Below are 70,697 nucleotides of genomic sequence, written 5' to 3' on the forward strand. Positions count from 1 at the left end.
ACTTGGGAGAACACAAACTAACACAAAAAGAAGAAGAGAGGGAGGAGTCTTGAGTGCGGAGGGAGTCTGCGATGAATAGTTGGGGGAGAAAGACAGTGACCAAGGTAGAGGCCATGAGAGAGATAAATTCCAGGATACTTTACCGACGACCTTTGCCTTTGGTAGTCCCGATAATAAGGAAGCTAGGGTTGTTACTCAAGGAAAAGAGGGAGATTTCTCTCTGCTCGCTGCGTCCTGTACCGTTGACGTATAAAGATAAGTTGTTAGCTGTCGGGGGAGTAGGGTTCCTGGTCAAACATGATGAAGATGAGGACATGGTGAATGGGTGGCGGGCTTATTTCTCTAAGATGAATCAAGTGGATGAACAGCTGAAAACTTCAGTGAATGCTGAGGATGAAGAGTTACATCAGAGTGATCAGACACAGGGAAAATGGCTGAAGCTGGTAGCTACGGCCAAAGAATATTCTTCCTGGTGTAAACCTTGGATTAATTCTCTTATTGTGAAATTACTGGGTGTAGATATCCCGAAGCACGTTGTTCAGGATAGGATTATTTGTATGTGGAAACCTCAAGGGGAGATAAAGGTGATCCCAATGAGTAATGGCTACTCTACAGTCTTGTTTACCAATAAAGAAGATTGTGACTATGCTTTCCAGGAAGGGCCGTGGATGATCGACGACCATTATCTTCTAGTACAGAAATGGAAGACCCAACTTTCATCCGTGAAAGGCAAATACTCAGAGGAAAATAGCAGCATGGGTGCGACTAGTTGATCTACCACTGGAATTATATAATATGGAATGCCTTAGGATGATTGGGAATGTGATTGGCAGAATCATCAAAGTTGACTAGTCCATGTCTATTTATGATAAAGGTGGCTTTGCTCGGATTTGCGTCAAGTTAGATCTCCAGAAACCCCTACTACCATGCTTTGATTGGTGTGGTGAAAATCGTCCGATAGCTTATAAAAGTCTTCACATGATATGTTTCTCTTGTGAATGCTATGGTCACAATCGTGAACGTTGCCCAGCAAGCTCGAAGGATGATCTGGCGGACAAAACTAATAAGAACTCGGATATAACACAGTTGAACAAGCTCAGTAACTCAAGTGATGAATTTAACCGACGAAATCATATGTCGGCAATGACAAACCTTGACAGTATTACAGGTGAAGGAGAACGAGGTCCGGCGATGATAGTTAGTCGCAATTTTCACAGAAATATTTCTGTAACGCAATCAAAGGGATCAGAAGGAAGATCAAAGCCGGAATCTCAATCCTTCCAAACCAAGGATAACATGATGAAAAATCTGCATGGCGAGAATCATGGCAGGGATAGCATCAAGGGAACACTTGGTAAGGATATCTGGCAGGTGAAGGACGGGGATAAAGTTGGTGTCATGAGCTATGATACACGTGGATTCAGGAAAGATATTCAAAATAAAAAATCTGATTGGGTGTCAATTAGAGAGAAAAGGAAAAGCTCCTCTAAGCCTAAAACTCGAGAGAAAGAGAACAAATTGCCTGATAGAGCAAGGCCCAATAGACTGGTCACCAAGAATCAATTTGTTAACCCGCTTTTAACTTTAAACAACTTTGAAGCTCTGAACGACCTGTCTTCCTTTACAATTAATGCAAACTTAGGCAGTAACTGTGTTAGAGGAGGGGAAGACAGTTACACTATTAACTCGATGCTGGTGGAGGAGAATATGGTTACTATTTATAAGGTTGATACAGAATGTGGTGCTCGCATATCCTAAGAAACTAAAGATAATACGAGGACTGCAGATCAACAACCTTCTGACATGGAGGCTGTGACTCGTGATGAAGACAGCTGTATAATGGTGTGATCGGGAGAGGCTAACTCCCATAATGACTCGACCAGGTCTTAATGATAATACAAATTTAGAATTCCAGAGGTACCGGGAGCAAAAGCTTCAAACCTTTAGTTCATGAAATGAAGCACCATTATAAGATTGACTTTCTAGCAATCTTGGAAACTTATTGCAATACCAAAGAAGTACAGAAGAGGATTGCTTCATTGGGCTTCTAGTTTAATGTGATTGTTGATACAGATGGCTATAACGGTGGTATTTAGTGCCTGTGGAATGATGAAGGGTGGAAGATCAGAGTGATGGAAACTAATTTCCAATTCTTACACCTTTGTATCGAAATGAGCAATGGGAGTTGCTGGTTTCTTACATACGGTAGTCCGAATCCTATGATTCATCGTAGTCTGTGGCATGAGTTAGACTAAGATTCAGGAAAATACTCTTGGCCCTTGGATTCTCGGTGGTGACTTCAATGCCACCCTTTATGACTTTGAGAGAAAGTCCTAAGCGCGACATGGCCTCTCTAATGACAAGGACTTTGTTTCTTGGTTTGACAAAAACTAACTCTTTAACCTAGGATACTGTGGTCTTGCTTTTACATGGAGTCGGGGTACCACTGCAGTGAGAATTGATCAGTTTATTTTTAATACTCAGTGGTATAATTCTTTCCCTAATGCCACGGTGACTCATCTACCTTTCTTTAAATCTAATCACCGGCCAATTATGCTCAAGCTTTATCCGGAGGAACCTTATACTAGACTTAATTGCCCTTTTTGATTTATTGCTTCCTGGGCTTTATATGAGGGGTTTGACGAACTTGTACGTAAAGAATGGCACGAAGAGCTCGAATGGACTGCGAATATTTCTGAATTTGCCAAAGCTTGCTCTCATTAGAATCGTCAGTCTTTTGGGCATATAGGAAGGTAGAAACATTAATTATTATGAAGACTTGATGGCATTACGAGGGCAGTAGTGAGAGGAGGAGATACTAGGTTCTTGAAAGACCTACAACTTTCTTTATGACAGGAGCTTGAAAGTGTGATCCTTCAAGAATCTCTTCTTTGGGCTCAGAAAGCACGGTTGAAATAGAATATTCATGGTGATCGCAACATAAAATTATTTCATTCCTATACAAATAAGAGACAGAAAATGAATCGTATTGACGCCATCTGCAATGATGAAGGTACATGGTTATATGACCAAAATTCTATTAAAAAAGAAGGTACATGCTTCTTTGCCAACCTCTTTGTAGATGACATTTTGTGTAGACAACCCCTTGTCTGTGCTGTTTCTTTTCCCCTATGGAGACATATCTGCTAGATTTTTGCGAAAGGGAAGTGAATGAGATGGAAATTAAAGAAGCTTTATTTAGCATGGGGGCACTTAAATCACCGGGCCCGAATGGTTTTAATGCTTTCTTCTTCCAAAACTAATGGAACACGGTGAAGGGGTCTATTATCCATTTTATTAAATGAGCTTTTGAGAACCCTCATTATATCCGGGATATTAATAAGACTCTGCTGGTTCTTATTCCTAAGAAGGATCCCTCGAAATCTTTTAGAGACCTTCGTCCGATCAGCCTTTATAACGTGATCTGTAAGATTATCACGAAGATTGCTGCTAACCGGATTAAGAGATTCCTCCCTTAAGTTATTTCTCCTAACCAGTGCAGCTTTGTTCTTGGCAGGCATAGTGCATACAATATTATTGTAGCTCAAGAGGTTATCCACTCTATGAGGAAGATGAAAACGAAGAAGGGCTTTATGGCTATTGAAATTAATCTGGAAAAGGCTTATGATAGGGTAAACTGGGGATTTCTTATGAATTGTTTAAGAGAATTGAATCTCCCGTCCCAGTTCATTAATCTCATTCACTATTGTGTATCCACTGCTAAGATGCAATTGCGTTGGAATGGCAAATAGGCTGAGGAATTTGATATATCTAGAGGTGTTCGCCAAGATGACCCCATCTCCTCATATCTCTTCGTAATTTGTATGGAAAAGCTAACTCATCTGATTCAGATGTATATTGCAAAAGAGGAGTAGAAACCGATTCGACTCACTGGAACAGGCCCCCTAATATCCCACCTCTTATTTGTGAATGACATTATGATATTTGCAGAAGCTTCCTCCCAACAGGTTGATATGATTAAAAGATGTTTGAATGATTTTTGCGCTTGCTTGGGGATGAAGGTGAATAATGCTAAGACTAGAGTCTTCTTCTCCAATAATGTCAGTCCCAGTTGAAGAAACGACTTAAGTGCGTCTTTAGGATTTATGCTAACTGGTGATAATGGGAAGTATCTTAGAGTTCCATTATATCACCAATGTATTTCATAGGATACCTTTAAGAGTGTTGTGGATAAGGTTAAGGGAAAACTAGATAGCAAGAAGACCAACTCTATATCTCTTGCTGGACAGGTAACACTTATCTCATTAGTTACCAGTGCTATACCAAGGCATATCATGCAAACCACTTCTCTTCCTTCTAGTACTTGTGCAAAGTTGGATAGATATAATTGAAACTTTTGCTGGGGAGGTTCTGAGGATTCTCAAAAAACTTATCTAGTAGCTTGGGAGTCCATTTGCAAATCAAGGGTAAAAGGAGGTTTAGGTCTTCGCCAAGCGGCTTTGCATAATAAAGCCTTACTAATGAAACTGGGCTGGAGTTTAACCAAAAGACGAGAAGATTTTTGGGTGCAAGTCGTCCGAAATAAATATGGCTGTGGCAATGATTTAATTCCAATTATTGATTGCAAAAGACCTAGCTTTAATCTTTGGTCTGGCATTAAGAAAACCTGGGAGAAGGTTAAAGAAGGGCTGGAAGTAGGCTGAGGTGGGGACATGGTTCGTTGGCGATGGGAGAAAAATGGGAACTTCTCTATAAAGTTTGCATATACCCAGCTCCATCAGCTTAATACTAGAACAGACCCAATATGGTCAAAAATTTAGAAGTTAAAGATTCCTCATCGGTGTCAAACTTTTCTCTGGCTTGCATATAATGGTTGTCTGCTCACTAATACGGCTTGTAAGAAGAGGGGCCTCTGTGATGACGATACCTGCACCTTATGCAATAGTATGGAATCTATCCTTCATGTACTTAGGGATTGTAAACTTACTAAATAGCTCTAGAAGGCTCTTGTTCCACCTGACGCGTGGAATGTATTCTTCAGTTTGGAACTTCAACCTTGGATTCACTAGAACTTATCTCCGAGGCAGAAAAAAAGATGATGACTGGAGTACTTTGTTTGCTATGATCTGCTGGTGGACTTAGAAGCGTAGTAATTTGTGAATCTTCAAAAACATTAATATCGGCAATGATACGATATGTCTGAATGCTAAGGCAATGCTGTCTAGCCTCCAGTATGCACATACGAAGCTATCCACTCATGCAGATCATGTTTAGCTTCCCAAGAACAACATTGCTGGAGTCCACTGGAGCCTAGATGGATTAAATGTAATATTGATGGTGCCTTTTTAAATCTGCATCAAACAACTGCTTGTGGGGGCCTTCTTAGAGACTTCCAAGGAACCTTTCTTCATGGCTTTACATGCAGACTGGAAAGCGGTGATCCTTTGGTAGCTGAATTATGGGGCTGTATTTATGGTTTAAAAATGGCATGGGATGCTGGTTACCATAAAATCGTGTTGGAAACGGATGCCATGGAAGTCTTTGAACTGTTAACAAATGGCTGTAATCCTGAACATGAAGATTATGATACTTGTACACTCATCCAATCGTTACTGAAGCAGGAGTGGGAGGTTAGACTTAAGCATATCCATAAATGCTGTAATGCAAGTACGGATCACTTAGCGAAAGTTGGTCTCAACATTCTGCCAGGTATTTCCTTCACTATACAAGCTCTCGAGAAGCTTCTTGTTGTGTTGGCCAGTGACTGTGATCCTGGTGATGGGGGTTAGCCTAAGTGGGCTTAGTTTCATCGTTTGTATAAAAAAAAGAATGGAAACAAAAAAACCAGAAGGTATAAAAAAAATAGCAAGCTGTTCATGGTTCTCATGGGAGAAGGAAATGAAGGACAGAAAACAAGCAAAGATGTAAATGAAGATAGCCAAAAAAAAAAAAAACAAAAGAAAGGAGAAGGAAAAAACTAGCAGGCTGTTCGTGGTTCTCTTACAGTCGTATGAACATCTCTTTCTCACAATCTTACTTTAGCAGATGCATGATTGTCTTATGTTCATCTTATGCTGTCGGGGTATATGATATTTTCTTTTTTATTTAGGTTATGATGTGTATTTTTGAGTTTACACAATTTTTATGAGGGCAAATTAGGGAGAAAAAAATATTTTCAAGGAAAATATTATTTTCCACGAGGAGACCCTTGAAACCCATTTTACACTCTCTCTCTTAAAATTAAGATCTTAAGAATTAAAAACAATGCCAACTGAATTTTAGAAAATGCCTTTTCTCTTTCATTTTCCTTTTCAAGACTATAGTTTCATGCAAACCAAAACAAACCTTAAAAAGACTTTACGAAGGATAATAGATTGAATAATTTGTTAACAGATTAGTGAAGTGTAATGTTTAAACTTTAAATCCAATGATCTTGCTAGAAATGTTAATTAGTGAAGTGTAATATTTAAATTTTAAATTCAACAATCTTATTAGAATGTTAACATTAACTTCATGATAAAAAAATGAGAAATTGATGTAAAAATTATTTAAATTTTTTTAATGATTTTTCCTCAATCAGCTTATCAAATTTACAAATTTTTTATTTAGTTTTATTTATAAGTCAATTTCAATATATTTTATTAAAAAAACTTTAAAATTCATCATTAGTATCTAAAAATTTCAAAAAAACTTTAATCTTATTAAATATATATATATTTTAATAGTGTATCTCCTCTCTATATTATTCAATGAATGATACAAAATTTTATAATAATAATTTAATAATATAATTTATAAATAAAAAATATATATATATATTTTTGTGAATAAGTGCAGAGTACATTAATTGTTAATTAATATATTTAAAATGCAGAATAGTTCGATGCAATCGGCAGATCTACTAGGGAAGGTACTTGACTTAATGGGTCCTGTTTCCGGGGACGTGGCATCGGAGTCGGCTAATGAATCGAAAAGGATCACGAAAGAAGATGGGGCGTTGGTGATCATATGTTGAAGCAGCAAGTAGCCCCGCAAGCCAAGTCGGGCAGCGCTCTCAATGGCGGACACTGGAAACACCGAGACTGAACTTTCACTTTCTGGCTCTAAAACCCTAAACCCTTCTGACGCAGCCAACGGCTTTCATTTGCCCCAAGCGCCCGGTGAAAACGCTCAAATCGATCAGGAATCTTCGTCTCCTGCTGCCCAGCCTTCCGGCGATGCCGTCTCGGCCGTAAAGCGGAAACGGGATGACTCGGATTCAGGGGTCTCAGATCCTTCGCTCAATCCCTTGTGGAAAACCAGCCTCTGTTCTTATTTTCGGCGACATGATGGCTCCTGCAGCCACGGCAGTGAATGCCGCTATGCCCACGGCGAAGAGGAGCTTCGTCCTCGGCCCGATAACACCTGGGACCCGACTTCTGAGCGGGCGAAGAAGGCAATGAAATCCGATACGGGCGAGAAATGTACAGTTTCCTTGGGTGTTATGATGACTGAGGCTGTGGTCGATGATGCTGATGGCAAGGACAATGATGATTCCAATCACGCTCTTAGCAAATGCTTGGTGCATTTACCGAGGAAATGGGGTTCGGACAGCTTGAGGAGTTTTCTCAATCAAGAGGCAAGCTTGCTTTGGGTTTTGCTTAAGTTGTTTGAAACCCGTTTTGAACTCGAGAAAGTAGTTGGAAAGTAAAAAGTACACACTGAATTTGGTATATATGCGTCTGATGAACTGAACTTTAGCTAAAGTACTCGGCTAAATTGAGCTACTCCTAACACTGACTTAATGTCGTAACTCTGGCAATAAAATCGTCGACCTTCATTTGTCTTAATACACTGTGGAGACAACGTTAGAGGGGATGTTTAAATTGAGTTATCTTAATGAAGACTCAAGATTACGAAACTTTTTTTATTTTTCCTTTTCAATTCCATATTGTGGAGTTGTTCAGCTCTTTTTTTTCCCAAGGTCAAAACTTTTGTTATTCAATTGAAAAATATTTTGAAGAAAAATAACGAAGCTCGTTTTGTGATGAAGGCTTCTTGTGCTGATACAACATAATTGCTGCTTTTTATCTCCTCCGCTGATGAGATTGCTTAGCCTCTTCAATAATAGTATAGTGTAAAGTTATATACTATGTTGCTGCTATTGTTATCTTTTCACAAAAGCTTCCGAACTTTTTATTTCTTCGCTTCTTCGTTTTTGGGTGGCTGGGTGCCCTGAGAGCTGCTGGACTGCTGTTGATCCTGTATTTATGTGAAGCCCTTCAACATTTTTTTCCTTTTCCTTTTCTTTTGGAAGTTTATACTTGAGGCTGGCAGAGGTATGAGTTATGTATCACGTATAACCATGAAATATTTGGTTCTTTTTCTTCTTCTACCATTTAGGGTATACCTTTCAAATCTGCAAAGAAAAAGAAAGGCATGCTAGTAGGATTTGTCACTTTTGAAGATCAAGAACAATTGAAGGGCTCAACAAAGGTAATTATGACCCAGTTACCCATTATTTAATTCATCTGCTGTGGAGTTAGTGATTAATTAAACTGCCATTGTAATAGGAGCTTGAAGGAAAATTAATTGGCAGCAAAAGTTTAGAAGTTGCGGACGTCATTCCTCGATCATTTGACAAGAAGAGTAATTCAAATGTCACTCTTTGTGCAGAATCTGCACCAAATGCAGATGCTGCGCCAGTGAAGGAGAACACAGATGGGAATATGGATGGTGAGACAAATGGTGCGAATTTGGCAGTTGGTGATTCCATGCCGAAGACAAGAAGCCTCCGCGATGTAGTGACTCCTCTTTCTCATATGGCCTATGCTGACCAGTTAGAGCACAAAAAAGGCTCTCTCACCCAGATTCTCAAAGGACTTGTTAGTTATACCTGTTTTCTATTCTGCCTTTTCTAGTAGTGATTTTTTTCTGGGTTATACCTACTTATTCTATGTCTTTTGTAAAGAGTGATTTTTCAGAAAATTAAACCTTAGGGTATGTTTTTTGCAGACTAGAAATGCTCGTAGAGCTTGTCCAAGTGGCGTCTCTCTTCCTGAGTGGGTTCTGAAGTCTAGGGACTTAGGTAGTGTATATATTTTCAGAAGTTTAAAGCGAATCCCCAGGAAAATTGTATGGTTTTGGTGTTTAAGGCTGTATGAAGGGGTTTTTTTAATTAAATTATCTTACACAGTGGTATTTTTCTCCATAATTTACCTGATAGCATACTGAATTGCTGAGTCAACATGGTTCTCCATTATTGACTTATCAGAGAAGAAAGGGGAGGAGGTTAGAATCAGTTATGCAGAATTAAATTAATTTCTGTTTAATTGTTGCATTTTCAGTTTTAGTTAGCTAAAAAAGTGGATCGACTGTTGCTAAGTGGTTCACCCACGTTTTAGTTAGTTTGAATCAGTTTTGATGTAATGCCAGATATGATGGGATATTTTCTTATTATTCATTTATTATTCTGATGTAAGTCCAGCATTGTAAATGGGCTAGTTCTCGCCATAGCTAGTCACATTGAGAAATAAAATATCATTTCCATTGGAAATTCTCCTACTCTGGCTATTGAATTTATTAGGGTGAGATTCTTGCTCTAATTTATTTAATATATTTATTTGCTTTCATTACTTCCTAAGTACTTAACAGTTTGATATCAGAGCCATTCAATCCTTAATGGATTCCTGCCCCCTATACACCCCTCCTAAACCTTCATCCTCACCACCCATCTCAGTGTACAATCACCTATCTAATCATTTTTCCTCGCCTTGTCATGCACATCAACTCCTTTACATCATAGCTTGTCTTGATGTCTTTAATTCTACAATTAGGGCACCACAAATTGTGCCAACTAGCAGAGGAATCAAAGCTAGCCAATTCATTTAGGAGTTAAGAGAAAGGTCAAAATCCATAAATTTGGAGTGAATAAACCCAGGTCAGTTTATAAAGCAATGAATTTGGTTTTAGAATTTGAAGGGAAGGCACAACACATTCGCAGGCCCAATTCACATGCCCAGTCCAACCAGAAAAGAGCTCCTCTGACTAGGTCTTCAGTAGCCACACATGACAGCAGCGGCCTTCAAAGCTTTAAGTGTCTATTACAAAACCCAGTTTTTGTTTGTTGTCATGATAAAGGTCTCTGCTTTTCATCTGGAAATACAATCATTATTTTGTTATATAAGTGGAGATTCTCCTTTGGCTTTATTAGTCATATGAGTTTAAGATTCTTGCTCATCTTCCTTTATCTTTGTTAATTTATGATGTTAGATTCTGATTTCATATTTTAATAAAGATTTATCTTCCTCATTTCTCCCTACCTATCTTGGATTCTATCATTACCATACTGATGTTATGTTTTTGTAATTTTAATCTATTTTAACGTATGATGGTAATTTGAGTGTCTCATGATTGCTCTTTGTGATTTTCCCCTCAAACTTCTATAGGTGGTCTTCCTTGTAAACTAGAAGGTATTATTGGATCACCAAGGGTACATGGATATCGCAACAAGTGTGAATTTTCTGTTGGATATTCTGTAGAAGGAAAAATAACAGTAGGATTCATGCTTGGAAATTTCAGGTAAACTACATTCACTCTGTTTATACAGTGCTTGGCATGTAAACTGTTTACTAAAGTATTGTGGCAGGGAGGGTGTAACAGCAGTTGAGGAAGCTGTGGGCTGCCCAAATGTTTCTACAATTCTCTCCAATATGCTTCTATCTTTGATGAATTTCTTCAGCATTCACAGTTACCAGTTTGGAACAGGTTTAAGAATAGCGGGTTTTGGCGTCAATTGACAGTATGACTTTGCCAGTTTTTGAATTCAATGTTGCTATCAGTTTGTGATGATCATCTTGCTTGTTATTTGAAATTTTCCCAATATATTTGTGGTATTAGTAAGAGAACTATTCAGCCATTAATTGGTTGTTGAATTTTTCTTGTAAGGTTCGAGAAGGAAGGACAAGTGGGAAGGTTGCTGATGCTGTAGATTTTGGTGGGATTGCAGAGGTCATGCTTATTGTGCAGGTTAATTTCTAACAGTAATCATGTTTAAAGCTACCTTAAATAGATTGAAATGCCTTGCGGTAGAACATGATTTATAAAGGGAGACAAGACCTGATTATATATTGATTATGCAACATGTCTCATGCTGACGTGCCATTCTTTTGTAGATATTCATAGATTTTTGTCACACTGATTATGCAGGTTTCTACAATTGGCTTTGATAATGAGCTAGTAACTGGTGAATTTGAGAAACTTGCTCAAGCATTTGTTGCAGGAGCTAATGCACATTCTCCATCATTACCTCTCACAGCTCTGGTTGTACAGGTATAAACCCTTTTTAGTCTACAATGTTTTGTCAGATTGATATATTAAACTCTTAAGTGCCTTATGTGTGCATGCGCGTGCAAAGCCGCTTGGAATTTGGAAGGTTGTGATATTGTTTTCAATGTCTAATGCAAGTTAATCTGCCCTTTAATTTTCTAAATGATGGCTAATGTGGGAATTGGTTTTATTACATGCAGGATCACCAAGGAATATCCAACGTAGCACCAGCTGATGCCCCACTGCAGTCACTTCTCACTCCTAAAGCGGATGGTGATCAAATAAATTTTAAAAATGGTGCCATGGACGTGAGGATCCATGATTATATCAGCGATCTCCAGTTCTCTATATCTCCAACTGCATTTTTCCAGGTGGGGATGGCATTTCATGTTTTTTACCTGGAGCAGCAGAATCATGTTTTGCCAGTAGTGAAAATATTGAATCTTTTTCTACTGCAGGTCAACACTCTAGCTGCTGAGAAGTTGTACTCACTTGCTGGAGATTGGGCATGCTTAGGTTCTGATACATTGCTATTTGATATTTGCTGTGGGACAGGAACAATTGGCCTGACCTTAGCACATCGTGTTGGTATGGTAATAATCATCTGTGAATATGCTTTTGCTATGGACTCAATTGCTTAAGATCGTACCTTACTGGAAGTGATTATATGTGTGTCGAGGTTGCTCTAGTTGATATCAAATGAAATATGCTTATAACATGACTCAGTTTTCCAAATATTATATGAGAATTGACTGTTCAATTTGCATGTAAAGCCTAGCTTTGGCTTATTTTCCAATATTTTAGGATTTGAATTGATTTAGCCTGATTTGTTTGTGGATTTTATTAGGTGATTGGTGTTGAAATGAATGCCTCTGCCATATCTGATGCCCAAAGGAATGCTGAGATTAACGGTATAAAGAATTGTAGATTCATATGTGCAAAGGTGAGATCAATTTTTTTTTTCCCTTCCTATTTGAATTATGCTGTGGCCTGTGGCAAGAAATTGTCAGAAATTTATAGATGGTAATTTATGGAACCAAGAAAACTTATCTCTGGTGTAAATGTTTAATTCGATTTAATTAGTTTATGATAAAACAAACTTTTGCATGCTGACTATTTGTACGAGACAACAGGCAGAGGATGTGATGGGATCTTTGTTAAAGGAGTACCTAAATAAGCCTAAGGAACAAGTCAATGTTCCAAGTATCTGTGGAACTGATATTGAAGAAATTTCTGTGGGGAGTGCAAGCCAGGAAACTGAAAATGGTGAACGAGAATCTGAGTGTTCTGAAAATGGCAAGCAAGAAGATGAAATTGAGGTTCAGAAAGTGAGTGATTCTGAAAATGGGAATTCTTTGACACAACAATTTAAAAATGTTGTTGCTATTGTTGACCCTCCACGTGCTGGACTCCACCCAACTGTAAGAATCATTTTTCTCATTGCATTTTAAAACAATAAGATGACCCACGCAGTGAGTATGAATGCACTAGTGGTATATTATTCTGTTGTCAATACCGAATTGGGTATTTAATAAATTTGTTGCACAACCTGTTTGAAAGACTACCGAGAGTGATGTCTGAAATCTGTCATAGTTTTGTTTTGCTTGTTATCTTTTCTTGTTTATCCGGTATTATTTTTTATGATGATGACATTATGTGTCCCATATAAACATGTCAATAATTAGTCTTATGTATCATGCAGTTTCCTATTTTCATGCTTTTCTTTCATAAAATATCAATACCAATTCTGGTTTTTATCAACTGCAGGCATTTTAGTTCCCGTCTAAATTTGATTTGGTTAGTTTTGATTCTATCACACGCAGATGCGAATTTAAGTACTATATGATGTATGTTTTGGAATTTCATCTTAACTTGTCCACCTGTCCGGTCAGTTGCTGTTCCTTTTCCTTTCTTTTTTCCTATCAGTGGATACCCAATTTTGCTTTCAATTTCCAGTATAAAAGTGAGCATTTCACTACTGTGAAGATTTTTATTATTTAAAAAAAAATTGTTTCTTGGCCTTACACGGAGTCTTGGTTTGCTGAGTTTTTATTGTGTTTTCACCATCTAAACGACGGGCGGACATTTCATATGTTGAAGGACAAATTCTTTTCCTGATTCCCTTGAATCCATAATATAACATTTTGCCTGAAATTTAAGTTGTGAAATTGCAGGTGATCAAAGCTCTGAGGACTAATCAAGGACTGCGGAGGCTTGTGTTAGTCCTTGTTCTGAATTATAGTACATTCGTTATGGTAATTTCAATTTCTTTGCAATCTAATGATGGGCTTTTATGTGCAGCTACATATCCTGTAATCCTGAAAGTTTGGTGGCGAATGCTATTGAGCTTTGCACACCATCTCCTGTGAAAATTGAAAAAGGAAATAAAGACAACAGAGGATGGAGAAACAGGAGCAGTGCTGGTCTTGCAAGACATAGGGCCAAGTCTATGCCTATCTCAGAGGCCTTCCAACCCATAAAAGCCATGGCTGTTGATCTATTCCCACATACTGAACACTGTGAACTGGTGATGCTACTCGAGAGGTAGGAAGCAAGAAGGTGCTGGTGGATGATTGGTCCGTCTTCCGGGTTGATATTTATGGCTTCTTATCTTGTTAGATCTCAAACTTTTGTGGCGGACCCCCTTCTTCTTTTTAGTTGCTTTCTACTCATCTTTTGCCCCTGCGCATTGAGTAATTTTGTAGAATGACCTTAAAGGTTCAGCTGCCATATAATATTTGCAGCACACACCATCAAGTATTAACATTTATCTGTATCGAGACTGCTGTCCTTTTTGTTTTTTGTTTTGGTTAATTTTATTAATTACAGATCCGCTGGCTGCTGTAAGGGAATTATTTAGTTTGATTGATGATACAGTTTGTTTTTGGCGTTGGAGCGTAATGATTAGTGGATCACACAATTTGTGGTTTTAGTTAGCGTATCATGGTGTCAATTGTCAACATGGATGTCTTATCAAGCTATAGTGCCTCGCCAAGTCCTTGTTGGAGATTGAGTCATCCAACTCACTTTACGCAGCAGCAGTTAGTGGACCTCTATTCCATCCATTTACTATTTATTTATTTTTTGGATATGAAAGGAATCCCTGCTACTACCTCAATTTTGCACAATTTTATTTATGTATTTTGATTAATATTATCCAGTCTGTACACAGATGCATGCTCAATTATAAATAATTTCTTTCGCCTTTTATTTTTGCAAATTTCTTTGCCTCTTTCATTTTCGGGGAATTTGAGTTCCAAATGTTCTAATTATAGTTAAATCTTAAAATATTAAACTATTTATGCAAATAGTTGCAAATTTGGGCATTTTAGATGTAAATCACTGAAAATGATTTATAAGATTTAAATGTTTAATTTGCAACTCAAACAGTGTCTAAATGAATTTTTGCAAATTGCATTTTAGTTGGAATTTTTAGGGTCGTAACTGTCATGGTCTTCTCTACGCTGGTGCCATCATGCCTGTTTGACATTTATCATTTATTTTTTCTTTGGTGAGGGCCCTTTTAAAGGGTTTTGAATTTAATGGCTGCGACATGAAAGATGGGGGTGGTGTCCTCATCATACAATAATCAAAATTATCTTGGGCTCATCATTTTCCCAATTGATTGTGCTCCTCCTCCTTCCCAATCAGTTTCCTCCTCGGTGCCCCCGTTAGGTGTTTTTCTCTTTTTTCTAGTTGTCTACTGATCTCTTTTGGTTTTATTAATTTATTTTGTTAATTCATGTTAGTTCATGTCTTGAGAGGTGTTGAAGGCAAGGTCTTACGGTATAATTCTATTTGTGGCGCTACCCCTTTCTGACTTTTTCATCGGTCCACTTCTCCACCACCTTGGGAGTGTAAAAGGCCATTCCTTCTTTTCATGTTTCGATCTCCGTTCTCATTATTTTGCTCCCTCTTTCCCTTTATTTCCCTCTATCCCATTACTCATGGTGACGCTCCTTTCATTAAAATCTCAACTGTATGCCATCCTCATATAGTAGCATTCCATTATCGCCTGCGTCCTCGTTATTGTACCACTGACACTACCTCATCGTGCTGCCCATAATTCATTCATGGCGACTCCAAATAGGAAGCTTTAGCTTACCTAGTAAGACGCTCACCAGACAAAAGTATAACTAATATTTGATTCAACTTTCTCCATAGTCATGTCGCTGTCTGCTTGCTTTGCTCGCAATCCTTGCTGCACAGCCTGGTATTCCATACTTTAATTCAAAACTATATGGGACGACACGAAAAGGATACGACTTTTCCTCGAGGATCTCTCGTAATGATGAACAAGAAGATAAAATCTCTCTGACTCCCTATGGGTATCACATATGCGCAGTAATGTATACATTATTATATATATCAAAAAGTAAAATAAAAGTTATTGACTAGACTTGCTATTTCAGCTAATTCATTCATATATTTATACTGTCCAGCTTCCAATCGTCACGGCCCCAAGTTAACTTATGTTAACGACCATGCCCCTCTCTGCCCCAGAAGAAGAAATGACAGTAAATTAGGACGTACAAGCAGAGTCTCGTGGAAGTTTTGATCCGACCAAACATGCAAATAATATACAGAAAGGAGACGAGAAAAAGCGAGTGGTTATCGCAAAGTACAGCCTTTTTTTAATCAATAGTGGCCAAGTTAAATCACTCCTATCATAATCACACTGAAACAGGTTTATTTATCTGTTCGTGTCAAGTTTATTTTTACATATATGCATTAGCACAGTGTGGGGTTCGACACTAGCTGCTTTTTTCTTTAGTGAAAGATCTCAAGTTGATTTTCCTTTCCTTCCTTTTCGCACTGTTTCCTCCTGCTTCCACTTGACACTTGCTTCTTTTGATAATGCAAAAATACAAACTCAAATCAAAGAAGCGGGGTCGTGAAGTTGATGTGTCTCGATGTTGTTTATCTCTTTTTTGAAATTTTGGGGCCATCTAGTGTTGTTCATCTCTAATGCTCACGCTGATCAATGCGTGTATCGTGACAGGGGTTGCACAAAAGCTTCGTCAAACCACCTGCTTTATCTTGTTCTTTTGACCTTCTCGTGAGATGAGTAATTTTAATACGAGTGAAACACTCTGCTCTCTTTTTAATTTGGAGAATATGAAGTTTTTAATTCTCGCCTAATCATATTCTCTTGTCAGATATTTATTTATTTTTTCTGGATATAACACACCAAAAAATTCTTTAGGTGGACTGGTGCACCGTCATCCGTGTTTATATAATAAAAATATAAAATCCAAATGATATTAAATATAAATTAATTTTAATATTAATAATAATAAGGGGAGAAAATATAAAATTAAATAGACATTCTATCATACAAATAAAATTATTCACAATAATGATGCATTTTTATTTGATTAAATTAATATAATTTTATTGGATGGATCACTAATAACATGGTATACTGGGTCGTCTAGGAATTTATCATTGATAACCATAAATATTCTCCAAGAGATAAGAATTCGCCAAATAAGGTTATAAATTTGTGATGCCGCTCCGGTGCGCATTGAAAATGAGATGTTGAGATTCTTGATGATTGAACATAATGAAAGGCAATTCCTTATTCGTGTTTGCCCCTTCCCTGTTTGGCCGGGAACTCAACTAACAATCAGATAATTGCGTGAATCGAAAGTGATTTTGAAGCAAATAAATCGCCAAAAAGTGGCAGAAAATAGGGGAACGTGTGCCTGAGGTTTCTTTAACATCAAATTGAACCATCCTTTTCTCTTTCTGGCCTTGTGGAGAGCTCAAGTGATCGAGTCTTACTCAAGTGTTTCTCAAAATTCATAAATAATCACAGGATATTACTATATTTTATCAGGAATTACGAAACAATCAAAGCTGCAGTTCAAATTGTCTGCAAGTAACGCCTTGTGTGTTTTGTTATCCATATCCGTTCTTAATTAATTTCTCTTTATCTTTGCTTTTCTTATATTATTGGCGGGAGAAATTGAGACGATTGAGGAACTTCCAGAACGAGACACATGTTTGAGATTCGATAAAAGTCTGTATGTTTAGCAAAACCCAGATTATCAGTGTAAAAAGAGGGCGTGCGCACTGGTGGAGACTGAGGTTTTGTGTATGTGGAAGTAGGCCAGGCCTTCCACCATCCTCTCATAAATGCTCAGTTTCGTCTTCTTCGTCGTCAGTCATCATGCTCACTTCCTCAAGTCCCGAGTTCCCATTTTCGGCCCTTTCTTCCCTCTGCCTGTTTCAGTCTCTCTGTATTTGTGGGGATAAACTAATGCGTTGAGCAATAAGCAAGTGATATATGGTTAAGCTACGTGTCTGCAAGGACTGAACTTTATTTCTTACTCGTGATTTACTTGGTCTGTGAATTCCAAGTTGAGTTGTGTCTTGTAACAAGAATATGAGTACAGAGCAAAAGCCCCTCAGTGAAGAACAAGATGCGGTTTCGTGCCAAATAACAGCTTCTCTCCCAGTTCACAAGGTAACTTGTGCTCTTTCAACTTCATCATCATCATCATTATCATCATCATCATCTTCTTCTTCTTCTTCGTCAGAGCATAAGATCAGAATAGTACTCCATATTTCATCTCTGATTCTCCGTATTTTGTTTTTCTTCGTCTCTTCTTTTTTATCTATACATGTTTGATATTCTTCGTGTTTTAGTTGTTCTTTCCGATCAAAACTTAGAAAATTTTCTCTTAATTTAATATCTATTGTGGACATGTGAACGAATTCTAGTAGGGGTGCTCGTCTTGATGCTACAGTGCTTTTATGCCAAAAGATATTTCTCTTTTTTCCCCTTACTTCATGATAAGCGTGGCTTAGTAAATTTAAATTTCGTCAACTGAGTATGGGGTATGTGTTACTAAAAAATGTGATAATATTTTTCATTTCATGAATCTTCCTTTTCTCTTGATCGCCAGTAGGTAAGTTTGTTCCACTTTCTAATGCTTGTGGATCAAACTGAGTGCAGGTAGGTCGAGCTGTCTTGTTACTTTCCATTTCCTTTGAATTTTGGAATGTCGTGAAACACTTTTATACAACAGCATGGGGTTGCAAATTTATAAAACCGGAGTTACTCCTACCTGCCTAATTAAAGTTCTTGAGTGTCTTCAGTTTTTTTTTTTTTTTTAATATGGTGTCTCTTTATCTACAGTTGTGTTGATTTTCATTCTGATGGATTTTCTCAGGGCTGTAGTGATGTATTGAACAAGATTCAAAAAGTCTTTTTATATTTATATGATATCTAACTGCCAAAATATGTGTAGCCTGCTAGATTGCTAATAATCTGAATTCTGCAGTGTTGGTGGTCCATTCTTTTGGCATTATGCATGATTGTTTACATGTCGTAATTCATTTGCTATTATGAGCCATAATATCTTGAATCCTCCTTTTCATAATAATTTCTGCATTACCTTTTCGTATTTCTTTCATGGTTAAAATCTTAGCATGTGTGTCTAGTGTTGCTTATATATATCAAATCTAAATTTGATCGATAGGTTGATAATACAATGGGGATAAGTGGAGAGTCCACGCATACTCGTCGCTGGAAGCGAGAGAATCTTTCACTACAAATACCATCAAGAACATCAGAAGAGTCTTCTCAAGATTTTGTAACAATCAAGATGCCTCAGACTCCAAGTCCTTCTCCAACTCCTAAGAGAGTGAATTTTCTGGTGACTTCACGCTCTGTTGACACCTCCAGTAATAAGTCTCCAGGACCTTCAGCATCAAGAGGAAAACCATCCATAAAAAGTCTCTTACCAAAACTGAGCTTTATTTCTCGGGTGTCATCAGATATTGAAAAGGGTTCTACTGCAGCTTCAGAAGGTTCCTCTTCAGGCACTCGAGAAAAGCCTTCAATTTCAAGAACCTTATCCCTTACTAAAATATTTACTCCCAGGATTAAGAGGACCTCATCATTGCCAGTGGATGAATTTGCACATTCAAATTCAGAATCTGCTCATGCTGGAACTCTTGGCACTTCTTTGCAGGTAAGATTTCAATCAGTGTAGTCTTAAATTAAAATCGATTGTTTCAATGTGCGATGAATTCTCCTTCACCGATATGATTAGGAAAAAACGATTTGCTTTTGGTCATGTTGACAAATGATCAGAACATAAAAATTTCTATATTTTTTTGGGCTTTCTTCCACTATCACGAGGTCTTGAGCATGCAAATAGGTTGAAGAATGAAGGAACCTCAAGTTCTAGAAAATTCAATATTTTTCGTTGCTGTAAAGCTTTTATTGTCTTTTGCAGAGAAGCTCTGCTCAGAGGCAAATAGTTCGCTCTCTTTCAGTGCCTGTCAACAATAACGAAAAAGGCTTAAGGAGAATGGATTCATTTTTCCGTGTAATTCCTTCCACCCCACGAGTGAAGGATGGAATTGAATTTTCGACAGCATCCCCAGCAAAGGATTCTGGTATGTTCATAATGAGCACTCTCGTCTGATTTCCAAAAGTAAATAGGATTTTATACATCATGGATATATAATGAGATTCACTGGGCTGACATATTTATGGCGTGCCAAGCTTAACAGTATGAACAGTGAGGCTGAATGTCTGTAAATTCTACATGCAGTTAGTAACTATTTCGGCTATTTTTCTTTGTTCAGAAAACGATATTGCTGATGGTGAGGATATAGCAGAAGAAGAGGCCGTATGCAGAATTTGTATGGTTGATCTATGCGAAGGGGGTGAAACTTTCAAGCTGGAATGCAGCTGCAAAGGCGAACTTGCTCTGGCACACCAAGAATGTGCTATCAAGTGGTTTAGCATCAAAGGAAACAAAACATGTGACGTGTGCAAGGAGGAGGTTCGGAACCTACCTGTTACTCTTCTGCGGATCCAAAGTGTCAGGGCTCGACATACTGGAGCAAGTAGGTCTCAGCTGGACAATGTGAATGAATATAGGTATGCTAATTATAAGTCAATTTTTTCTATCAGATGACTTGTTTCAATTTTGAAGTTAATGGACACTGTGAAGTCTCTGGATACAATACACTTTGACAATTTATCATAATGTTTTGGACCTCCAGTTATGAGTTTGCAACATCAAACTCAGACACTACCATAACTATCAAGTATGACTTGCTTGTGATGAAAGTTCATTCCATGATATCCGTATTTGAAGCTTCATTCTCATGGCTTACACACTTAAAATAATCCTGAAGTAATGAAGTCAGTATTTTCCTTTGAGAGTTGCATTCTAATACAGGAGTGGACTGAATGTTCTAATAACACCTTTGTTGATATTTTCGTTTTGTCTGCTTGTTTTGGTAGGGTTTGGCAGGAAGTGCCCGTTCTAGTCATTGTCAGCATGCTTGCATATTTCTGTTTTCTTGAGCAGCTATTGGTAAGAATAGCAGTCCACTCAGACCTGTCAAAGTCAATATACGTTTATTGTACCCTTAGTTATTTGACTCTGCGCAGGTTGGAAAAATGGGTACTTCTGCAATTGCTATATCTCTTCCGTTTTCATGTGTATTGGGTCTACTCTCATCCATGACATCATCCACAATGGGTAGGTTTGCAAAGATTCTGGTGAAGTTTTATCATGCTGCATGAGATTGACACCATCATTTTACATTATATAATAATCTGAAACCATGTGGCTATTGATAGTAGAGTTATATTGTTCTTCTTAATGAATACTTGCCTTTTTTTTTTTGTGCTTTTTTCATGATAGGTAGTTTGGCTACAAGTCGTTTACCAAACCCTAACCTTTGAAACTTGTTGTTCAGTGAAGAGCAGGTTCGTCTGGATTTATGCATCAGCACAGTTTGCCCTGGTGGTTGTCTTTGCTCATATATTTTACTCCTTGGTAATTGCAAAAGATGTACGCTTCGGCCACAACGTTAAGTTCTTTTGGTCTTTTATTTTTGAAACCCAGACGATCGTAGTTACTTCCTGAACATCCATATGACGTTAAAACAAAATGTAGCGTGTTGAGCGGAAGAATGACTTTGGGGTGCGTGTGTGTGTGACGTGCAGGTCCGCGTGCAGGCAATCCTGTCAATACTTCTAGCAACCTTCGCAGGGTTTGGTGTGGTAATGAGTGGAAGTTCAATTATTGTTGAGTTCTTCAGATGGAGAAGAAGATGGCAGGCTTCATTAGAGCAGAATAATAATGGTCTTCCAGTTATGGCACCTCATTCTGGCTCTTCCAGAGGAAGGGCTCAGAGTCAATAAAACTCGAGTGCTTCTTCATAAGCCAAGAGAGCAGTTAAAAATCGATGCTCATCTCTGAATATCTCGCAGTCTACTCAAGACTCTGAATGTACAGCTCGTAATGATACTGATACTGATAATGCAGTGTTATTAGAGAAAAGATTGGCTCGGGGCTGCAATGGAATTAGTGGTTGTTGCTGGTTAGAGTTTCTTTTGGGCTCTGTTAAATCAGAAGTTTTGTAGCCTCCTTTTTTGTCATCTTTGGGAGAGACAAGAAAAGAATTGAGGCATTATCTGAATATTATGATCATGGGGCCAATAACAAATTTTGTGAAGCATTCCAAATACACTGGAAGCTCATCTACGGTGCTTTTCACCGAAAGTATTTGTACGAGTCTACCAGATTTAACGATTGAGGCTTCAAAAGTTTGTGATAATTTAATGGTGGTATGACAATTACTTAAAACTAAGATTTCAATCTTCTGAAATAAAAAAACTTCAAAAAGGATTTTTTTTTTTTTAAAACAAGGTTTAAATGAGTTGAATTATTGGCTCACTAAAACGTCTTTGTTCAACGGATATAAAACATCCACGCTTTAGCATCTAGTGCAATGGCTCCCAGTGCCACAAGCGCCAATTTGACTTTCTGGGAGTGATGATTTAGTGGTTGTCAACAGTAAAGTTGTTTTTGTTATATATTTCATTAAGTACTGTGGATTTTTGGATCAATCATATTCATGCATTTACAATTCATGTAATGATATTAGTACTCTTAAAAGGTATTCTATGGGAGACATGTCTATCAACAAAGTTCTCACCACGTAATTTGATTTTCATAATTTTGTAGGTGATGAATTAAATTCTTACTATAAAAAATGGTTTTGTGTTTAAGTTTTTTTTTTTATGTGTCCAATGAAAAATAAGATAGCAAATACTAAGATAGTATTGGATAGCCCAATGTAGTCTTGTTCAAGGTTCTTTTTACTTTTTGCCCAATAGATAAGTAGGTTTTAGGCCCAAAAGACAATTATAAGTCCAATGCCAAACACGGTCATAAGCTAAGGGACCCACTCATTTTATAATTTATATTCACCTAAGAAGTATTTAATTTCAATGACTTAAATTATTGTTCATTTTTTAATATTTTAAATAATTTTTTAAAACTAAATTCAATCAAATTAACCTAATAAAATATTGACCCTGATTTCAGCCGATTTTTTTTTTTAACCAGTGATTTCAGCAGGACTTTAGCACAGTAATATCAAGTATGTAGCTTTTTTCTTACAAATTACTGATCCCTCCATTAAAAGATATAAAATATTTTTTAAAAAATTAAATGTTTAAAATTGTAAAATATTATTAACATTTTAAAATATAATTATTATTTTTTTAAAAATATTTTTATTGATAAATAAATTTATATTTATTATAAGATATTTAATATAAATAAATATAAAAAATAAAATTAATTTAAAAATAAATAATTATTTTATTAAAAAATGAGATGTAATTAAAAATATTTTATATTTTTAAACGCACGACTAACTATTAACCGACGGATCCAGAAATGATCACCTCCAACATTTCGGGGGAACTAAACTATAAAATTCGTCGCGCTATTTGCATCTTGCAGCCAAAAAGATTGGAGCGTGTGATCTTATTGGCGAGCTTCGTCATTGAAAATGGTTCCGACGTTGACGAAGAACTAGGCTCAAACTAGAGTGAATATTGCGACCAGAATAGCAGCACAAGCACCGCCTCTTCTCTGCGCTCTTCCCGTTCCCATAATCTCTTGTGGAGGTGCCCCTTCCTCACCAGTCACCACTGTGACTGACTCCCTCTCTGCCCATCTCTATCTCGCTCCTTCTCTCTGCCTCTGCGGATTTGTTGCTTCTTGCTTTTGCTTTTATTCAACTTTAGTCAAATCAAATAATGGCCAAAGAAGCCACCTTTTTGTGATAGTCTACTTCATTTGAACATTTTAATCGAACACTGCACTGGCTGTTGGAATGGCTGACTGAGGGAATTGTAATTGTGCTTTAGGGGTCCGCAAGTTGGGGTTTGTGCCCCAGTTAAAACAGAGTGAAAGGCTGAACAGAAGAAAATTTCCCATAAATATGGTTTGGAGTGTGGAGAATTCTGAGGTAAGTACTGAAAGCAAGATTGGAGCGGTTCATCTAGCAGAGGATGCTTTTGCTGCAGAAGCAGTTGAAGCTTTAAAATCTGGGAAGGTTATTGCTGTACCCACTGATACACTCTACGGGTTTTGCTTGTGATGCTTGGTATGATATCTGAGTTGATGCTTCACATCTTGCCCATAATCTGTTTGTTTAAATTCCTCCTGGTATTATTGCTATTCTTATTCAGGCCTCCTGTTCTTTTAATGTGTTGCTGACGAAGTGCTTGTGTTTCTGTCTCCCCCGCCCCCTTTCCTCTTCCCATATAAGGAACATAACATGTTGATTGTACTCTTGGAAATAACAAGTTACTGCGTTGGCGATTTATATAGATGAGAGACCGATACGGAAGATGAACAAAAGTGACAGACTTCCGGTTGTATCTTGTGAACACCCTTCTCCTCCATGAAAGCAAGTGATTAAGTTATTGTTCTATGTTATATCCCTATCTAGATCTCAAATATAAAAGTTGGCTCCACATGATATCGACCCTTCTGACTGCTTTTTAAAGTGTTTTTTAAAAAAAACAAAAATCATTTGCATTTCATAAGCTTCTGCGCATCTCAATTCTTTACATAAAATTGGATTTTGTTCTATTATTGATTAACATTTACTCTTATTGGAACATTTCACAGCTCGTTGGAAGCAGTTAACCGAATTCATGAGATTAAAGGACGTCAACATACAAGGCCCTTGGCTCTATGTGTTGGGGATGTTTCAGACGTAGAGCGTTTTGCAGTGACTGACTCTTTGCCTCGTGGCCTGCTTGATTCCCTCCTTCCGGGTCCCGTTACAGTTGTGCTGAAACGAGGTTCGCTGGTAACATGCCTGCTGGAAAATACATACACTAAAATAAGACCATGGAACAAGAAGTATTTACAGAACTCTACATCTTTATTTAACTAGACTAGATCGGTTCAAGAAGTGGATTTAAACCTTGAAGCTGCAATTAGTTTGCATCTCATTCTACTTATTTGTCTAATAGTTTAGTGGGGACATATTCTCGGAGAATCAAGTGTTCTTGAACGATCTTTGAACCCAATATTTGATAGCATAGAGGTTAGAGTGCCTGACAGCAATTTCATTCGGCTCATTGCTCGTGGCTCTGGAACTGCCTTGGCCCTCACTAGTGCAAACCTAAGCGGACAGTCAAGTAGTGTTTGCATCAAGGATTTTGAAGACCTCTGGGGACATTGTGCCTATGTCTATGATGGCGGTTCTCTTCCATCGGGATGTGCAGGTTCCAAAATTGTGGACCTCGCCACACCATACAACTACAAGATTCTCAGACCTGGAAGGTACATTCTGTTGAGATAATCTTTTCTTGTCTTTCAAGTTTCTTAATGTGCTTTCAGAATGGGATGTTCATTGTCAGATAGTAATAACACCAAAGACAGGATTTGAGTCCGGGTGTTTACACTTCACTTTCAAATTTGGGATAGGATTGGTGGGATCTATATGTCGAGATGTTAGAGGATGGGATTAGAAAAATGGGGAACGCTAGATTCTGTTTTGGTTAAGGTATAATAATGGGAATCACACAATATAGCTACTGAAGATCTCACAATAATTGCATTAAAAATTCACTCAAGAGCAGCACAAACTCTGATGCAATAACAAGAAAGAGACCACACTAATTAACAACAGAAAGAAATTACAGAACAAGAAGAAGAATAGCAGAAAGAAATTCCCAAGAGTGGGACCAGAGAGGATATCAGAGGGAGAAGAATGACATCAAAGAGAAGACTCCATAAGATTCATCCACACCCCCAAAACCCTTGTTCCATATCTATTTATCCTAACATCATCCTAAACTATTCCACTTCTCTTAAGCCCATTCAAATAAGCAGCTGGCCCAATAGTCCGTTTCTCATGGTCCAGGGCCTCATTAATGCTAAATCCCTTCATTACAGATCCATGGTTATATATACTAGTTTTGTTCTTAGGTCTGAAGTTTTTGGGGCAGTCTGTGAAAAGCTTACAAAAGAGTGTGGTGTTACATACAGGCGGCTTTAACAGTGTTCATTGTCCTATTGTGTAGTGTGAAGGAAGAGACAGTGGCTATCTTGGAGAATCATTCTCTGGTTGAAGAAGTAAATAAGCAGTGATTGATGTGGAGTACCTCCATCTAGACGTCCGTGGGGGCGTGGGGCAATTTATCCTCCAGTTACTATTCAGCCAAAAAAAAAAAGCATCTTCTATTTTAATGAAGTTTTAATTTAATCTTTCAAATGATGGTTGTTTTATTACAGCCATCGTGTTAGCTTATAACTGAGTGTTTATTATTGATTGTTTATGCAGCTATTTTAGCTATGCACTTATGTTTTTTCCCCTTCCATGAGAACTTCCGCGAAGCTTGAGCCGCTCAGTGGAGTGGAATTAAAAAGTGCTTTCTGATAGTCGCACAATCCAAGTCATTAGGTGGTGTCATTTATCTTGTAAGTTACTGTATCTCGTAGTGAACTTAGTTTAGAGGTTATTCCATGAAGAATATTTTTGGAGATTAAAATGACACTTGAAGTATTTGGAGATCAAATTAGGAGAAAAACTAATTTGTTGAATTGCTGGTTATTCATCATCATGTTAGTTCAAATAAAACTAACAGTAACAATCCATGTTAAGAAGATTGTAGTTGATTCAGCATCCTTGGAAAGGCCTGATGAGATGTTAGAATAAGATTGAACCAAGACACCTTAACTAATAATATTAAGTGTTAAAAATACTGCATTTTGACCCTCAAATATAATTAGCTTAATGTAACCATTTTTATGCACCATTCTCTGTTGCATTTTGGGTGTGACTCATTGAGAGGTTAAAAAATGTCGACTAAATAACAACAACAATGCAGGTGAAATTCAGTATGATTTTCAGGATTTGATCATGTGATTCTTTATAAGAATGAGAAAAAAATTTCGAGCATTTTAAGAGTGAAGATTAAAATCTTATATTCATGGTTTCATCAAGCTTTGAATTATTTAATAAGTATGATGAATGAAAAATTTATAATCTTTAATAATATATACTAATTGCTTGTAAAATAATAACATATAATTGATCTTTTAAAAAAACTTAAAAGCATATACAATAGAAAAAATGCCTCCCCAATGAAAGGAAGGTCATGGATTTGATTCCAACTCTGTACATTTCTCTAGTTGTTTCAAATAAAAAAAGAAAGAAAAGAAGAAGAAGAATGAAAAAAGGAAAAGAAAAGAAAAGAAAAGAAAATAAGGGTTGCCAACTTGTCCTTCATAAACTCACATAAAGTTTGACGAGTCTAAGAAGGAACGAGTACAAGTCAAGGTCCAATGCATGACTGTGGACTAGATCACTAAAATGATAATAGTAATCAACACTGGTGCCCAATGTTTATTAGTATATATATTATATATAAATGTGGAGGCACGGGGTCTCCCTCCTTGGCTTAATATTACACCGATCCAAAATATAAATGTTTTTATTTAATTAATCTTGATTTTAAATATAAACAATCAAATATATATAATTTTCCCCCCTTTTTTCTCATTTGGCCAACGCTCCATCCTACCAGATTCCTACAAGTTTTTCTAGAGCTGTCAATTAGGACCAGCCCGGCCCTAAAGGACCGGCCCTTGAAAGGTCAGGGCCTAAATGGACTGGCCCTAATAAGCCCGATTACATGTCAGGGTTTCATTTTTTAAGGCCCGGCCCTAGCCCTCAGGGCTAAAGGGCCGGCCCTCAGGGCCTCGGCCCTATTTTTTAAAAATTATTTTTTCAATTAAAAATTATAAAATATATATTTATAATTATAAAAAAAGTTATTATTCATAAAATTAAGTTTAAGAAAATAAATTTAAATTAATTTACACCACAACAATAAAGAAAACTAAAATATTTAGGTCTAATATCAAATAGCAACATCAAAATGAATACCAATAAAAATTAAACTTAACTAATATTATCATAATAAATAAATAAGGGATGAATGAATGCATTTAATATGTTCATTTCTTTGAATTATGTATTTAATCTTTTATTTTTTTATATTATAATTTAAAAAAAAAATTATAAACGGGCCTAAAAGGGCCGGCCCTGGCCCTAAAGGGCCGGCCCTTTTATTTTCGGGCCTAAAAGGGCCAACCCTTTTAGGTCCGATTTACATTTTTAAAGATAAAATGGAAGCCCGGCCCTCAATTTTTTCGGGCCTAAAAGGGCCGGCCCTATGAGCTCGGCCCTAATTGACGGCTCTAAGTTTTTCTTCTTGTATTATTGTATTGATTGATGATTGATTATTGATAATCCATAGGTGATTGTTGATTCTTACCATTCCCACTGATTATTTATATTCCAAATTCAAATCTCCGTTTGAGACTTTGAATATTCCATTTTTTTAAGATTTCATTCTCTTACTTTTTCTCACGCGAAGAAGGTGGCGGCTTCTGTTTTCCATTTCTGCCCTCTTTTGTGCCCTCGTCCTTTTAATTTCCTTATTTATGTTTCAAACCCTCACCCTTTATTTCCAATGCTGCCGTGTTCATGAGTAAATCCATCCAGTCGTCCCAATAATAGTGGGTTCATGTAATATGAAATCTCAGCCTAGATTCTGTACTTGTAATTTTGATTATCCAATCGGGTTCAGAGTCACCTAACATTCTTATTGCAGGTTGGATTGTGCAATAATAGTATTTTGCTTATTATTTGCTTCAGCTTCGGACGCCATGATTAATTTCCCATCAATCTAATTAAGACGTTCATGCTTTTAACGACTCAGATCAATAGAATGAGCGAATCACATGAAAATAATTTAAATGCAGAATTGTTTTCAACATGTTGGCTTATTACCAAAATTATGCATGGGTTATGATGAGGGCAGAGGCTGAGGATGAATGAAAGGCAAGTGATTAATTGATTGGTTTTAAACCATTTGGGTAACTTCTAAAAGTATAATTAAGTTAATATATTTTTACCAAGTTTAATAAATAATTGAATTGAATTCTTCAAATAACGAAAACAGGAGGACCCACGGCATAAAAGCAAAACACATTCCACGTGCCCAATCTTCCTATGGCAACTGCTGATATATAATTTAGTCGAAGCGCCGGAGACTCACTCACCACCTTTTTGTCGTCTTCCACCACTCGTCCCCTTTGCCTCCATTTTTCTTTGTGAAATTTTGATGAAAACGGTTGCGATCAGGGGCCTCTGACTCTCCTTCCTCACTTCAGATCCTCCCTTTCACTCTCAATCATCGCTATCTCTCCACACTAGCATCATCTTAAGGCTCGAGACCTTTATTTCCGGGTAAAGCAATCCCATGAAATGCTCTTGCACACCTTTTTTATTTCTCTGTTGATTCCCCTTGCGTATTCAATTTCAGTTTGGGAGGTTTCGGGTGAAATCTTCATCATGCATGTCTTTGGTTTGTTTTAGATGAAATGGTTGTTCGGTGTTGACTGATTTTTTTTTCTCGCTCTTGTTTAATATATTGGTGCCGCGTGATGTTGCACTTCGTCGAACGAGCTGGGTCATATCAATAGAGAGTTATTGTGAAGTTTTATGATCTGAACCAATGAAGATTGTTTTCGAGATTTTAAAGAGTTATTTATTGTTCTACTAATTACGGTTTTATCTTCTTTCTAACCTGATGTAGGCCAGGTTTGTTGCGCTTGAAAAATGGCTACTGGAGTTGTGCCAACTTCGTTTTCTACTCTCAAGGGTAGAGATTCGAGTTTAGGAGTTGCCAAAAACATGAATTTTGCAAGAATTTCCGATTTGAAGATAATGAAATCTGGAAGGACAAAGGTCTCAGTTATAAGGAACTCAAATCCTGGCCAGGATATTGCTGAAGTTCAGTCTGCATCACCAGGAAACCCACTCTTAGGTATACTATTCTTGATGCTTTTCTCTCTTCACCTGATAATTTGTTTAAATGGCAATCATTGAAGATAGTTCTTTCTGTGCTTCTGTCATCTTCCCTTGCAATGGTTGCAACAAGAGAGAATGGTTTGCTTTCAAATTTTGCCTCCGATTCGTTTGTACTGAACGCTGTGAACAATTCTTTGGGTAATCTGTCCAATTGTTGATGAATTGCTCCACAGGTTGACGTCTGACGGCTGCAAATCTATTTCCATTGCCTTTACAAATGAAACCTTATGAATATGCTGTTAATTGATCTTAACTTCAAATCAGATCCTCGTTATTTCGTATACTTTAGTTAAATGGGTTTTCACACTAGGGCTAGAACTGCCTTTCTTATTTTTTTATATCCTCCAATTTTCATTCCTCGGCTCCCATTTGGTGTTTCCGGTAGAACTTTCACTCCTCAGCCGGGAATGTCAGAATTGACATCTCTGATACCATTTAGGCGTTTCTTCTCAGTGGTTTTTCATTTTAGCTTCACCTGATCAATGAATGGATCATGATTTGAATGTAGTTCCTAGGCAAAAGTATTGTGAATCGTTGCGCAAAACAGTCAGGAGGAAAACAAGCACAGTGATGGTTGGTAATGTGGCCATTGGAAGTCAGCATCCTATAAGAGTTCAAACGATGACTACAAGTGACACTAAGGATGTTTCTGCGACAGTTGAACAGGTCTTACAAATGCTCCTGCTTTATGTTTATAAGACAACTTTCTGCTCTGGCACAGCTACCCTTTTCTTTTAACCTTTTGTTTCCTATATTTAACTTTGACTTATTGACATAGCGGTGTTGTATAATAATAATCTTCCATTTATTGTTGTTAGGTAATGAAAATAGCAGACAAAGGAGCTGACCTTGTGCGAATAACAGTTCAGGGGAAGAAAGAAGCAGATGCGTGTTTTGAGATTAAAAACTCACTCGTGCAGAAAAAGTATGAACTGGTGTTGGCTATTTGTATGTTAATTTTTCAAGTCTCTACTGTTTAGGTGTTTAACATTGTCTAAATTTGACCATGACCAGCTATAACATTCCTTTGGTGGCGGATATACATTTTGCTCCTTCTGTTGCTTTGCGTGTTGCTGAATGCTTTGACAAGATTCGTGTCAACCCTGGAAATTTTGGTATGCTTCCCTTTCTTCATTCATTAGCTTTATTTTCCTTTTCTCTTAGGGCATTGGCTTTTATTCTGAATTCGTGATTGTGGTCTTCTGCAGCTGATAGAAGGGCTCAATTTGAAAAACTTGAGTACACAGAAGAAGACTATCAGAAAGAGCTTGAACATATTGAACAGGTAAAATTAATCTTTCATTATATTCTTTCTCAAGCTATGGTAAAGTGTTGCAGTATGCTATTTTTTGAGCTCTTCATCTTTGGGCGATTAATTTATCATCCATTCATGATTCATCCTTGCTGTGAAAATGTTTGAGCTGTTAAAATTTTTCATGGAGTTAACACATACTGATGAAGTACACATAAGCTCTGGTTTGTCAGGTTTTCTGTAGTTACTATTTGGTATTGGTCAAGCAAGAGCTTTTGAAGTCCTCTCTTGATAGGACTACTCAAATTAATTACACCACAAATGAACTATGTGCTTCCTGACCAATTATAAACTTTAAATGCCAGGTTTTCACACCATTAGTTGAGAAATGTAAGAAATATGGGAGAGCAATGCGCATTGGGACTAACCATGGTAGTCTTTCTGATCGTATAATGAGTTACTATGGTGATTCTCCTCGGGGAATGGTGAGAGTTATTTCCTCTCTCTTTATACAGAACACTGTACATTTGTATGTTTCCCCAAGATGCAGAAGCTTCCTCCTTACCAAACAATAATTGGACAGGTTGAATCTGCTTTTGAATTCGCAAGGATATGCCGGAAGTTGGACTTCCACAATTTTGTCTTTTCTATGAAAGCAAGCAACCCTGTTGTCATGGTCCAGGCATACCGTTTACTTGTAGCTGAAATGCATGTTCAAGGCTGGGATTATCCACTGCACTTGGGAGTAACTGAAGCTGGTGAAGGTGAGGATGGGCGGATGAAGTCTGCAATTGGAATCGGAACTCTTCTTCAGGTATGCTTGAATGCCTTCATATTAAAAAGGATATTCATCCTGCCATATGTTAGATGTATGATTCCCTTCTTCATGTTGTTTAGCATCCAGTACAGTGTATTTTCATAATATTCTGTTCATGAAGCCTCTGTAGAAACAAGGTTTACACCATATTCATGACCTTTCACTTCTATGCAAGATTGTTCTTCATAGTTTGACATTTTTAGGAGCACCATATGCATGAAGTTTTATCATTTGCAAGCCTTGTTGTATCTGTAGGATGGATTGGGTGATACAATCAGGGTTTCTCTCACAGAACCACCAGAGAAGGAGATAGATCCTTGCAGAAGGTTGGCAAATCTTGGAATGAAAGCTTCTGAACTCCAGAAAGGGGTGGTATGATTCCAAATAATGCTTCAGTTTAACATGTATAAGTGGTCAAATTTTGTCATTCTGAAAAGCTAACAAACTCTTAATGGTGCTACATCCACCAGGAACCTTTTGAAGAGAAGCATAGGCATTATTTTGACTTCCAGCGCCGATCTGGTCAATTGCCAGTGCAAAAAGAGGTTAGGTTATAAGCTTTCTGAAATTGTTTTACATTACTGCAATGACCATATATTTATAATGGATAACTGAGTTAGCATTCTGATACAGGGTGAGGAGGTGGATTACAGAGGTGTGCTGCACCGGGATGGTTCTGTTCTCATGTCAGTCCCCTTGAATCAGTTAAAGGTAAAGTTTGGATAGTATTTCCCTTGTTATCTCTCTTATATCTCTGGCTGCCCTTCTTTCTCTGGCTGTGCATGTTATCTTTATTGCCTCTCTTTGTTAGAAGGTAAGCATGCATTCCCTGGTTTTTGCAGATGCCGGAGCTCCTCTACAAGTCCCTTGCAGCCAAACTCATTGTTGGCATGCCATTTAAGGTTGTTTCCATTCTATGTTAAATGAGAATATGTGGTATGTTCGCATTTGTGATTTTACATAAGAAGGTATTGATAAATTTGGCAGTATTTTTTAGGATCTGGCCACGGTAGATTCAATCTTGTTGCGAGAACTTCCTCCAGTAGATGATGCTGATGCGGTAAGAATCTTTGCTATGGGAGCAAGAGCAGCATTGACTTTACTAGTTTGCCTCATTATCTTTCAAACAATTCACAGCATTGCCAGTTTATCATGACGTTTTGAATGATATATTTCCCTTTTTTTCCTCCATGTGGCATCGTGATCAGCGACTAGCTCTCAAGAGGCTGATAGATACAAGTATAGGGGTTATAACTCCTTTATCAGAGCAGTTAACAAAGCCATTACCCAATGCCATGGTTTTGGTGAACCTAAAGGAACTATCTACTGGTGCTTACAAGCTTTTGCCACAAGGTGTTTCTCAGCCTAAGTTTCTAATTAGTTATTATTATCATTACATCTGAACTAAATGACATGGACCTTCTGATAAAAAAAAAAATTGGACCTCGTCATGAATGCTGTATAGTCCTCCTCGTGTTGAATTTTGGCATAAAAGAAAGGGGAGATATAAACCGAGTTAAATTTGAAATGTTGGTGGTCCATGTAATTTTATTACATGTGATTTTCTTAGGGTAATAACCAGTGAAATTTATTCTAACGTCTTCCTCACCCATTTCAAAGCTTGCTTCTGATAATTTTTGCCAATTTATTACCTCTTAGGCACACGTCTGGTTGTGTCAGTATGTGGTGATGAGTCTTATGAACAACTGGAAATCCTCAAAGGTCTTGATGCTACTATGCTTCTTCATGACCTACCTTATACTGAAGACAAAATTAGCAGGGTGCATGCCGCAAGGAGGTGAGAATGTTACTCATTAATTTAGTTGCAGAAATCATGACAACATGAACATGATCTCGAGAGCCTTCCTTGCATATAACTTAAATTTTAGATTCTTAAGAGTTGATTGTAATTGGTTAATGAGTAATTTACATTGATCAAATCTACAAGAAAAGAGGATTCAGTATCAGTTATACAGATCAAACAAGCCTTTCTGCCCTTGACATGCTCGTCGTTAGCTGAAAATCCTTTTTCATGCAGTGCAAATCAATGCATGTAAAGAAAATATGGGATTGTATCAGGACCCAATCGCACATAGGCAAATTCAGTACCAAAATTTTCTCTGTTGTTTCAGGACTGATGAGTGAGGGTTGGTTTCTTTAGTTGACAGACTGAAAGATCCAAACAAGTGTTCTGTGTGGCATTTCATCTGCTCTACATTGTGACTTTATATCATTCTACTTTTTTTTTTTTTTTTAATATATGATAGCTCTACATGATTAATCGTTAGTGGCCTACAGAATCCTTCTAACACTGAGCATTTATATTGAGATCAGGTTATTTGAGTACCTAGCAGACAATTCTCTGAACTTCCCAGTCATTCACCACATTAATTATCCCCATGGAATTCACCGGTATATTTTAAGACTCACAGTATGGCTTTTTGAGTTAAGATCGAGAATTACATGGTCATGGTGAAACTTTATCCTTTCTACTTACAGGGATGACTTAGTAATTGGCGCTGGGGCAAATGCTGGAGCCCTTCTGGTTGATGGTCTTGGAGACGGTGTTCTCTTGGAAGCTCCAGACCAGAATCTTGATTTTCTCAGAGATACATCTTTTAACTTGTTGCAAGGTTGCAGAATGAGAAATACGAAGACTGTATGTATTCCATCATGAACAAGACCTATATTACAGAAGCAGGAGTGTTGACTCTTGATCTTAAATTATATGGGTTACTTGTGTTGCAGGAATATGTGTCATGCCCATCCTGTGGCAGAACTTTGTTTGACCTTCAAGAAATAAGTGCACAAATTCGGGAGAAGACATCACACTTGCCTGGTGTTTCGGTAATTAATTAATTATCTAGTCCACGGAGAACACAAGTTATGCAGCATGAGGGGACCCAACTTACTGCAACCAAAAAAAAAAATCTGTTATTTGTTACTCTTGTAACTAAATAAATTGCTTATGCACAAAACAAGAAGCAGCTTCTATTCTCTAATTCTCCAAAGAATAATAGGGAAGATGATAAGTAATGAAAATGATATTTTCCGTAATTCGAATCTCTTCTTCAGATTGCAATTATGGGTTGCATTGTCAATGGACCTGGTGAGATGGCAGATGCAGACTTCGGGTATGTGGGAGGTGCTCCTGGAAAGATTGACCTTTATGTTGGGAAGGTAATTCGTGGGATCTTTGATTTTGAAACTCTATATACGTCAATTTGAGTCTCAGAGTTTTAGCATGACTTAAGAATATAACGGATACCGGTGCTATGCTTAGGTTTGAAAACCTGGAAATCCATGCTAAATGATGAATGTTGACACTAGTGTAAACTTGATACAGACTGTGGTGAAGCGTGGGATTGCAATGGAGGGAGCAACCGATGCACTGATCGATCTAATAAAAGAGCATGGACGTTGGGTGGACCCTCCTGCAGAGGAGTAAAAGTACTGAAGTCAACGACACAGGACAGTTATGATTTGTCGATGAGAAGGTAAACAGTGAGATCCCGGGCCTGTCTGATGTGCTATGTGCTTTAGACTTTAGTACATGTACAAGTCATTAGATTTTGTCTTTTTAATTACCAACACAAGGTGAGAAAACCACCTCAATTTAGTGGTATACAATTCCAATTAGAGCTATAAAATTCATTAGGGTGAAACACAGTAGCGACATGGGAGGAGTGGAATGAGGAGTTTCTATTGATTCCCCATTTCCAATTAGAGCTGATCTGATTAGCAATGAGGAGTTTCCATGTTGATTCCTGGAATCCTGCGAATGTTCGACCTTCGAATATATAAATTATGATGCACTTCAATAATTCAGGTTATTTTATGTTTGGTATTGGATCTGCGCCTTTGTGTCGTAGGGACTTGGTTTATCTTATCCCTAAAAAAGAATAAGCAAAGTTAAGCTATCATCGTTAATTAAAAGAGAAGTAAAGGTGAACATCATAACCTGAAAATAACAAGCTACCACGTAGTCAACGACCGAACACAAAAGGGTAACACGTCCCTCAAGAGCATGAGGGGTATTGGCAACACGTCCCTCAAGACCCGATTCCTTGAGATCCAGTCTTGTTTGCAGCTATCGGGTCTATCGGCGTGCCTTGGGGGCCTTACATGTAGGTCTCACATGTTTGCCATGGAAAAATGAAGTGCATTGCGTGTTTTAGATACTGTTTGCATGTCGTTTCATTTTCTGTCCAACTATTTACAATTCATTGGGGAACCCGCGTGCTGATCTTTTACAAGGGCTGATCTGTTTCCAAATAGCCATTTTTGTAAAGTACAATGTTTCAATTTTAAAGATTATTTATGAATTTCTAGATGTAATTTTTATATCTTTTAACCAAAAAGACATTAGAAACATATAAAAATTATTACTTATTTATTCAAAAAAGTAATCATTAAAAATAAGTACTAAATAATGATGAGTATTAAACAAGGATGAAGTTGAAAAGAAAAATTGGATAATCACCTAACCAGCTACTTCTTTTATAGATATGAGTTTATTAAAATATCATTACAAATAACAATATGAAAGGGATGAAATAACATGTACAAATATGGAGGTACGTAAAAAGACCTATATTAAATGCAGAATAACTCTTTTTGTTGACAAAGTAGTACTAAATTGCTCTAAATTTGATTATGGGGAAAACTATAGTTTACAAAGGCATCAAGTGATTTTGTATGTAGAACAAATGAAATATCATTAAACATATTCCCTTCAGTCTTAAACTATTGGGAAAAATTTTAAGACTCTATTTCTTTCTAAATATAAAGCAAGGGTGTGATAGTTGAATATTTTTTAACAAACTTGTTTTTTCTTAATAGTAACAAGTTTTTAGTATACTTTAATTTTAATTTCTAGATAACTTTTGTGATTATTTTAGTAAAAAATAAATGTAAAAAATTACATATTGTTTACAAGTTTAAAAATATTAATAAGAATTATTAAAAGGAGTAAAATTAAAAATTATTGTGTGTTTGGATTAATGAGATTTATATTTGAATTTGGACCAAATATTTCATTTGAAAATAAAAAAAAAATATGAAATTTAAATTTGATTTATATTCAAATTTATTTTTTTTTTTTATTTGTAATTCTTTTATAATTTTAATATTAATAACTCTCGTATCTTTTCTTATCTCTTATTAATTAAAAAATAAAAAAAATCTAGCACTTTTAATTTATAGATAGAATTTAAATAAAAATTTGAAATGTAAGATTTTAAATTTAAAATTCAAGTGCGAATCTATCCATCTAAACACTACTTAAATTAGTTAACCTTCACGATTAAAAACAAGGGAGGAAATAGCAATGCAGCCACAACGTTCTTTTGCATCATCACCTCCGCATTGCGTGCCGCCGTGTTACAGCCTTCAGGTGTCCCCTCCCCAACTGCCAAGTGGCAACTCCAACCCATTCCACACATTCCGCCCCGGCCCATTAAAATTCGGGCCGCTACTGTTGCTATTCATAAATTTTGATGATTACGTAGAAGATGGCATATTAATTAATTCAATTCAATTATAAAATAAAAATTACTCTCTCGTCCCCCTGTAGAGCTAATTAAATTATTGATAATTTTTTTAAAATTAAAAAAATTAATGATCCAATTTTTTTTATGAAGTACTGACCTCTAAAAAGGTTCATCTTTTTCTTCTAAGTTGACTTATGTGGACTTAAAAAATAATCTTTCAGTATCTGCATAATAAATAAAACCAGAATGTAATTAATAGGAAATGAGTGAAAATTCGGAATTTTAGAACTACGGTCAGCTAGAATATACTGTTACCCGCACTCGCAACTTCAAGCTTTTTAGTTAATGCCGGATATCCCCAATAATAAAAGGATACAAAAGGAACAGTACTCTAAAACTGCGGAGGACTGAACGAAAGTACAGTTGCATTAAAGACCATATAGGAATCCCATTGATCTTAACATAATGAATTTTCACCAGATCCATGACAATCAGCATCAACGAACGAAATTACAATATGATAGTTTGAGATTGGAAACAAATGTTTCGATCATCACAAGTCACCGACATAAAGAATCTCAAATGAATATGACTTCCTATCATCATGTATGGCCAATGTGATCAATATAGCATGAAAGAGTGTAAAAAAAAAAAAATGCCTTTAGTAATCATATGGAGAGGGCAGGAAGAGTATAACCTCCGGGCTAAAGCAATGACGATAGAATTGTGTATAGCACCCTACAGAATCTCTCTCCTCGCCGCGTATCCGTACTGAGATCGCCGAATATTCTGCTGGCGCTTCCTGTAAACCAAAGCCGCCATCACAACCACACCGGCCGCGGCGATAACTCCAAGCGCTACCCCGGTCTTCTTGCCAGCATTCATTCCCCCCGAAGAACTGTCCGCTAAACCTTCTTCATCGCTTACACCGGTGTGGCTAACTACACCATCATCAGCCGGCTCCGGCGCTGGAGACGGAGTCAGGGACGGAGACGGGGAGGGAGAGGGTGAGGGGGAGGAAGCAGGAGTTTTACTGTCGAGAGAAGGTGCAGGAGGCGATAAACCCAAGGGTGAACTGGCGGGAGCAAAGTCAGGAGCATCGACGGAAGGAGCAGACGAGGAATCAAGAGGAGACGAGGACGGAGAGGGGGCGGGCGAAGAGACGGAAGGGCTAGGAGAGATCTGCAGCGGATCGGCGAAGACAGTGGTGCGAAGCAACAAAGAAAGCAGAAAGAATAGAACAAAAGAAAATTGCGGAGGAACTGCCATTGCAAAGAGAAATTGAAAGTTAGACTTACAAGAACAGTGCGAACGGAGATCTGGTAATTGTAGAAGAAAACTGGAAGGAGGGGGGAAGATGGAAGGTAGATCTGGGGATTTGGGATATATATATATACATATATATATATAAATGCGTAGGTTAAGAAGACGGTTAGGGAGAGGCAGAACTTGGGGAGGCGGGAGGAGCATACATCGGAGGGCCTGAATTGAAGGTGACGCTAAGATCGTAGCCACTCAGATCTTGACACGTTCAAAGCGATAAGATCGCTGGTTTAAATAACAAGGTAAGGTAACAAACAAAATTAGCTGTGCATGTGAAATGTGAATGAACGAGGAATGCATTGAAAGATTATCAACTCATGAAATTGAGGAGGGTCTCTCGAGCTTTAAATACGTCGTGAAACTGAGACTTCAAGTCATGAAGGATGTTTAAATCTGAAGTGACAGTGATTTTGACGATTATATTCCTTCTTCTTCGCCACCGCTTAGTTTTACTTCGGTTAAATTTTCGAACTGTTTGTTTTAACAACTGTGCTTAGGTTAGATGGACAAGAGTTGACTGACTTAAGTTAAACACATTCCATGCTGTAAATTTTATAGATAAAAATCTATATTAAAAAAATCTTTAATTGACTATGCTCAAATCTAGACTAATGATAGCAGCTGTCAAGTATCATCAAGTACTTGTATAAAAACATAAATTAGCCATACATATTCGAATTTATATATTTTATGACATGGATGCGGATCTTTCATATATCTCATGGAATCTAAAAAATCGTGAATGCTAAAGTATACTTTTGTTTAAAATTTTGATATCAATAGTCATGATATTGACTATGACCGTGAGAATCCCAGATTTAAATGGCTTTTTCCCCCTTCAATAACGGGCAAGATCTTGGCATCCCATTCATTATTTTATCTTCTATTTCTCTTTTTTATGTGGGCAGAAAAAGAAAATATCATATTATATTTTATTTGAACTCGTTATCATTATCAATAAGTTTATGGCAGAGAAGAAATATCCATAACTGAGAAGGGGAGGAGGAGGAGGATTTTGAATACCAAAAACTGGAGAAAGGGAAATGTTTCAAGGATCAACAAGTAAGTCAACAGGGTTGAGTTTTGGAAGATAAGGGTCAAGCTTTGCAATTGCTTTATAATTTGCGGGAGAAGTTTTGTTTTTGCTTGTTGCCCTTGTTGACAAATGGAAGATCGGAAAAATTAATGTTTATTGCTGTCATGATTTCATATATTGAAAATGGGATATTAAGGGCCTGTTTATTTAAAAAAAAAATAAAAAATTTTAAAAATTTATTTGGATAAGTATTTTTCATTTAATTATTTTTAAAACTTTTTTTATTTTTTGTTTTCAAAAATAAAAAATAGAAAAATTTCAAATTGTTTTCATTTTATTTTTCTTGTTTTAAAATACATTACATTTTATTATTAAAAATTATAATTATCTTAATCAATTTTTATTATTAATTATCATCATTAACTGACTATAATCACTACTATCAGTAAATTTTTTAATTATAAAATTTTTTTAATTAATAAAACCAAACAAATTTTTATTTTGTTTTGTTTTGAAAAATAATTTTTAAAATTGTATTACAAAATAATTTTTGAAAATAAACAAATGAGAACAGAAACCAAACAGACCCAAATTCGTGATTTAGGTGGTGATTTGGGATAAACAAGTTTTTAGATTAAGAATTTTGGTGAGAGGAGGGCAGAGGCCAAGCCCTCCACATGGCAAGAGGAGACAAAAGAAACCCATGATTGAATTTATCTCAGCTCACTAAGCACAAGAATACATCAAAACACCACAATATTAAAATTAAAATGAAGATTTTAATAACATAATAAATTAATATTTAAATTCTTGCTATAAAATACAACTGCCTTTAATATTCTATCGTGTCTAGAATAAAATTATTTCAAATAAAAACATACTAATGAACAATTAAAAGAAGTAAAGATTTTGACCCATTGCAGGGATTTATTGTCAGTTATGGTCAATTTATATGGGAGGGGGACCTGGTGGCAGATTTCTCAGCTTTCTTTCTCAATCCCGTTCTCACATCTTTTTTTGGGCCATTCGTTTTCACATCATTCAAGCTGGTTGTTTTGTCATATTCCCAAACCTAATGATTGTCCATGGCTTAGAACATCCGTTCATTTTGAAGAGTCAAAAATTATCCTTTTTGCTTAAAAGTGTGACGCTACTCCATGAATACATGGGTAAAGAATAATTTAATAAAATTTTGTTGACTGAGGATATTAATTTGAGAAAAAAAATGAGTAAAAAATGAAATTTTTGAGATTAAAATTAAAATAATAAATCAGAGAAAGAAAAAACGAAAATAAAAGTAATAATATAATAAGTTAAAAAAAAAAAACACACATATCGTCGGCCTTTTTTTTATGCTACTCAAATTAGTTAAAAGTCCAATATGATTTTTATACATTGGGTGGTTTAAGAAAAACAGGAAAAAAAAGTTAGTAAATGCTTTGAAGTAGGCATCTGTTCAAGGAAAGAGGCAAAGTGTAGATAACATGGCCTCTATTTTCTCCAGCTTCCCGACCCCATTCTTCATATTTTATAGTGGAACAGGGGGGTACTGGACTTGGATTCTACGCCGGCAGTAATCGGTTCACTCATGCTTAAACTCAAAACACCATTCCCCAAATAAAATACTGATTAAATCCTCATAATTCATCCTTCACATCGTTACTGCTACTGTGACTCTCCTTAACATCAGAACTAGTTGATTTGGCAGTTGTCGTCGGTTTCTGGAGCTTGAATGGGATTGAAGCATGCTTCTTTAGGAACTTGTAAAAGGCTACCACTGTACGATCTGTATCCACGGTAATCTGCTCACAACGATGAACCCACATAAATAATCATCATTCAATGATAAAAGCCTATGCATTCATATATATATATATATATATAATATATTCCCACACTGAAGGAAATACATTGATTTAAGATACACATACAGGGTCAAAACTCTTGTTTCCGGCTGGGAAGAAGAGAATGGTGGGGAATCCATCAGTCTGACAGAGATAACATAAATAAACGCGCATTAGCTTATTAACAAGCCATAGCAGATTCAGTGTGCTAGCTGCATCATGCCAAATTTCGAGTTACCTTTGCCCTGGGATGCTCATTTGTTGTTCCGTCCATCTTGGCTATGACAAGAGACTCAATGCCACGCAGATGTTTTGCTAGCTTATTGTATGTTGGCTCAAGAGCTTGGCAATGACCACACCATGGCGCATAAATCTAGGTTTTTTTTTCAAATTTAAAAAACAATCATTTACATCAACCTGGACAAGGTGCAGACTGCAGAGGCGAGTATTACTTAGCAACAATAAGTGTCAGAATTGTACCTCAAGAAGAACATCCTTAGACTCATCCAACACAATCTCGTCAAAGTTATCCCCAACCACTATTTTCACATCCCCATCGTTCTGTCGTCAAGTCAAGGAAGATGTAACCAGTTAGTCCATGGAAAGGTTGGCCTCTCAATCATTCCAAAATTTGCAATAATAATATTATATGACAATGCAAAAGGGTTGCAAATTTGATGGAAGGGAAAAAAGGTAAGGGCCTACATTTTCAGGAACTGGATCTGACTTGTAGAAAGGTCTTAGCTTGTCTTCAAGGAAATCATCCCCAAATGCCTGGAACAAGACAAGGATCGTCCACTGGTTTTAGTCACAATCCTATTTCCACGGAGTACATAAACATAGAATAGAGCATCCATGCATACTTCACACTATGATACACAATGTCAGCGTCAACATCCAGCATGGGTGGGGTAGGACAATGAAGAGAGAGAGGTACCTTAATTTTGTCAACAGTCACTTCTCCATCAAGCACAAATTTCTTTCCATCATCATTTCCAGTGTATGCAAGTACCTGAATAGGAGATTTCAAGTGATTAAATTTACTCCCAAACAATCAAAGGATATCATCTGTCATAATACTCATGTCAACTTAAATGAATTTTTGAGGAAACAGAATATAGAAGGGGAGAGAAAAATAATACTTTTGGAGCATTCCCACTGATGCCAAAGAATTCTGAAACTGGCTTTCCAACATCTTCATTATCCAGTTCCACATGTACAAAGATCAGCTGCAATAGATAATTTTATGTTTTCCACATGAGCTTTTAAGTATTCGCAGCTATTATTTTTTTATTTCCTCTAACCTTATGGACAAATTTGCAAATTCAGAAAAAGAGTGCTTTACAGAATCTTAAAAGGCTAGCCTTAAGAAAATATACCTTTCCCTTGAAAAATTTTGCTGCTTCTTGGAATACTGGGAGTAGCTTCCCTGAATCATTTGAAGTAACAAAGAGCAACAGCTAAAGAAAGAGTTTCACACACATAAAAATGTCAGAAGATCACTTTGTCATCATCGACAAATAAATAACATTTCTTCCTTGAACGACAATACATTATATTCATCAATCACCTGTTTCTTGATTGGGTTGTCAAAAACTGATTGGGCACTTTCTCTTGTAAAAGTTGTGACCAAAGGAAGTTTGTTTGAGAACACAAATTCTGCTATTGCAGATTTTATGAATTGGCCATCTGCAGAGACATGATGAATATATATCAAATTTTCTTGCAAAAACACCAGATCTTCAGCCAAAAGAGATAAGAACAAGAAGGTAAACAAACCAAAATGGTTCAATTTCTCCTCCTCTTTCTTGAGCAGGACCAAAGCAGGACGTTTGACATTTGCGTCAATATGGAAAAGCTTTGCCACTTCAGGATTAACGGTTTGATAAAAATTGACATCATCCTCAAGTCGGGATGCAGAAGCCAGCTCCTCACTCTCAGGACCCTGCATAATTTGATAGGATAAAATAAGCCAAGACAACTGACAAATTCAAAGATTTCAATTCTCAAACCTACCAATTCAATCCAAGTAATCGACCAAAGCAGAGTTGACTACTTATACAAGTTTGTCAGTTCAAATAGAAATTCACTGGCTGAGTATGTAATTCAACATTGTGATAACATTTCTTCATGAAATGACGAACCATCTTGAGAGATTGCATTGTGCTAACAAAAATATATCGTTTCATAATTGGTTCTGATAGCATGCTTCAGAGCCGTGTTGACACGTTTTAAACGCGACACAAAATCAAAAAAAAAAAAAATAGAAGATCCGAAGACAAATGCAACTCTACTCAAGAAATCCGAATACTTACCGCTATAGAGTTGAGGAAGCCCAAAACAACTTTGTTTTCCGAGGTCAATATGCGCTCGGCATCCTCCAATGTAGTTATATTGGAAACACCGGGTCCTATCTTCTTCTTAATCCAGGTCACTATAGCATCTCTACATCGTCATAAGAAATTTAGGTCCAGTAAAATGATCGTAAGACTAGGAGGCACTCAATATTTCAAAATTATGCAAATTTACGACGTAAGTTATATCTCCACTTGTTTGCGCAGAGGAAATGAATGAAGTTTCATCTTTTCACGATTTGTTGGCTATAAATTTAAATAAAAGGCTCCTTTAAAAAAAAAAAAAAATCCGCTCTTCCCTCCCAGTCCAAACGATGCTCAAGAATCAGACAGACCCAAAGGACGACAATCGTCGAAACAAAAATAGCTTAACCTTAGTCAAATCATCGCACTTACTTGGTCCTCTGGCCATTGTAAGGCTTGTGAACCCCATCGACAAAGAAGTAGACTGTGGGGAATCCCTGAATTTCGTACTCCTGGGCTAATTCATTCTCCTCCGTGGCATCCACCTTCGCCAAAATCACATTCTCGCCCTTCAACTCGGTGGCGGCGGCAGCATACTCTGGAGCCAGAGCCTGGCAGTGACCACACCAGGGTGCGTAAAATTCCACCATCACAAACTGATTTTTGTTCACAACATCACTGAAATTACTCTCCTTCAATACAACAACATCTTTGTCATCCAGCTCGGGTTCTTTGTATGCCTCCGAATCGACGTCCGACTCGTCGAAGCCGGAGAAGTCCTCAAAATCGTCTTCGCCGACGGAACCATCGTCGAAAATATCCGGATCTGGGTAATGATGGTGGGAGGCAGAGCTATCATCAGCTTCTTCGAGAAAGCTGAGATCTTCATCGTCGTTGTCGTTTTCAACGCTCTTGCATAAAGTGAGAGAGAAGGAGGACAGGAGGAGAAGAGTAGCGAGGGAAAGAAAAACGACGAGTTGCCGGCGTAGCATTCTGGAAGTGTTGAAGCTTCTTCGCGCGGGAGTAAGATCTCTGTTTCTCGGCAAACGGCCCAGCTTTCTATGGGGAGAGGTGTCCCCATTTTCCTCCTTTTCCTTTCCCTGGATCAAAATTTTTCAACAATTTAAATTCAATTTTTAATAAAATTATTATTTTAATTTTACATTTTTACATATTTTTTATGTAAAATTAAATTAATAATGTTTTCAAAACCTAAATTTAAATAGTTAAAATTTTGATCTAAAAATGAAGAAAGAAAACAGAGAGAAGAGAAAGAACGACTTCCGCCGACCGAGTGAGAAGAAAATCTAAGCAAGAAAACTTCCCACTTCCTCAAACGACGCCATTCGTTGCCGTTTAAATGCCTAGCCACTTCAGTAGCCCGAGGTTTTTTATTTTCTGGAATTCGTCCTGCCAACATTTCCATCTTTATAATAACATTTAGCGACGGGAAAAAAAAAAAAAACCTCAATATGCACTAATATGAGAATATCAAAAGGATAAAAAAGTAAAATTGTAAAGTTGACAAGAAGAAAGGGAGTTTTTCCAAATCCTTGCGGCTGAAGTCAAGGCAATCAGATTCAAGAATGCTTTTCAAATTTTGCGCCTGAAAGCAAGAGTCAGGTCCAAGAATGCTTTTACAAATGAATACCCGTCCTTCACAGACTATGACTGTAGCCTATTCGTACAATAGCAATAATGACCAGATCAAATTATCAATGATTGCAAAGGGAAAAAATCATAGTACTAATGAAAGTGATATTATTATAACAAGCCGAGGTTACTTGAAGAGATCACTCCCAAGAGTGACCACACCAATCTCCTCACCGTTGTAAGAAAGTAAAGCACTAGATTCTCTTTGAATCTGCTCCAGCGCTCGTACAATCTGTCCCATTTATGGTCTTGTGAAACTCCCGCTTAAACACATCGCCGCCAACTTCTTCATCTTCTTTGCAGCTAGTTGTTCGTGACTTCCTAGTGTTGTGTGTCCATAAACTCCTCCAAAACTCCATGGCTGTTTTTAAGCTTCAAAAACCAAGGACATGCAACAGGTCACAGTTCATATTTGTCCATTGAATGTTGAACTTAGAAGTTGGAAGTGTGTTTCAATACCTGAAATACCAGATTATCCAGCGAGTTTGAGAGGCTTCTGTCATGCACTTCTCGTCCCCTAATCAATTCGAGTAAGAAGACCCCATTACTTTTCTCTGAGAAATCCTCGACAGATTCAACCTTTAGAAAACAAGATCCATCGAGCTCAAATCACTGAGGAGAAAGACGGAAAACAAAAGCACATTCCTTCAAGGAAGAGGTGATTGCTCTGTACTCTAGGTCACGAAAGCAGTCTGTGTTTGAGAATCAGACAGCAGGATCAGAGTTTAGCAGATTGCAGAGTCCATAATCAGAAACCTTGGCAGTGAAACTTTCATCCACAAGAACATTGCTAGTTCTGAAATTTGTGTGTACCAAAGGAGGAACCAAACATAATGTTTTGCAAAATTATTAAATTTTGGGCTTTTTGGGGGGAAAAAACACAAATTTATCGTGTTTAAACGTTGTTACAGCCCGAGAGGAGTTTTATTCAGCATTTGTCAAATTTTAATAACATTTAATGATTGTTTTATTGTTGCAACCTTCACAACTCCTTAGTGTTCAAAACATAGTGACTTTATGGATTATTATTTCATTAAAAGCTGATACTTAATTGGTGTTGAAAAGTCATTCATATAGCTACACCTACATACATGCACACATCCATACATATATATATTTATAGCCTAAGGTGTCAAGTGTGTCTAGGTCCAGTGCCAGACTCATAAGTTTTTGAGTCTATTTTTTCCTCCATCACTATACTATTATGCGTTGCTTGAGTATTATTCCACTAATCTTTATTGTTGTGTCTTTGTTTGTTTTTTTAAGAAGAGTCTGCTTAATTTTAGGGACTACTACACTATTAATCCGACATAACGAAATAGCTTTTAAGGACAATATTTTCAGACATGATTCAAACTATAATTTTAAATGCTAGTGTCAACAGTATCCTAGTTATATAAGTGAGTACACTACATATCCCACTGAATTAGCTTTTTGGAGAGAGAATAATAATTTCATGACCTAAATTTGTTTAATCTATAAACTTTTCTAGTGAGCCACCTGTGACAGCGGCATCAAGGATTGGTAGAGGGAACTATTATGTCCTACATCAAAGAGATTTGAAAAAGATATTGATTATATAAGCAGGCGCAATACACTTCATTAAGTTAGTTTTTTAGAAGGAGAGTAATGGTCCCTTGGCATATTGCTCTTCAATTACACTTGCTTTATGGAATTTAATTCTGTTAGCACAACTGCATGAGTTTATTGTCCATGACGTAAAAATTTTAAGTCCCTCCAATGAGTTGGCTCTATGTCAAAATATATATATATATATATATATCCTTTCCACATTTCTTAGCTGTATAGATTCAAACTTCATGCATGAAGCATGATCTAAGAAATGGTACAAAGGTGGGTCACCATGTGTGTGGCTGTCCAAGGAAGGAGAGAACCTCAACGAGCTGTAGTTAGGGAAGGTTTGTAACTTGCAAGCCCCGTCGTAGTGTGTAGTTGTTTTTCTGATTGAGCAATTCAAGCGTCAAGCACGTGTTCCAAAGCAAAGCTGGTAAAAAGTAACATTTTTTGGACCGGGTTTTAGTTAAAGTATGTGGTATCCTTTCATTGTTTTTTGGTCCCTTTGTTCTCTAAAATTTTCCATTTTTTAAACATTCATTTCTAATTTGAGTCTCCTGAAATGGTATGCCAAACACACAGGTAAGCGAAAGATTTGAAGTGGTGCTGTCAAATTATGAATAGAATATGCATGATGAGGTAGTTTGGAGGGCGACGGCAATGAAATGAGCAACCGAAGGCAATGAGAAGCTCGGGGGAACATTGCTTGGAATTTGGTTAGCCTGTCCTGATTTTGTGATGGTCCTCGGTTTCATGTGCTCGAAGAAAAATGTGTTCCTAGAGAAGTCTCAGCCCATGGATTCCAAGTCCTAGGATTGATCAGTTGGTTATGAAAAAGACAGAAAATTGCTAGCTTTTATAATAATTTCCGGAGCAAAAAGTGTTTCCTCGTGATGCTTTACTTTATTGATCCTTAGCCATATGGATATACCTTTAAGGGGAAGAATATGCGGCTAAACCTCAACTTTTTCTTCTTCCTTCGTCATCTTTAATTTCTCTCTGCATTGGCCTCGGTAGCTCTAATTTCATTTTAATTTGATTTTTTTTAAATGCATGGGCATATATGTTTTAAAAAAATTCAAAATAAGAACTCAGCATCTACTGAAAAAAAATAATAATAAGAAATCATTTAAAATAATTTAAATATATATAAAGGAAGTCATGGAAGACACTCATCATAAAAATGAAATAGATAACTTTAGACTTTGTTAAAAAAAGTAGAAAAAAATTTAAGAAAATATTTTTAAAAATTATTAATTAAGATTTTTTAATTAATAATATTTTTAAAAATTTGATAATTAAATAAAAAAATATAATGATATTACGTAATCTATACAGTAGATGTCATCTAAGTGAGATAAAGTTTTTCATTGTTGTTGATTTTTTGGGATTATTTCTTGGGGGGAAAGAAATTGATACTGGTAGAATCGGACGTCATTTTCACTATATTTTTTAAATAGTAAAATCAATTATCATCGCCTACTTCCCATATTTCTTTATATAAAAAAGATCCATCTTTGCTTCCGAGGATTAGTACTCCGATGTATTCAGACGATAGAGCTCTCAAACGTTTTTTTTTTTTTTTAATAAATGGTTTCTTAAATTGTCGTCAACTCCCGTTTAGATTTAGACCTTATTTATATTGCACACTTATAGTTTGCATTTTGCAAGGAAACTTGTGAGAACCGACAACTACTTTTTCATCGTTATAAATTATTTTTATTAATCTCATTGATATCAATATAAAAAAATATAATAAATAAAAGTAATATCATATTATTTTTTTTATAAGAAGATAATTTAAAAAGTATTTTTTAAATATTAACTAAAAAGTTGTACCTTAACTGAGATCAAATAAACCTTTTAAAATATAATTTATAAATCGAGCCGAAAGAAGTTTATATTAAAAACCAAGATCATCAGTCATCATCGATATCTTTAGTAATTAATATATTAATATAAATATCTTTAAATCTTGTGAATGAATTTTATATCTTCAAAATCTTCGTTATGACATTTTTACCTACTAGTATTGTTGTTTTTGTTGTTTATATGTCATATATGTGTATATTATATATTATACGTTTTTATTCCTATTTCAATCTTCTATCTATCTATTTACAAAACAAATGTTCAATAGTGGTTGTATCAAGACTTAATGATGATTATATTTTCTGTTTAGAATAATAATTTTTTTCCATAGGAATTTGGGACAAAAAAAGGCTTCTAATTTATTCTTCAAAATTTCAATATTGGTTTTATCCAGACTTAAGGATGACTACATTTTTTATCATAATAACAATTTTTTTGGCACAGAAATTTGGAAAAAAAAATTCAACAAATCTTCAAATGTGTAACACAAAGGTCACCCCCCCCCCCAAAAAAATTCCTATGCAATGACGGTGGGGGCATATCTCTAATAGGTCACCCCCCCCCCCAAAAAAAATTCCTATGCAATGACGGTGGGGGCATATCTCTAATATTAGCAATAGTAACATTTTGCAATATAGTTAATTAGAATAAATAAGAATTAAGTAGAATTTAATTTAGATTATCATGGGATTAAAAATTAGGGTTTAAAATTGAATTTGGAAAAAAATACAATTTCTAGACTGCTATAGCCCACGGTTAAAACCTTCAATAATCTCTATCAACTATTGTCAAACTTCTCTAGAAAAAATTGTATCCTCTATTTATCACTACTCGCAACTAAAACCTTTAATAATCTCGAGTGCTTGTGGTTGAAAATTGACACAGGAACTCTTTTAAATGAGCTCAATCGCAAACGGTCAAAATTATAATAAGCACAACCACCCACAGTCAAACTGTCAAATTTGCATTTTAAATTGGTAAAAAACACAAAAAAACAAAAGGAAGAGAGAAAACAAAGAGGAGAGTTTGGGCTCTGCTATGGCATAGAAGATTCGACCATTTGAGGATTATTGGAACTAGGAATCACAAGAGATAAGTTCCTAATACATTCTTCTCCATTCAAGCTTCATTTTAAGTTAAGGTTTCTATCTTTCTCCCTTGATTTCAGTTTTTAATGATGTTTCTGACCTTCGGTTGGTTATAGCCAAATGTAAAATGAAGTTGTTAGAAGTATTTTTTGCTTCCATAACTCATGGTCAATTATGTGTAGCTATCTTAAGGGTGAAGAACATTGACGGACTCAAGATATTGATTCATGATTCTGAAAGCATCCTCAAGACAACTACCGTTAATGTAGCATATCGAAAACTTTTCCAAAACATTGATTTCAAACATCCTTAGTCATGTTATATTACTTACTTTCATTCACTAACACTTACAACGGTAAGGTGGAAGCTAATAATAGAGGGTGAGATTTTGTTGATGTCTTCATTGGCATGTCTAAACCAATCTTCGAGAACCTTGTAATTCTTGTAATACTACCATTTTATATTGAACAAACATATTATTATGATAAAATAAATTATGATAGAGTTGATACTTGATAGTTATTACAATGCAGTCATTCTAGGTTTTTTTGAAAGAAAATCTTTTCATTATATAATTTTTTAATACAGAATTTATTATTTCTTAATGTCCGAGGATCACACGGGATTTCTTTCTAGTTGAAGAGAGAGATTATTTTTTAAAAAAAATATTTAGTTTATTAAAAACTAAATGGATTAGGTTAATCATGATTGAAAAAGTATATTATAAACAGCTGGAGCATTGTACCTAATATGGCATCCAAGAAAAAGAGCGGAAGGAGACATGGACATAAATTAAAATTAAGATAAGGTGGTCATCACACTGATTCTTATGAATTTACGAATTATGGGCCCCCTGAATAAATCAACCCCCAAGGCATCTTGGGGCGAAAAAAGGACGATACCCAGGCATTTCATTGTAAACAAATGCTGTTGTAATTAAAAACGTTGAAAGACTAAATTATTAGTAATAATTCTATAAAAAATCAATCCCTTACAATATGATAAGTCAAGATTTAAATCCTTGCTGTTAAATGTACTCAATGTTTAATATTCAATCATAGTTCAAATAAAATTATTTTAACAAAAAGACTTGTGCATAACCCAAAAAAAAATATTTAAGCAGTTTTAAAAAAAATTAAAAGTCGATGACTTGCATAAAATTATTCAAGTTTTTTTTTAAAATAATTATAACCCCCTCATAATGCTAACGCTTTTTTCTATTACATGCTAAAGTAAATATATAACATCTAGTTAGTGTTTATCGTGCTCACTCAAGATTTTATACGAAAATATTGAAGCATAAATTATATTCAATAAATGGACAAATCAATCCTCATGTCACGTCCATGAACCACCACCACAAAAGCCAACTCACAATATGTTAATCAAGATAAAGTGGGGGGCTTTTGAGAGCACTGAACATTGGTTTAAGAATAGGGTACCAATTAATCCATCCCATCGCAATCCATTCTGCAATATTATATTTATAATCATTCGCCCTAAGATAAGGATCCTACCAGAAAGCCCACCAAACAACATCTTTCTGAATCAACACTCTGCCTACAGTGAATTAAGCAAGAGACTCTATGCGCATCCTCCGGTTTCGAAGATTCAAGAAACTGGTAGTTGTGCTCTGCGCTTCAAGATTGATGTTTATTTAAACAGCGAAGTCTATCTTGAAAGGATGTCTATTTACCTTGTCATTATTAATTAGTTGATGGATAACGACACTTACCTAATCCTCGAGTAATCAAGGCATTAATAACCAAAAAAAAAAAATTGAAACATCAATTCAAGCTTGCGTCTAATGCTATCTCAAGGATTCTCAAGTGTGCTTAATTCTCTTACATACAGCCGCTTAAACATTCACCTTTATGCATACATATATTATCACGTTTAACGAAGCAATCTCAGTCCCAAGATTAAGGATCAAAATAAACATATTTCTGGTGAAAAGATCAGTAAAAACATAAATCTGCGGGTTTTTTTTTTCAATGATGGGTGGAAACTAAGAACAGAGGAATACATCACTTATGATAAGCGAGGAAGCGGAGTGGTGAAGATGAAGAATGATGACAAGCAAACACATGGACAATGCACAGAAACAAAAGAAGACAAAAGGGATACAAAATACACCCTTGGACTCCATAGGCAATATGATATGCTTTATCTACAATTCATATGGCCCTCTGGTTTCTGGCTGTTTTTCTCTCTAAACCCTCCCAAGCAAGAAAGGAATTTCAAAGGGAAAAAATGCCAAATATCAAAGGGACCCTCAGAAGACATACCACCTAGCAGTGGCACTACGCCATATGAAATTGTTATTCTATTGGGAAACACCATACCCATTATATCCCTTTCTTCCACAAACCATGCATACAACACACAGCTGATCAGCTCAACTTAATTGTTGCTCCTGAAGGATCCAAGAGCTTTAATGGCGGCAGCTCTCAGAATATACTGATGGTACACTGCAGCCGCGAAGGCTCCAATTGCCGGGCCAACCCAGAAAATCCACTGAAATCAAAGGCATCAATTAACATCAGATATTTATATAAATTAAATGTAATTTGTTATAATATTGTTCTGGTTAAAATGAAAAGTGATGGATCGGTAGAAAGACTAACTTGATCATCCCAGACTTTGTCCTCGTTATAGATTACAGCAGCTCCGAAACTCCTTGCAGGGTTGATACCGGTGCCGGTGACCGGAATTGTAGCCAAGTGAACCATGAAGACGGCGAATCCAATGGGAAGCGGAGCCAAAACCTTTCATCAGATTACCAAGAATAAAAGTAAAAAACCAGCCACCTCTAACAAGAACATATATATAGGGAAGAAATGAAAAGAAAGGAGGGGGCATACAGGAACATGCGAGTCACGGGCGTTGCGTTTGGGATCGGTGGCGGAGAAGACGGTGTAGACGAGGACGAAGGTGCCGATGATCTCGGCGCCCAAGGCGGTGCCCTTACTGTAGCCGGTCTGGACGAAATTGGCGCCGCCGCCGTACCTGTCGTAATAGGCTTTTTGGAAGCCCTTGGCGAGTCCGGTGCCGCAGATAGCCCCGGCGCACTGTGCTACCATATACAACAACGCTCTTATCAGCGACACCTTCCGCCCCAGGAACAGCCCGAGCGTCACCGCCGGGTTTATGTGTCCTCCTGCGCTCACGTTAGACAACCCCTCAGCATTACTCGCCAAAACAAACTTTAATTTTGCTAGAATTACATTCAAACACCATTTAAAAAATTATAAATAAAAAATAATTAACACAAAATAAATTATTATTAAAATTAAAACATGACTTAATTTTTTAAAATCAAACTCATCCATTTTTACTGTAAATAATTTATTTGAGTGATCTAATTTTTCCTCTAATTTCACCCCCCAAGTTTTTGTCTAAACCATATCTCATCCAGAGATAAAAATAATAATAATATTCACACCACCTAGGTAGAAAACGCAGGGTTCTTTATAAAGTAAATCAAGTTATTTAAAGAACTACTTCAATACTTCAATTACAAGTATACAAGTTTTTTTTTCATAAATATAAAATATCTGATTTATTACCCATATTCCTCGAGTTTCAAGGAAACCCTCTAAACCCCGCAGCTCAATTTACAAGCTCGCAATGGCATGCTAGCGAAAAGCTAAAATATACGATGGCAAATATTTCGGATGAAATAATTACACTTACTTAAATTTTAAAGTTTTTATTTATTACGACTATATTTGAATGTCGAATATATTTCAAACCCAAATTCCAATAACTTGTAGTAGAAATATTTATCAACCGGTCTTAAAATAAAAATTTAGACATAAATATATTATTTAAAAAAAAGATGTGTATAAGATTTTTCTTATCTTTCTGTATTGCTTGTTGAGGGATTGAGGGATTTAAATCTTTAAAATTGATACCCGTAAATTTTGGTAAAACTTTTATTTATTTTTACCCTTCTATTACTTTTTATAAAATATAAAATTTTCTATTTCTTTTTCTTTTTTTGAAAGGCAAACTTCACAACAACTTAGCGAGCAAAGGACTGAAGGAGAGTTAAAAATGAAAGTGCAAAGGTGGTGGTTGTGTGATACACTGAAATTAGAAAGTATAAACTTTGTTTCAGAAAACAGAATTCAGAGAAGCTTCTGCATCACTGCATGGATGTGAGAATTATTGTCGGTGGAGAAGTAAGAAGAGGACATGTATACGTACCAGAGATACCGGCGGTGCAGTAAACGAGGATGAAGATCATGCCACCGAAGGCCCAGGCGATGCCCAAGATGCCGACGCCGCTGCAGTCGGTGCCACCCTTACCGGTGTCCGTCTCGCTGTTGTGCCCAATGATCGTCAACACCGTTACGTACAGGAAAAGCAGCGTCGCCACGAACTCCGCTATCAACGCCCTGTAAAACGACCACTTCCCCAGTTCCTCCGCATCGATCAGCGGAGCTGGCGGCGGCTCATGGTAGTCCTTCGCCGAGAACTCTCCTTGCTCCACCACCTCCACATCCTTCGTCATGATCTCTTCTTAGCTTGCTTTCTTTCTTGCTTTCTCACCACCACTTCCTTATGCTGTGTGTGTGCAGAGAGAGACAGAGAGGCAGAGAGAGAGAGAGAGACACTGTTAGTTGCGGGCTGATAGGCGAATAGAGAAGGGTATTTAAGGAACGAGGGAAAGAGTGAGGTTATTGTAAATTATTTAAATAATTAAAAACCCTAATTTTGTAATCATGTGCCCGTGTATTTTCTTGTGATTAAATTTTGCCGCCCTTATTAGCTCGATTTCGCTTGCACTGGCCCACTAATTGCCTCTCCAGCGGCTCTTGATCATTTTATAAAGTTCCCCTCAGCATCTCTTTTTCCTCCTTCGATTTCTCTCCGTAATTTTTTTTTATAATTATTCAAGATTAGGTTTTTAATTACATGGCCCAGTATGACCTATAAAGCTTCGAATCATTCAACGACTACATATGGCTGGCTGGGGACCCATCGTGACAATTTTAATATACATAATATGGAAGTAGCAGGTAACCAAGCAATGCAACGTTCTATACATGTATTTGCTTTTGTCCTGCCTGTCTCACCCTCTTTCTTATTTTGAGTTGGCCCAGAAATTTCTGTCATCAGCTTTATTGTTGAAACCAAACAAAAAAACAGAGGGGGGGGGAATTAATTGAGTTTGTCATGTATATGTAAAAATATTGACTTAGTAATGGTGGTGCAATTGTAGAGGCGAGAAGTTAATTATTTAATTAGTGGCAGAGAAATACATTGGCATAAAGTAATGGAGGTAGATTAAGAAATGTTATCCTGAAATATTGTTAAAAACTGGGATGGCGATGATGAAATTGGGAAACATAAAACGAAAGTGAATAGAATAAGAGGAAAGGTAGTTGTCATTATTGGCGGGTGACGAGGGCATGGCAGAGGAACTTATCTGGAAGCGTCTAGTGTGTGGGATCAAATGGGTTTTGAACACGTGGGATTTTGGATAATTCCCACCACGATGAAGTCCACTACTATTTGGAATATATTAACCATCATTTCAATTAATAAATCACGCTCAGTGAAATCACCAATTTATCGTTCTGCATGATTGGGCAAAAGAGGAATGCGGAATGTTCTAGACGAGTTCATGTTGGTTTAATTATTTAGCAGCAGTTGTTTTTTACCAATACACCACATACCCAAAAAAAAAAAAATCCAGATGTTACAACGTGAAAATTATTTATCAAAATACTATATTAAAAATTATTTAACTGAAAAATGAGTTTGAAGTTGTGAACAAATTATTTAAGTCAAGAATGATTTTAGAATTAAAAATAATATTTTATTTAATGATATTCAACTTTTTTTGTTGATGTGATATTTTATTTATTTTTAAAAATTTCTACAATAATATTAGGGATATACTTAAGGATGGATCAAATGTATTAGTAATGATGGTAGGTGTGTAATAAGTTTTTTACTTTCTTCAACTATTAGACAAATTATTTGTTTAAGTGTTTCTAAATCATTTGAATGAAAATGATAAGTAAATAATTGTTATTAATATGATAAAGAAATTATTATAAGATGTATTAAATTAAAAATTATTAGCAATAAATAAATAATTATTAGGTTTTAAAAAATTAATAATGAATGATTAAGTTATATGAATGAAAAGTGAAAATTAATTTACTTCACAAATTATAACTTTCGATATCACATCTTGTTCTCTTTCTCATATGTTGTAGCAATTGTTGTTACATATTCTTCTCTTCTTGAGATTCAAGTATTTCATTTATCTATGTGATCAATGAATTTAAATTAAATTAAGGTGATTCAACTAAAGAAATTAAATGTCATGGAGTAATATATGTTTCATTTGATAGTCTATCATGTTCAAAAGAAGAAATGTTGTATTCAATCAAAAATAATACAGTATTATTAATTAAAGACATGAATGATCCAAGTTGAATAGAAGTGGGTGAGTTGAAAGTGAATGATGGCGAGGGTGACATGTAATAAGGTTTAAATTAAGTGGGATTGGAATAGGTGAAATGAGCTAATGATAATGATTAGGCTAACATGTAATGAAATTGACTAAAAACTTGAAGCTCTTATTTTCCTATATTTTCATTTTCAATTGGTGGTTCGATAGACAAATAATCACCACGTTGCTTGCTTGATTTATCTCAAGGAATATGTGAACGAGGCAACTCAATTCTTGATAAAGTTAACCAAGGGTCCCGTTAAATTGTTGTTCTCTAATTGCAAGTAAGATATTGTATTGGTTTTGAGTAACCTATCTCAATAATCAATGCAACGAGAACATTCTGAACGAGAATTAATCGCTAACTTGTATAATTAATATGTTACGTCAGCCTAAAATAAGCAATAATATTTTAAATTATAACATTTTTTTAAGTAAAAAAGATGCTATAAGCGAAAGAAAGTAAAAAACTTACCACATATTCAGTATCATTACTAATACGTTGGATACATCTTCAGTTATATTTTCAATACCATTGCAGAAATTCTTAAAAGTAAATAAAATGTCACATCAATAAAAAAATTAAATGATTTCACTTTTTATTGAATAAAAATAATAATTTTTTATTTTAAAATTATTTTTAATTTGAACAATTTATTCACAACTTCAAACCCGTTCTGTAATTAAATAATTTTTGGTATAGTATCTAGGCAAATACTTGCAGCATCTAAGTAAGTTTTTTAGTATCAGCAGTATATTGGTTAAAAAGCCATTGGAAGAAACTTCGTGCCTTCTCTTTATTTAATTTAACTACATTATTCTTTTACTTTTGCGCTCCCTGACATTGGGGAAATAGCGGAAAGACCCAAGAAATTATGAGTAACAAATTAAATAGTCTAATACGATCTAATAAAAAATGTTTAAATTTTTATCGAAAGAGATACTTATATTTCACATTCAATCATGCGATAACATGATTGTTTTCTGATAACTGTGCGTGATAAAAAAAAATTCTAATAGGGCACTAATAATTTGCTTTTGTTTCTTGTTTCCTCTACATGGAATTGTCAAAAGAAAAAAAGTGCCGCCTCAGTAGTAATTTATAACACAATTTTATACAAAATTGTATATGTTAATAAAATTTATTAAATATACTTTATAATTTTATTTTTTAAAAAATTAAAATATAAATTTTTATAAATACATTTCACATAATATAACACTATCTATCAAACATTAAATAGAGGAAGAAAACAAAATACAAGAAGGATGGAAGGGTATAATCAGGACAAGAATAATTAATGAAGTCTTATTGTTATCCAAGTATCTTATATTTTAAAATATCAAATAATATCTAAAAATATTTTATAAACTGCGACAGAGAAAATACTAAGAACAAAATATGATATGTCATTCTAGGATCAAGACTAGATTTTATACAAAATACAGGAAAAATTACTGGTTTTTATTCTTCATCGTGTTAGAAAATTTTGTTATTACCCGTGAATTAGTACTGCTTAATAGCCATAATTAATTACCAAATGAGAGCTATAAGTGTAAAATAGTTTATGATTGAATAAACTATTACATGTGAATTAGCCATAATAACATCTTATGGTTAAATAAAAACATAATATATATGCATTTTGCTATCATTTGATGGTTCCAAGTGGCTTTTTGTATCTGGTATTCAGTTCTCCATCATCCTCAGGGGTGTGTTTTATATTACCTAATATAGTCAGTATATGCACCTTGTACGTTTAAAAAATTGCACTGGTCAGAGATGAGTTAAATTTTAGCGTGAAATAAAATTGAACGGTGAGGATGGTAAGAACAGACACGGAATTGGCGGCCACGTGAAATATGAGGGCGTGCAGCTTAGTTGTGCTGTAAAATTAAGTTCATCATGAAAATATATTAGAAAAAATTATTGCTGATGACCTGAACAAAACTAATATTTATTATAAAAAATATTAAAAATAGCAATTATTGAGAAAGACCAAATAATAAATTTTAAATTTTAAAATACAAAATTGTCTCAAATCAAATTTTTTATATTTTTTCCAACCACGTGTTATAACTTTGGCTGAAAAAAACCACGTCATAAATAACAGTGATAAGTAAACAAATAATACTAAAAATTAAAAAAGAAAAATAGTATATCATAATTATGGGATTTTAATTTTGAGGGAGGAGGGATGTGCTGTGGACAAGAGAGCGCCACGTATGAAAATGAGAAGCCGACCCTGATGGAATTAATTAATGAATTCAAAATGGCTATTTCGTTGAGAATGACGGCTGGATGGACGGTGGCCTGGCCATCGCTCATTTTAAAATTGTGAAAAAAGTAAAGGACAAATTAAAAACCAGGGAAGTACAGAATCAAATGATATAATCAATTTGAAGAACACGACGAGTAAACATACGTCTCCCTTTTCATGACCTCAGAACGGGGACGCTGTGCCTGCCTACACCGAGAGGGATCACAAGTCGATAGAGTCATCGTCTTCAGGATCAAAATCTTCCTCTGGAATGGTGTCGAGCTTGCGAGTATCGGAAGGCCTCCTGGGGAATTCCAGAAGCGAAGGAACCACCTCCATCCAAGCCTTCCCGCTCCGCCGCCTCACCTCCTTCGCCATTGTATTGCTCCGATATGATTGATCCGACTTCTCTCTCCTTCTCTGCGAGCCCAACAGGATCAAGAGAGACAGAGAGATGAGATATACCACCAGATTCGATTATTTGGTACCAATGGCGGTGACAGCAATCCTATATATAGGGAAGCTTGAAAGAAATGGGGGGAACCGCGTGAAAAATGATACGGCCGAGGGCACCACGTGTACAATAATCATTCATGATTCCCAAACAATGGAGCTCACCAACTTTCCCCCACTCGCCACAACTGGCCGGACGAGAAGCGATGCCTATTCCTTGGGCAACGGACAACCCTTGTTTACGGTTCCTTCCATTAATGCCGACCATTTTCTCGGTGCTTTCTTGGCCATGAATCATCATTATATGGTTACTCGCCTTCATCCACACTACCACATCGCAATTACTCTCTTCCATTCCTACCTTAACTAGGAATCTTCCAGATTCGCCACCTATCAATTTCATCTAACTTGATCGAATTATTAGTTATGCGAGCCTTGAGCTTGGACGTGCTCTGCCATATGAGCTAAAAACATCTACTAGAATTCCAATTCAGTTCTTTTCTAAAGTTTTGTTTCGCAACTAAAAGTCTAAAACAATGAAACAACGAACAGTGTTGAATGCAATGACTCGCGTTTCAAGTTTTCACCTTCGTCTCCTAAAATTAAATACTTTTTTTATAATATAAGAAAGAATTCAATACTGTTTGAAACATTCGGACTATTTAATCAGATGGCTGAAACACTGTTCCAGATCGAAACAAACATGCTATCATCTACAGGTTGCATCAACTTTTTGTTTTTGTTTTTTTTTTCTTTTTGTTTTTTGCTTTGTTTTGTATTGCTTTTTTTTTTTTTCCCGAATCAGGAGGCAAGCCCAAGCTTGAAAGAGTTGTATTGACTTTCCTGCTTCAACTAAAAACACAACACAATGGACAGCATGCGACTACAACCTAATAACAGGCCAAAATTGATCGACTCCCACGATCTTCATCCTACCTTACTTTCATTTAGAATTATAAATTGATACCTCGAATTCAAAGCATGCCAATCGTTCTTCTTAAACTTCCCCCAGGACAAGTTCTCAGCACGTCTTGTCTTCATACAAGGCTTCGAACAGAAACACATGCCCGCATATTCTATGCCATAAATGGTGCATGTGATGGGGGTTAGAATGCAATAACCAGCGTAAATCTGACTACTGAACGCATCAACAAATGCTTTGAGGCGGAAGAAGCCATCGAATGTTGTCACTACACAAATAACAGAATAGTTGACAGAGAGAGGAGAGGGAGGGATTGGGCAAGTACACACTTGAAGAGGAGAGAGATTTAAAGCTGTTAAGGTACTGGGTAACAACGACGATAAGTAAAAACACGTGACACCACAAAACGGTTTTCACAAGATTAATGTTAAATTTTTATGGACGAATTACGCGTCAAAGCCTCAAAGACTCCTTTCGAAACCTTTTCAAATTTAAGGGACTAAGTTCGAAACATAGGTAAATTAAGAAATAAAAAGAAAATTAACCAAGACTTTATTTCTTCCCGTTAACAACAAAAAATAGTATGTAGACTGTTCACGTCTACAGTCCTTCAACAGGCATTTGCCAAACAAAAAATCAATTAACATGACTGAAACTCCTTGCCTAACGGTGACAGAAAAACTGCCACTTAAACAGACTTAAGAATTGAAAACTATTCAAGCCTTAAGGTGGTTGACACCCAGCCAACTTACAGATATAATGATGTACTGATGACATCGTCAAACATGAACCCAATATCACAATGACTATATATAAATTCATAACCTACAAAATAGAATCATTAGCTTTCAGAGAAAATATACAACTCCAAACCCCCGACCTTGAAGCATGTCACCTAAACATAAGGTAGATCCTTATTGTTGAAGTAGATGGGATGAACCAATGAGCTCAGATATTATTAATGAAATAGTACTTATACGTCTATCAACAACAAGTAGATTAACACCTGTGGGAATTAGACTAGCGTAAAGTACCACTTTGCAGGCACTTCCCTTTGCTTCAGAACCAACACCTTTAGTTTTTAGTTCTTCGTAACACACAAAAAGGGGCCTGCAGAGAACTAAGAGACTATCGAAATTATAAAGTTTAGTCATGAGGTCCCGCGAGAGTAAACAAGTGCAAAGCAATGAAAAAGGGCAACATAACTACATGCCCAAAGTTTTAATTTGTGCCGTCACGAGACTGAAAATGTTCAAGATCAAAACCCTCAAATCAGTAAAAAACAACTCAACTGATCTATATTTCTGATGAAGGGCAACTGGATCATTTCCATAAGACCTTGCCCTAGCAGACAGATGGCTAATTTTCTCCTTCAATCGAAGCGAACAGAAAAACATACAACGAAACTTAAGATACAATATGCTCTCCAAAAAATCCGCCAAACCAATTCTGATATTATTGTTAAACAGAAATGGCTGTAGTGAACATGCTAGATACTGTTAATCATAAATCCCTCTCCCAATCCTCGCACTCATGAGAGGCCATGCCATTAGCCCTCAAGGTCATTGGCAAATGGCACGTCCTAATGCAGAAAAATATGTGCACAATGGAGTTCCAGCCAAAGCCTAGCAGGAATAGAATAAGAAATAACAGGCACAATACTAGTAAGTACAGAAACAACAAATCCCTTGAAACGAAATTAGGAAGAATGAATCTGATCAGAAGCAGAAAAAAACAGCCAGCACACCAGAAAACAGTCGGAATTAAAAACAAATACAACACAATTCAAAAGCTATCCATAAGTATAATGCCAATGCGCGTACCTAATAAAAACATTAAAACAGACAATGACTAAATAATCCATTGATCAAAGGGATGACATTCTGGAAACGAAAATGAAATCAAAACTATAACCAAATAAATTATTGTCCTCGTAAGCAACTTTAACTAGCAAATACAATATCTCCAAATCATCTAGATTACTCAAATTGTAAGCAAAAGCGCATGGTCTCCAACTGTTCTCCAATTTTTTTATATCAAAAATCACTGATTTGACAGGATGAAGAAAAAATGGACCTCATTCCAGAGGGACTTCAACATCTCCATCAGTGATCTCCTGCTGCAAGTCCTTTGGGTCCTTCCCGTCCACTGTGCAACCAACAGAGACGCAAGTACCAAGGATCTCCTTTATAGTCCCGGAAAGGTCCTTAGCCATCGACCTCGGCCTCATAGTTCTTGCAATCTCGATCACATCATCGAGGGATATGTTGCCATTGTGCTTAATATTCTTAGTCTTCTTGCGGTCTCGCTCGGGCTCTTTCAAGGCCTTGATAACAAGCGCCGCAGCAGATGGCACCACTGATACCTTGGCCTGGCGGTTCTGGACGGTGAGCTTAACAGTGACTCTCAATCCCTTCCAGTCCTTAGCCGTCTCCTTCGCTATGTCTTCACCAATCTTCTTAGGAGAGAGACCGAGAGGACCGATCTTAGGGGCGAGCGAACTGGCCGCACCTACCTCGCCTCCGGTGACGCGGACATACACATCGACGACCTGTGAGGGATCGAACTTGGGCGGCATGGCTGCAGCGTGGAAGAGCTAGGGTTTCAGAGGAAAATGGAAAGATGGCCAAGATTGATATATATATTGGGGTTAGGGTTTTGCCGAGTGTGAACTGAAATGGCTGTTTTAACACTGAGCTAAGCCGAGATTTCACATGAAGGAAGCGTCTCTTTGCGGTGAAAGGCGAGGGTGTATTTGTAAACTAGTTTATGGACTGATTTTGCACTGGATCTCGGCCAGAACTGAGGAAACCTTTTGTAACTGGGCTGAAGCCCAAATCATTGTTCACATTACTGTTCTTTTTAGGCCGAATCGTGGATAGCATAAGAAAATATCCTTGGGCCTTCTGGTCACAAGCCATTTCGGTGTTGGACTTCCTTTTTTGTACAGAAAAACGGTTACCGGCCCAAAAAAATATTTAAGGCAGGACAAAAGCTCGCAACAATCTTTTTGTATTGATTGCCTTTTTTTTTTTTTCACTCGCAACCTCAGGAAACAAGATCGAATCATCGTTACGAGATATATTCATATTTTATGTTTAATAATAAAATTATCTTTAATGAAAAACACTTATAAATAATCAAAAAATAATTTGTTTGGTATGTATAAAGAGTAGATTTTATTGACGGCATAAAATATCTCCCTCAAAATACAAAAAGCATTAAGTAGACGTCTCTCAATGCAACATCTGCCGCCAAAAAAATTGTTATTTCGAGGCACAAGCTATTAAGGAGTGGTGGTATTAAGATACTAAAAATATTAATTGATGGAGATTATTAATTTTTTTGTTGTGGAAGTTATTAATTATAAGTGGTGAAAATAATAAACACTTATATTCAGTTAAATCAAAATAAATAAATTTTAATGTGTCAATAATATTAACAAAAATAATTTATTTTAAAAAAATAATATATAAAAAATTTACATATATTAATTTAATTGAAAATAAATACTTCAAACACATAAAGTCATATGTTTTCTCAAAAATAATATCAATTGTCATGATAGGCGAAATAAAGTAACATTTTAGTCAATTTGCTCATGGTTTAGTTAATCTATCGTCCAAATCTTCAGCCGGTCGCCTGGTCTGAAACGTTTTAAGGCATTTAAACTTATATAGTGTCCAGCAATTCAACACCTCCATGCCAGCAAGCGGGTCCCAAGAACGGTAAAAGGTCAACGTAAAATAGAAATTGCATGATAAGTCACGTTAACGATGCATTCATGTTAATACTAACAAATGAAATAAAATATAGGCCATATTTGGTAGACTGAAATTATAAAAATAAAATTAAAAAAAATTTAAATAAAGTGATATTTAGTAGACATGAATAAAATTTTTAAGAATTTTAATTTTAAAATAGATTGAATTAGATTATTTGTTTAAAGCTATAGAATTAAGGGCAATTCCATAAAATTGTAACTTTTAAGACACTTTTATCCTTATAAAAATTATAAAGACACTTTTGCCCTGAAAATATATAACCCTAACCACACCAAATTATAATATATATGTGTATGTGTAAAATATAATACGATATATGTATTTATAATATTTCTTCTATGAAATATTTTACTTATATATATTATTTATCATCTATCTAATATTTTATTTATATACTAAACATGTGAGGAAATTAAAATATTTTTTGTAAAATATTTTACTTATATAATATCTATCATCTATATAATATTTTATTAACATATAAAATATATAAAGAAATTAAAACACAATTAAGCTTTTATTATGTTTTATTTTAATTTCTATATAAGGGTATTTTTGTCTTTTACTTTCATATTTTATTATACCAAACAAAAATAATATAAGGATTTTATTTAATTTTTGTTTGACATATCAAATATATTTTTATAATTTAATTTTATTTCAATTTTAATTTTAATTTTAATTTTAATTTTATTAAAAATTATTCAATCACACCAAATGAGGACATAATGTGAAGCAGGAGTGAGATTACCGAACATTTTCTTTTGCGGAGAGGGTGACAGATCATAGATGATAAATAAGAGCATTTTAGGGGAGGGCCCGCTGGACTGGCGTGTGTTGTCAATTCCATTTACAAAATGCATGTTCCCATTTAATGTGGTGCCTATCCAAACTTATCCTTACGCCACCAAAATCAGAAAGCTTTATTTTTATCTTCCTCAATCCAAGAAAATTTCCCCAAACTAATATATAATAAAAAAATTAAGAAGAGGGATCTAATACTATTAAAATTAAAATTTACCATAAAGGATCGTAAAAATTAAAATTAGGATGAAAGATCAATATAAGTATAATTGACTGCTATAATCATAATATAAAATCGGTCAATAATTTCTTAAAATTAACATGGGGCACTGTATTACAACTGCAGTTTTTTTAAAAATAAGTTTGTACAGTTTTCAATCTCACACACAAAAATAAAAATAGTATTACATTCAATTAAATCAATATGATTTTAAAATATTTATTTTAAAAAATTAAATCAGTATTATTTTAAAAAATCATACTTCTAAAGAATTATTACATTTTTCTTTGAACATCTTGTCTCAATCTCCGCAATTATGAATTTCCAAGGGACATAATTTATTACGAGTTTTTTGGTATTGTTTTCGCTTTATTTTAATTTGTTATTTTTCATCTCCTTATTATTTACACACACCCATGTAAAAAACAAAAAATTTCTCTCAAATAATGACTTCTCTTTAGTAACTAGAGATTTAACTAGAGACAATTTAGTATTTTAAAATTTAAAATTTGTTATCTGGTCCTTCTAGATAATTAATGTTTTTAAGATCTTTTTTAATAAATATTATCTTCTCCATGCGTTCAAAAAAAAAAAATCTTCTCCAGATCATTTGTTATTATTTTCCCTTATATAATCATGGCTCCCAATGGAACTTGAGTAGGTTGGTTGATGGAAAATGGGATAATATATAATTAGGATAATTAAAATTTATTTAAGATATTAGGATAATAAAGGTTTATTATTTTTTATTACTTTAGATTTCTTCATGATCAATAAAATATGATATTACCATAATAATATTTTATATCAGTATCTTTTTAAAATAAATTTTAGAATTTAAATTAATTATTTTATTATTTCTAGAAATTTATAAATAAAATTAGTGTTTTATTTCTATTTAACTTATTATTGTTGGATACAATTTTGAATAACTTTGAGTTGAGAATTTTTTATAATTTTAATATTTCCCCTACTCCTTTCTCTCCTCTCTCTCCTTTTCCTTCCCTTCCTGATTTACGTCACTGGTTAAACATAAATTACTCATTGGATTTGTAACTTTTCCCCATAATATCTCTTAAAAGTTATGCCTCTGCACTATAATCTAAGATATTTTTGAAGAATTTTGTTTGATCTAAAACATAGGACACTAAGCAATTTTTATAATTATTTTGTAACCATGTCTTTATCTTATATATTACCCTTTTTAAAAAATGATATATTAGATTTTTAATTATCATTATGAAGGAATTTATTCAGTATATTTAATGAGAATACAATTGAAAAGATGTAATTTTTTTTAAAAGAAAATAAGATTTCAACTAAATTTTTTTGAAATTTATGAATTAATTATCAATATTTTATATTTTGATCTAGAGGGACTATGAGCTGTGACCAATTTTCGAATTGATGATATACTTGCTTATTATTCACTACCCGTGTTTTGTTAAGACGAGGTGAGGAGCAATGTCTCGAAATTTAATTATGTTTGTATACACATAATAAATTACCCTTGAAATACAAGGAATAAAAAGTGAAGTGAGCAACGATAAAGCCTTTGTGGGAATTGCGGCAAGCCAGTGGACGATCGAGGATGACACGGGGATGGCATAAAGCATCCACCTGATAGGTAGGCCTGATAATGGGAAGGAAGATAGTGCCCACCATGCAGATTAAACAAGTCACGGGAAAAAACGGGGTCAAGCCCGTAACTTTGCTCTTTGCCTTATAGATAATTAATCATTCCAGACATAGAATAATTATTTGTTGATGTTAGCTGTTACAGATACTTTAATTTGATCAGCGAGTAATCAGGAGGATGTAATCAATGATAATAAATTAAAGCTAGATCTAAGATTTCCCCATCTCATCCCATCCCCAATTTCTAAACGACCAGGTACAAATTCTTCGGATTAATAATCTCGCGACTTTCTCTCATCAGGAGGACACATCACATGGAGATGTGAACCACTGGCATTGACTGTTTCCTTAAAAAAAACACATCAACTTGCTGGTGGATCAGTGTGACACAGCCGCGCAATTTGGGTTAATTCGAGTATATATAAATGACAAGACGACAGACAAGAAAAGAGAACGAGAATGATTAAATCATTTCACGATGGGGCACAATGCAGGAAGAGGGATCGCCACAGGCGTCCCACTACAGCATGGTGATCTCTCGGAAAAGCAAGAGTCCCATTAACTCGAGGTGATACCAAGTCTGGTTTGTTCAACATGGATCCCAGTTTGGTGCCTTTTCACTATTTAATAGTTGAAACCAAAGCCCACCAATCAAAAGCTGCGAGCAAAGTATTAGTATTCCTGGCCTTTTCATGAGATGCTGATTTCATTAGTGGCATGCAAATCCTCCCAGAAATGCAAACCCCAATCAACTCATATTTACTTGACTCTCTGAGACATGTTCCACATTACTCTTGCGATACAAATGTGGGCATAAATTCAACCACGACTCTACTTAGGGTCTGTTTAGATTTCAGTTGGGTATAATAGATTATGAAAATAATTGATTAAGTGGTAGATTTTAATCATAATTGATTATGTTATAACGTAATCTGTTTGGATACTGTTTTTTTAAAATTAATTTTAACAGAATTAAAGATATTTGGATAATTTAATCAAAATTAATTTTTAACTATATAATTTAATTTTTAAATATCAAATATTAATTTTTTAAATATATAAATTTTAAATTTTATTAAGGAAAAAAAAAGAAGAGAGTTTAATTTTATTTTTATTAAATTATGTGCTTTCTTTGTAATTTTTTCCTGGGCTTGTTTTTGTAATTTTCCCCAACGTTTTTGACAAACTTTTGGCAGAAAGCGGACAAAGGGAGCTTCGGGAAGAACGTGCGTTTTGGCCCAGAATCGATTTTTGATTATTTTCGACTGTTTGGATAGATTGACAGAAAAAATCGATTTTGAGTCCAAAACGCGCGTTTTCTCCTTATCCAAACGGGCACTTATATGGTTTATATAAGTATAAGGGGAGAGGGGGGAGAGAGAGAGAGAGTAACCGCACGAATTAACCTGTGTAGTGAAAATAAGCTAGGATAAGGGTAAAACAGTAAAAGTGCAGGATTTAGATTAAGGAAAGGAAAGGTGAAGTGGTTAATTGGAGTTTGAATTTATTCAGTCTTATATTTAACTTTGCAGAGTAGTCTTTGGATCAGCGACAGGCAAGGCGATGGGAATTTTCGTTTATACTCTTGATCGGATGTTGAGAATATATATATATATATTATTTCGAAGTATTGATTCTTGTCGACAATACGAAAGATGGCAGAGTCGTATACTCTTTTACCTGGTTGCTTTCTCGCTAATATTTATCATGCATTCCTTCCCTGTTAAACTAAATTAGCATTTTAAATTTAAATATCTAATAATTTTTCTAAGACTACATGTATATTAATAGATGTCTTATATTTGCAAGTATATAGCTAGTACCATTTAATTTCCCAATTTAGCCGTTTTCCAAATAACAAGCATGATTGTATGTAAATATATGGGTAACTGTGAGCTCCTTTTTTTTCCCTATCATTTTAGTATTTTTTTTTTAATTTCCCAACGTGCCTTTACGTTTGACAGCATGAGATTAATACTTATAAAAATTTGAGCATCATTTAAGGATTGTTTTTCAATAGATGCTCTCTATACACACCTATCGAAATTGAACTCTAAAAAGATGTTTAAGGAGCCCATCATTTTAGTATTTTAGATAGGAATGAGTGATACTGGTGTCTTGAATTTTAAATAAATAATACTTTTTTTATTTTAAATTATAAGATATTTTTAGACAAGATCTCACATACCAATAAAATTTATTAAATACATCTTACTACCTTACTTTTTCTGGACAAAAATATGAACTTTTAAAAATATCCTTCATTTAATACTCTATTGATAAAAAAATATTAAAGAGAGAAAATATATGAGAAAGATAATATTAAAAAAATATCATTAATAAAACTTTATTTTTATCAAACTATTTTATATTTTGGGATGTTAAATTTTTTCTAAAAGTGTCTTATAATTTAGGACGAAGGGAGTATAACAATAGTTATACCAATTGACCAAAATATTAATCATTTTTAACTTTTTAAATCATTTTTTTAATTTGGGGACAAATACAATAAGTTAAAGAGGAAAGTGCGATCAAATAAAGCAACCACATCAATGGAATTCTTAAGCAAACGATGGAGGGATAGCCACCAATCAAACCATCTACTTCGTGACTCTTCCGGCCAATGATAGCATAAGACAGAGCAAACAAGAAACATCCTCCTAGAGGAAGTTGGTTTCTGGCTTTGATTTCACTCTCCAATTGAGATTTTTGATAAGCTTAGAGTTTTTGAAGTTTTTGAAGTTATATCAGTATAACCTGGAGGTCGAAAATCATCTAGATCAGTAATCCATTTTATGGTAGACCTCTTGCAAAATAAACAAAAGAGGATCTCCTTTGAAGTGCTAGCTTTTCTTTCTAGCATTAAAAACCTTGTATCTCTGAAGATCAGGACACTACATTCCTTATATTTTTGTCCTGAGAAGCTTTTACTCTTGTCAACATTGAGAACTAGAAACCATCCAGGTCTGGTCTTTGTAGACTCAGCTTGCATCTTCAACAATGGCGGCTTAGTCTGCATCAATTCGTCCAGAACAATAGGCAATGGAGAATTATACCATTTGAGCTTCTAAATTGCTTGTAATGGGCACACTTCCTTTGACTAATGATTGGCTATATTTCTGTATTCCCATATAATTTTCATAGTTAAGAGCACCTCTTTCAAAATATTTAGATGATTGAGATTTGACTGTGCATCCTCTATCCAAAAACTTAAGAAGTTTCTTGTAGTTTCCATGCTAGAAGGCCTAAGAGAGTAATTGGACGCCAACCAAACAACTTGTGCAAAGTGACAATGTAGAAAAAGATTATCAGTCGATTCCTCATGATTTTTACAGTGAGCACAGATTAGTTGGCTAAAGATGATGCTTGTTCCTAAGAATGTTAGATGTTGGAACAGCTTTATTGAGTGCCTTTCAGTTAAAGAGAAGAATCCTACTTGGAAAATTAACTTTCTAGAAGAAAACCCAATTAACTCCCCCTTGATTGTTATTGAGTTGGCTTTGCATCAAAGTTATGTACCCTTCTTGATCTGCCTATAATCCATTTCTTGCTTTCAAACAGACCAAAAAATCTTATTGAAGGGAGAGAGGGAACGATGTTCTTAATATTTCTTCCTTCATTGGGCGACTATATAAAGTGTCTATAAGTTGTATTTTCCAAGCAATTCGATCCCTATCAATTAAATCAGCCACCATGAGATTATTGCCGATCGATTTAGTTTGAGAAGGAATTCATTTAACATGGTCAATAGGGATTTTAGTCCCATCACCAACCCGCCATTTTAAGGCTGTCCACAATCAAATGTGAAACTTTAAGAACATCTTTCATAACCCAAGAGTATCGATTTTTCGACTTGCATTCCCCTTCCAATAAAACATCAAGATATTTAATCTTTAGTGCTTTTCCCGCCAGAGAGTTTGAACCTGCAGAAATAATTTTCCATGCCTGTTTTGCTAAGATGGATTTATTTAAAAGATAAAAAGGCCTGAATCCTAGTCTGCCTTGATCCTTTGGCCTGCAAAACTTCTTTCAGGACATAAGATGCATTCTATTATTACCACTGGCAGTTGAGCCCCAGAAGAAATTAGCACAGACAGAGTCTAGCATAGAATCCAAACTGTTTGGTAAAAGAAAGCAAGAAATTTGGTAAATACATGAAGAAGCTAGCCAAAACAGATTTGATTAGTGTCAATCTACCAGCTTGAGACAAAAGCGAGGATTTCCAGCCTCCTAGCTTGGTTTGCAATTTTAGCAGTATTTCCTTGAAGATCCGGTGTTTTTTAGTGCCATTATTGATGAATGTTCCAAGATATTTCCCCAGAGAAGTTGTGAAACGGACATTAAAAATCTTAGCCCAATTT

The 70,697-nt window shown here is 35.6% G+C and overlaps 7 protein-coding genes and 1 pseudogene across 9 annotated transcripts; 4 read left to right on the forward strand and 4 right to left on the reverse strand.

The window, feature by feature from the left end:
* Window positions 1–6,892: 6,892 nt before the first annotated feature.
* On the forward strand, window positions 6,893–14,209 carry LOC129313308 (zinc finger CCCH domain-containing protein 24). Its single transcript, XM_054956264.1, is given in 15 exon segments — window positions 6,893–7,579; window positions 8,344–8,436; window positions 8,514–8,825; window positions 8,956–9,028; window positions 10,389–10,521; window positions 10,589–10,644; window positions 10,647–10,741; window positions 10,888–10,968; window positions 11,149–11,271; window positions 11,469–11,639; window positions 11,727–11,861; window positions 12,116–12,211; window positions 12,402–12,689; window positions 13,443–13,486; window positions 13,570–14,209. Coding segments are annotated over 15 exon segments (2,508 nt in total). The 5' UTR covers window positions 6,893–7,018; the 3' UTR covers window positions 13,817–14,209.
* A 2,638-nt stretch (window positions 14,210–16,847) lies between these two features.
* On the forward strand, window positions 16,848–21,867 carry LOC129314376 (uncharacterized). Of its 3 annotated transcripts, none has more exons than XM_054957805.1 (8): window positions 16,848–17,740; window positions 18,759–19,253; window positions 19,521–19,683; window positions 19,876–20,173; window positions 20,543–20,615; window positions 20,693–20,783; window positions 21,004–21,083; window positions 21,254–21,867. In XM_054957805.1, exons 1-8 carry the CDS (start codon window positions 17,660–17,662, stop codon window positions 21,449–21,451), a joined length of 1,479 nt encoding a protein of 492 aa, XP_054813780.1. In that variant the 5' UTR covers window positions 16,848–17,659; the 3' UTR covers window positions 21,452–21,867. The 3 variants fall into 3 exon arrangements, with proteins under 3 accessions (XP_054813780.1, XP_054813779.1, XP_054813778.1); XM_054957804.1 differs by having other exon boundaries at window positions 16,849–17,740; window positions 21,004–21,098; XM_054957803.1 differs by having other exon boundaries at window positions 16,851–17,740; window positions 21,004–21,116.
* Window positions 21,868–23,020: 1,153 nt separating this feature from the next.
* LOC129312913 (uncharacterized) lies at window positions 23,021–26,143 on the forward strand (annotated as a pseudogene).
* Window positions 26,144–28,691: 2,548 nt separating this feature from the next.
* On the forward strand, window positions 28,692–35,424 carry LOC129314229 (4-hydroxy-3-methylbut-2-en-1-yl diphosphate synthase (ferredoxin), chloroplastic-like). Its single transcript, XM_054957592.1, has 20 exons — window positions 28,692–28,884; window positions 29,234–29,464; window positions 30,017–30,174; window positions 30,327–30,433; window positions 30,523–30,623; window positions 30,717–30,793; window positions 31,126–31,245; window positions 31,344–31,574; window positions 31,833–31,949; window positions 32,048–32,122; window positions 32,211–32,288; window positions 32,420–32,479; window positions 32,575–32,637; window positions 32,786–32,930; window positions 33,237–33,375; window positions 33,912–33,989; window positions 34,077–34,236; window positions 34,326–34,424; window positions 34,653–34,757; window positions 34,924–35,424. Exons 2-20 carry the CDS (start codon window positions 29,257–29,259, stop codon window positions 35,023–35,025), a joined length of 2,223 nt encoding a protein of 740 aa, XP_054813567.1. The 5' UTR covers window positions 28,692–28,884; window positions 29,234–29,256; the 3' UTR covers window positions 35,026–35,424.
* A 2,053-nt stretch (window positions 35,425–37,477) lies between these two features.
* On the reverse strand, window positions 37,478–38,485 carry LOC129314257 (vegetative cell wall protein gp1). Its single transcript, XM_054957632.1, has one exon. The coding sequence runs from the start codon at window positions 38,336–38,338 to the stop codon at window positions 37,808–37,810; it is 531 nt and encodes a 176-aa protein (XP_054813607.1). The 5' UTR covers window positions 38,339–38,485; the 3' UTR covers window positions 37,478–37,807.
* A 2,307-nt stretch (window positions 38,486–40,792) lies between these two features.
* LOC129313499 (protein disulfide isomerase-like 1-4) lies at window positions 40,793–44,695 on the reverse strand. The gene is made up of 12 exons (XM_054956684.1): window positions 44,023–44,695; window positions 43,588–43,717; window positions 43,052–43,217; window positions 42,843–42,961; window positions 42,652–42,732; window positions 42,415–42,501; window positions 42,210–42,284; window positions 41,978–42,046; window positions 41,753–41,833; window positions 41,511–41,645; window positions 41,360–41,416; window positions 40,793–41,230 (listed from the first exon to the last, which is right to left on the reverse strand). Exons 1-12 carry the CDS (start codon window positions 44,580–44,582, stop codon window positions 41,066–41,068), a joined length of 1,725 nt encoding a protein of 574 aa, XP_054812659.1. The 5' UTR covers window positions 44,583–44,695; the 3' UTR covers window positions 40,793–41,065.
* Window positions 44,696–51,741: 7,046 nt separating this feature from the next.
* LOC129314286 (aquaporin PIP2-7-like) lies at window positions 51,742–54,414 on the reverse strand. Its single transcript, XM_054957684.1, has 4 exons — window positions 53,991–54,414; window positions 52,643–52,938; window positions 52,406–52,546; window positions 51,742–52,295 (listed from the first exon to the last, which is right to left on the reverse strand). The coding sequence occupies exons 1-4, from the start codon at window positions 54,295–54,297 to the stop codon at window positions 52,182–52,184; spliced, it is 858 nt and encodes a 285-aa protein (XP_054813659.1). The 5' UTR covers window positions 54,298–54,414; the 3' UTR covers window positions 51,742–52,181.
* Window positions 54,415–61,724: 7,310 nt separating this feature from the next.
* LOC129314287 (60S ribosomal protein L12-like) lies at window positions 61,725–62,571 on the reverse strand. Its single transcript, XM_054957686.1, has one exon. It carries the CDS (start codon window positions 62,465–62,467, stop codon window positions 61,967–61,969), a length of 501 nt encoding a protein of 166 aa, XP_054813661.1. The 5' UTR covers window positions 62,468–62,571; the 3' UTR covers window positions 61,725–61,966.
* Window positions 62,572–70,697: the final 8,126 nt, after the last annotated feature.

This window comes from Prosopis cineraria, unplaced genomic scaffold (genome assembly GCF_029017545.1).
Source record: "Prosopis cineraria cultivar Desert tree isolate PC_DT_omini unplaced genomic scaffold, ASM2901754v1 PC6, whole genome shotgun sequence".
NCBI lineage: Eukaryota > Viridiplantae > Streptophyta > Magnoliopsida > Fabales > Fabaceae > Prosopis > Prosopis cineraria.

Coding starts and splice junctions, on each gene's coding strand:
- LOC129313499 (XM_054956684.1), bottom strand. CDS start 44,582: ATGCTACGCCGGCAACTCGTCGTTTTTCTTTCCCTCGCTACTCTTCTC. Junction 43,218..43,587: donor GCTTCCTCAACTCTATAGCG/GTAAGTATTCGG, acceptor CAAATTATGCAG/GGTCCTGAGAGTGAGGAGCT. Junction 41,231..41,359: donor GAAACAAGAGTTTTGACCCT/GTATGTGTATCT, acceptor CGTTGTGAGCAG/ATTACCGTGGATACAGATCG.
- LOC129314376 (XM_054957803.1), top strand. CDS start 17,660: ATGAGTACAGAGCAAAAGCCCCTCAGTGAAGAACAAGATGCGGTTTCG. Junction 19,684..19,875: donor ATCCCCAGCAAAGGATTCTG/GTATGTTCATAA, acceptor TTCTTTGTTCAG/AAAACGATATTGCTGATGGT. Junction 20,616..20,692: donor GTTTTCTTGAGCAGCTATTG/GTAAGAATAGCA, acceptor GACTCTGCGCAG/GTTGGAAAAATGGGTACTTC.
- LOC129314286 (XM_054957684.1), bottom strand. CDS start 54,297: ATGACGAAGGATGTGGAGGTGGTGGAGCAAGGAGAGTTCTCGGCGAAG. Junction 52,939..53,990: donor CTGCACCGCCGGTATCTCTG/GTACGTATACAT, acceptor ACGTGAGCGCAG/GAGGACACATAAACCCGGCG. Junction 52,296..52,405: donor ACAAAGTCTGGGATGATCAA/GTTAGTCTTTCT, acceptor CTTTGATTTCAG/TGGATTTTCTGGGTTGGCCC.
- LOC129314257 (XM_054957632.1), bottom strand. CDS start 38,338: ATGGCAGTTCCTCCGCAATTTTCTTTTGTTCTATTCTTTCTGCTTTCT.
- LOC129314229 (XM_054957592.1), top strand. CDS start 29,257: ATGGCTACTGGAGTTGTGCCAACTTCGTTTTCTACTCTCAAGGGTAGA. Junction 31,950..32,047: donor CTGAACTCCAGAAAGGGGTG/GTATGATTCCAA, acceptor TACATCCACCAG/GAACCTTTTGAAGAGAAGCA. Junction 32,931..33,236: donor TTACAAGCTTTTGCCACAAG/GTGTTTCTCAGC, acceptor ATTACCTCTTAG/GCACACGTCTGGTTGTGTCA.
- LOC129314287 (XM_054957686.1), bottom strand. CDS start 62,467: ATGCCGCCCAAGTTCGATCCCTCACAGGTCGTCGATGTGTATGTCCGC.